At 51.1% G+C, this 60,276-nt stretch overlaps 5 protein-coding genes and 1 long non-coding RNA gene across 14 annotated transcripts; 4 read left to right on the top strand and 2 right to left on the bottom strand.

Annotated features, from left to right (window-relative positions):
- The first annotated feature begins 985 nt into the window (after nucleotides 1-985).
- Sp6 (Sp6 transcription factor) lies at nucleotides 986-5,175 on the top strand. Its single transcript, NM_001108833.1, has 2 exons — nucleotides 986-1,010; nucleotides 3,206-5,175. Exon 2 carries the CDS (start codon nucleotides 3,263-3,265, stop codon nucleotides 4,391-4,393), a length of 1,131 nt encoding a protein of 376 aa, NP_001102303.1. The 5' UTR covers nucleotides 986-1,010; nucleotides 3,206-3,262; the 3' UTR covers nucleotides 4,394-5,175.
- A 2,026-nt stretch (nucleotides 5,176-7,201) lies between these two features.
- LOC148003089 (uncharacterized) lies at nucleotides 7,202-9,369 on the bottom strand. The gene is made up of 2 exons (XR_015632045.1): nucleotides 9,019-9,369; nucleotides 7,202-8,444 (listed from the first exon to the last, which is right to left on the bottom strand). It is a non-coding gene; the product is annotated as an uncharacterized LOC148003089 (long non-coding RNA).
- Nucleotides 9,370-12,112: 2,743 nt separating this feature from the next.
- On the top strand, nucleotides 12,113-16,132 carry Scrn2 (secernin 2). 2 transcript variants are annotated; one of them, XM_087573164.1, is made up of 8 exons: nucleotides 12,113-12,224; nucleotides 12,604-12,777; nucleotides 13,225-13,406; nucleotides 14,270-14,469; nucleotides 14,936-15,151; nucleotides 15,247-15,412; nucleotides 15,495-15,672; nucleotides 15,856-16,132. In XM_087573164.1, exons 2-8 carry the CDS (start codon nucleotides 12,604-12,606, stop codon nucleotides 16,009-16,011), a joined length of 1,272 nt encoding a protein of 423 aa, XP_087429290.1. In that variant the 5' UTR covers nucleotides 12,113-12,224; the 3' UTR covers nucleotides 16,012-16,132.
- Nucleotides 16,133-16,784: 652 nt separating this feature from the next.
- Lrrc46 (leucine rich repeat containing 46) lies at nucleotides 16,785-28,940 on the bottom strand. Of its 2 annotated transcripts, XM_087570759.1 has the most exons (9): nucleotides 28,727-28,940; nucleotides 21,034-21,098; nucleotides 20,840-20,945; nucleotides 19,153-19,261; nucleotides 18,648-18,694; nucleotides 18,292-18,401; nucleotides 18,063-18,132; nucleotides 17,633-17,778; nucleotides 16,785-17,213 (listed from the first exon to the last, which is right to left on the bottom strand). In XM_087570759.1, exons 2-9 carry the CDS (start codon nucleotides 21,053-21,055, stop codon nucleotides 16,852-16,854), a joined length of 972 nt encoding a protein of 323 aa, XP_087426885.1. In that variant the 5' UTR covers nucleotides 21,056-21,098; nucleotides 28,727-28,940; the 3' UTR covers nucleotides 16,785-16,851.
- Nucleotides 21,483-29,740, top strand: Mrpl10 (mitochondrial ribosomal protein L10). Its single transcript, NM_001109620.1, is given in 5 exon segments — nucleotides 21,483-21,579; nucleotides 24,914-25,083; nucleotides 27,366-27,530; nucleotides 27,744-27,888; nucleotides 28,620-29,740. Coding segments are annotated over 5 exon segments (789 nt in total). The 5' UTR covers nucleotides 21,483-21,527; the 3' UTR covers nucleotides 28,877-29,740.
- Nucleotides 29,741-31,307: 1,567 nt separating this feature from the next.
- On the top strand, nucleotides 31,308-49,003 carry Osbpl7 (oxysterol binding protein-like 7). Of its 7 annotated transcripts, none has more exon segments than NM_001440152.1 (23): nucleotides 31,308-31,461; nucleotides 32,701-32,852; nucleotides 32,959-33,084; nucleotides 33,240-33,293; nucleotides 34,218-34,331; nucleotides 34,658-34,753; nucleotides 34,870-34,987; nucleotides 35,628-35,731; nucleotides 35,962-36,054; nucleotides 36,138-36,270; nucleotides 36,362-36,456; nucleotides 36,636-36,731; nucleotides 37,805-37,942; nucleotides 38,377-38,470; nucleotides 39,285-39,532; nucleotides 39,709-39,846; nucleotides 45,593-45,656; nucleotides 45,781-45,859; nucleotides 47,037-47,181; nucleotides 47,310-47,454; nucleotides 47,539-47,665; nucleotides 47,781-47,903; nucleotides 48,055-49,003. In NM_001440152.1, coding segments are annotated over 22 exon segments (2,514 nt in total). In that variant the 5' UTR covers nucleotides 31,308-31,461; nucleotides 32,701-32,777; the 3' UTR covers nucleotides 48,164-49,003.
- Nucleotides 49,004-60,276: the final 11,273 nt, after the last annotated feature.

Genomic DNA, 60,276 nt, shown 5'->3' on the forward strand with positions numbered 1-60,276 from the left:
GCAGGCTGAGCAACCTGGACCGGGAGGAAGACGGCGGGTTTAGGAGGTGGAATTCTGTGGTGCCCGGCTTGCCACCTAAAGGAAGGTGGTGAGAGTACATTGAGAGAATCTGGGGACGACTGAGGCGGGAAACTGAGGAAGACCTTGAGAACATGGTGATCACCCAGAAAGGCCAGTGACCGCAGAGAGGGGAAGGATCTCAGGAAACCATGAGCAGGAAAGTTTGGCGCAGGGTGGTGGTGGAGAGGGGGCAACCGTGTAGCTAAGATACAATTCTCATGGCCTAGGCCTGGGGGTGAGCAGGATTGAAACTTAGTCTTCAAACCTTTTTTCCACTCAGTTCTAACACTGCGGGACTAGGATAGGTGGGTCAAAGACACTGGTAGCCAGGCTTGTCCTAAGAAGGCTAGGTAGCTTCCCCAGGACCTTCTGTCCTTCGTCCCATCCAGGACCTGAACCCTGTCCCCCGCCTAGACCGAGTCAGCTCCGGGTTAGATTTCCAAGGGATGGGACGGGTCTCTGAACTTGGGGGAAAAAAAAACCTCCCAGTTCAAGTCCCTAACTCCGGAGTGGTGGGGACCGGGGAGGAGTGAGGTAGAGGGAGGGAGGTGGCCTGGTTAGCCATCTCTCTTGTCTGCCCCCTCCTCGCGTGGGGCTGGGCTTCGCCTTCAGCCGAGCCAGCAAGGGTTAAAGGCGGCCGCAGGTGAGGTGGGCGGGGCTGCGGGTTCCGGGGAAAAAGGAGCGCAGGGGAGAGGATGAAGGCAGAGAGCGCGGTGAGTCACGGGCGGAGCTGGCCTCGCTCGCTCGCTCGCTTACTCGCTCACCGGCGCCCGCCCGCCCTCCGCCCGCCCGCCGGCTCTCACTGCCTCCACCGTCGCGGATCTCCCAGGCTGCTCGCAGCCCTCGGCTCTCGTCCCACTCCTCTGAGAGCGGACCAGCGCGCAGGGCCCATGAGCGCCGGTCTGTAGCGCGCCAGCCTCCGGTGCCTCAAGCCCGAGCGCAGCCGCCAGGTAGGAGCCCGGGTCCGCGCGGCCACGGGCGCGCACTATGGAGATCTGTGGTCGGGGAGGGGGAAAAGCGCTTGGAACACACTGCAGCCTGCGCTGGCTTCTTACGGAGAGGGCCGTCCTAAAGGATCCGAGGGGCTGGGAGCCCCGACGGAGGAAAAACCGGGAGGACGGGAGGGACTGGAGGGACCAAAGGAGTTTGGGAACTGGGGAAACTGGAGCAACAGGGACAACCGGAGGATTGAAACATTGAAAACCTTGTTTGAACGGAAGTCACCACCGCCTGGGCACGGGGAAACGGGAGAGGCAGCGGATCCAATGGGACTTAAGGGCGTCTCTACCGTCTTTCTCCAATTGGAGAGTCGATATGCTCGCTCCTCTTTCTTTTCGTGCAAGCCCGATGGCAGGCCATTACACGCTAGGCCTGGGCTCAGGCTTTCTGTCCAGAGAGGCCCTTCTGCAGCTTGGGTCACTTTAGCCTTCCCATCCCCCAGGCCCTGAGGCAGTTCCCAGGCGCCAAAAGCTATTAGGGTCCCTGGCTTCACTGCTCCCGCCCCTATCCCTTCTGGGCTGCCCCGCCCCGGCCTGAGGCTCCGTTCCCGCTGCTTCACCCTGTCCCTTTCTTGTGGTAAGGCAGCCAGATCCTGAGTAGGCACCCGGGTCCTCTTCTTCCTTGACTCTCCCAGACTATCAATTCTATCTCCCTGGTCCTAGAGTCGGAAGGTGGTAGGGTCAGCCGAGCCCGGCTTGGGGAAGGCCCTAAATCATTGGCCTTCTCCACTCCAGCCCACACACAGGCAAGGATCCAAGGCTCTAGGGAGAGATGGAGAGAAGACTGGGACCTTCGGGTCACAGATTTGTAGGAGAGAAAAGGGTGGAGGTTGTAAGGTTTTCTTCTTTCCTTTTCTTTTTTCTTTTTCTTTTTTCCTTTCGAAACAGGGTCTCATTGCGTAGCCCACGCTGCGAAGTCTCCTGTCTCAGGCTCCTGAATTGAGGACTGGAATTATTTATTACATGGTTTCCACCACGATTAACAGCGTCTCTTCTGTCTTTTTCTTTTCTTTCCCTCTTCCTCCTTCCTTCTTTCCCTTCCTTCTTTTGCTATGTAGCCTAGGCTGGCCTGGGACTCTGCATTCTTCTGCCTCAACTTCCTGAGTGCCTAGATTAAAGGCTTGCACCACCACACCCAATCCAGATCTATAGGTTTCTGCTGGGCCTTAGGTTTCTAATGTTTTAAGAAAGAGAACTGATTCACAGAGGGACAGCACAGAGTTTGTGTTTGTTGATTGAATGATTGAGTGATTATATGAACACTGATCCAAATTCGGCTTTCCTTAAATGAGAGCAGGCCCAGGACAGTAACTCTCAACACTTGCCTGGACATCAGAGGATTCTATACATTTTTTTTTCTTTTTCTTTTTTTCGGAGCTGGGGACCGAACCCAGGGCCTCGAGCTCGCTAGGCAAGCGCTCTACCGCTGAGCTAAATCCCCAACCCTTTTTTTTTTTTTAAATTCAGTGCTTGCCCTTGAGTTCTAGGATAAGGGATACCCGGCTCCTTCAAACTTTGGTGCCATCTCCCTTAGGGAGCTGCGGTTAGATTTTCTTGAGTGTCTAACAAGCATCTCTGGGTGAGCTCTTTCTGTGGTAATCCCACACCTCCCAGCTTCACATGGAGGTTAGGTGAGGGAGTAAGTCAAGCCAGCTAGTCGGGGAGCAGGGGAGTGTGGAGCGAGTTAAACGCTGCTTTTCCACATTATTACTGCGGGTCTGGGATTGGCTTCAGCAAGAAAGCTCAGGGCTTGTTCCTGGGCTTTGTGAAAATCAAATCACCTCAAACAGCCAGAAGCAGACATATTCTACCCTACACCATCTGTGTGCTGAGTTAGACTGAGACTAAGACAAATCTAGATCGTCCATGTAGGTGGGCAGCAAGTCTGTGGGGGGAAAAGCACAGACGTCTGTGTGGAGATGGCTCCGGTGGCATTGGGACCAGCCCACCCAGGATAAGCTGATTCTTAAGGGCGGGGTCACTTAGAGGAAAGGCCATCCTGTGCCCTGAACTGGACTTTCACATTTTAATGATTTGAAGTCTTCGCCCAGAGGCACGCCCCTTTTCCTCTTCGCTGGGAAGGGATCTGTGTTAGAAAGAAAAGGAAGCAGGTAACCTTCCTCACATCTCATCTTCGCCTCTTCTAGGTCCCACCTGAGGTACCCTTGACCGTCCCTGCCCTCATTCCACCCCGGAACCCGGCAATGCTAACCGCTGTCTGTGGCTCTCTGGGCAGCCAGCACACCGACGCGCCTCACTCATCACCGCCGCGCCTCGACCTGCAGCCTCTTCAGACATATCAGGGTCACACGAGCCCGGAGGCCGGGGACTACCCCTCCCCGCTGCAGCCTGGAGAGCTGCAGAGCCTCCCGCTGGGCCCGGAGGTAGACTTCTCACAGGGCTATGAGTTGCCAGGGGCCTCCTCGCGGGTAACCTGCGAGGACCTGGAAAGTGACAGTCCCTTGGCTCCGGGACCCTTTTCCAAGCTCCTGCAGCCGGACATGTCACACCACTACGAATCGTGGTTCCGGCCGACGCACCCAGGCACGGAGGATGGCTCTTGGTGGGACCTTCATCCCGGCACCAGCTGGATGGACCTCCCCCATACTCAGGGAGCGCTGACCTCACCTGGCCACCCGGGGGCGCTTCAGCCTGCTTTGGGAGGATACGTCGGAGACCACCAGCTCTGTGCTCCGCCACCCCACCCGCACCCGCACCACCTCCTCCCAGCCGCTGGTGGGCAGCACCTCTTGGGGCCACCCGACGGGGCTAAGGTCTTGGAAGCAGCAGCACCAGAGTCCCAAGGGCTGGATTCCAGTCTGGATGCCGCTGCCCGACCCAAAGGCTCCCGGCGATCTGTGCCCCGCAGCTCAGGGCAGACCGTGTGTCGCTGTCCCAACTGCCTGGAGGCGGAGCGACTCGGGGCTCCGTGCGGGCCCGATGGGGGCAAGAAGAAGCATTTGCATAACTGCCACATCCCAGGCTGCGGCAAGGCATACGCTAAGACGTCGCATCTGAAGGCGCACCTGCGGTGGCACAGCGGCGACCGACCCTTCGTGTGCAATTGGCTTTTCTGCGGCAAGCGCTTCACGCGCTCCGACGAGCTGCAGCGCCATCTTCAGACCCACACCGGGACCAAGAAGTTCCCCTGTGCGGTCTGCAGCCGTGTCTTCATGCGCAGCGACCACCTGGCCAAGCACATGAAAACCCACGAAGGCGCCAAAGAAGAGGCTGCGGCTGCGGCCCAGGGCGAGGGCAAGGCCGGTGGCGTGGTGGAGTCACCCGGGGGCAAAGGCAAACGCGAAGCCGAAGGCAGCTCGGCGTCCTCCAACTGAGCCCCATGGATGTCACATTCCTGCCTTTCTTTATAGGGGGGCGGCCTGAGTAAGAGGGGAAGACGGTTATTTATTGGTGGTGAGGGGACAGGGAAAGGGGCACTAGGGGTTTTTTAGTCTCTGGGGCTGCACGGGAGGCTGCTTGAATATTATTTAGGCTGCCAGGAGCTGAACACGCCCCTCGCTTCTTCCCTTTCTATTTCACCCTCCCCTGAGTTTCTGAAGAGGTTCGGACTGTAGAGATGGCATGACCTAGGAGTTGAGGGAAATGGAGATTGGGTCGGGGCGTTGGGGTAGCTGTCTGGACATGTTTTTAACTCCTGGGAATCCGGACATAAAAGCACCTCGGAACCGCCCATCGGCCTAGGTCTCTTTCATCCCCTCTTCTAGTGCTGCTCCCTCTAAAATTTCCGGAGAGAAAGCAGAGATGAGGTGGTGGTGGTGGTGGAGGAGCTTGGGGTAGTTCCCCATAGGGACCGTCTATCTAGCTTGGAGGGTTATTACTTTATGAAGAATCCCCTTCAGTGAATTTCTTCTAAACCCTTCCAGATTCCGTTTGATAAAGCCAGGAAGAGCAGCTCAGCTCTGCAGCCAGAGCTGTGAGCTAGAGGTCCGAGCTGGATGGAGTCGAGGGATCCGGCAGGGAAATCCTCTTGCGAAGTGGAAGGACTAACCCCTTCTTCTGTCAAGATTCTTTCTTTCGAATTCAATCCTTAACTCTTAGACCCTTAAAAAAAAAATCGAACTCAGTAGTCCACGTTCCCCATCCATCTAGGTAGTTTTCTGAAGTCAGCCACCAGCACCAGCTCTAAAGCTGACATAGACACCCCCACCCTACCCCCAGGCCCCCCCTCCCTCGCTTTCCCTTTGGGGATGGAAGAGAAAGGGGTTGTAGCAGACATTACAGTGGAAGACCCTGCCTGGGCTCCCAGTCCCTCTCTTTCTTAGCTTGACCCTTCTGTGCTTCCCTCCCTTGCTATGGAGCCCTCCCCAGTAGAAAATCTCCTTCCACCTGAAGAAGAGTTGTTCCCCATGGAAGGGATTCTGGGAAACTGTCTCTTTGTCCCCTTAGATTCTAGACATACATTTGGGTTTTGATCATAGGGTGAGAGGGTAGACTTTTTGCCTGGCAGACCACAGGACCCTGGGGCTGGGGGCACTCTCAGGTTTGAGGTAGAGGCCTTGAGTCCCTCAGACCTCTCTCTCTCTTGCTCTCTTCTCTCCACCCAGAACCCTCTGCAGGGAATAGCTGTGTGTTGATTTTTAAGTTATAAGCAAAGGGTATTTTATTTAATAATTAGGGTTTGAGTGTGTGTATGTGTGTGTTGTCTGTACCTGTATGTGTGCATGTATGTGTTTCTCTACTGAGCCTGGGGTCTCCTGAGACCCCATCTTGTTCACCCCGTCCAAGGCCTGGGGCCTAGACCCACAGTATCTCTTCCTCCATGGGGGAATGCTGGAGCCCAGTCCAAGGACTGGGAACTGTGTGGGAAGTAGGGGCTGGGATCTGGGTAGGAATATGTGTTTGTGTAGAAAGGCCTCCTCCTTAAAAGGGACAGGGTGACTCCCTGTGGAACTTAGGGGCCTGAGGTAGTTTAAGAATAAGGTTTTTTTTCTGTATTTTCCCTCGTTCCCCCACATCCTGTTAACTTAGCCAGAGGTCCCCTTTCTTACAAAGAGGGCCGAAGGCAAGAGCGAAGTTGGTCATGCCTGCAGGTTGCCTGGCTAGGTGTAGAGGGGGAGAAAGGAGGGCACCGTGGGTGTGGAATGCTTTCTCCTCCACCCATCGAAACCAGCCTCTCTCTCCCTGTGCTACCAAGACAACCTTTTCCAATGACCATTCTTAGGGGAACTCCTACATGGGGTATTGGGGGGCACGTAGATGCTCCTCCGTATAGAGGTCTGCAGGTGGGGCTTGGGTAGGTTTTTGTCGGCCCTGCTTTTTATCAATCTAGGTTTCTCAGCTGCCTGTCCTTCCAGGCAGCCCCTCTAGAGGAAAATGTAGGATTTTTTTTTCCTTTAACTGCTGTGAACCCACTTGGGGGCAAGGAGGAGGCAGAACCGGCCTGTGTTTTTTATGCAACAATAAAGTCATCAACCAACCACACTCTTGCTTTATTTGTCTTCCAGCTCAGCCACGGAGTTTTGACTCTGTCCCTTGGAGTGAGGACTAGGTAGGGGGGAATCTTTAGGCGAGCATCACCTCTATTCAGTTGGCTGGGTCAGAGCTCGGATCTGACCCTATCCGATAGTCGATGGTGTTCATCCGTGGAAATAAGGAGTTTCACAATGTTTCCTTACTCTACTCTAAGTCCTAGCTCCCTTAAGATCCCCTCCCTTCCAAGTCATAGCTGGCCTCTCAGCTCCCTATCCCCACCCCCCCATGGGAGCATGCATGTCAGCCGGTCCCTCTGGCTGTGAGCGAGGTGGGGGTGACTGGAGAGATTTCTTCACCCAGGATGATCCCTATCAGAGACAAGGCGATGAAAGGCAGCCAGGATATCTGATGGGCGGCTGCCCAGCTGGAAAGCGTGAGGGAAAGGTTGCTACTAATACTCAAAGCTAGAAACCTGCCAGGGTTACCCAACCGCAGTGTGCACAGGCGCACCCTCACGGGATTCACTATCTTCAGAGAGACTGGCAATACCCATCTACTTTTGGCAACTAATTCATGTCAGCGAGAGAAAGTCTCATGACTCCAGACGACCGGTGCATGGAAGGTAACAGGGGATTTGTTTTGTTTTCCCGTCTCTGTAGGACAAGGTTGGTCACTGCGTTCTTCTGCCTGCCCGACGTACTTTTAACTTGTTTTTCTTCGAATATATTGTTTTCTCCTTTTGGGATTCTTATCCCTACGGCCCCTAACCCAATTTCTCTAGCCAAATCTGGCTCTCAGATTGGCCCATCCCATCATCCGGCTGAGAAATTTTGGGGCCTTAGAGTTTTAAGGGAAACTTGAAAGGGGGCATCAGGATGATTTAGGGACTGTGGAGAAAACCTAGACTGGTGGGGGGAAGAGGGGACAGCACGCGGCGCCTGTTTCCATCTGTTGCTGGATTTAATAGTTCAGTCTTGTTTACCTGTGACCTCCTGCCTGAGGCTCTCCTGCAGGGCGCCTCTTTTGTCTTCCAGGTTCTGGGGGAATTAGACCCCAGAAACCTGGTGAGTTCCCTCCTTTTCCCCATATCTGCCCCCAGGGACAGGAGGGCAGTTGTGCGGCCGGCTGGGCTTGTCTGGGCAGGGCCAGGGCCCTCCCTCCTCCCATTGCAACTCCTCCAGCTGACCTGCATTCTTAGCAGGGGCCTTTGGTGGGGCTCTGATGCATGCCTGATCCTCTGCAATGCTGCCTGGCTTGCCTGGGCCCCTGAAAGAACCCAGGGTCACCTCTGACCCCTCGGAAGTGGAACCCCAGCAGGATCGCATTGTACCGGAGAGGCTGGGAGGGAGGGAACGCATCATGTTTGCATTGACCCTCTGGACGACTTCTCTTCAGTTTTCTCCTAACCAGAGAAGTAAAGTAGAATACCTCTAGGGCGGGTGAACGAAGTCAAAAGTGGAAACTTGACGAATGGCAGCCTGGGGTTGCAGCCACCGCCTCCTTCTGCTCCGCCTGCTCTTCCGGCTTCCTCCTCCCTTGGCCTCCTCCTCCCTCAGCCTGTCCTGCCCCCCAGCGGACATCTGGGGAAGTGCAGAAGAGGAACCTACTTTCCCTGCAGGGTGCCTCGAATGTCTGTGGGTAGGTACACCTTCAGTTGAGGTTTGAGGTGGAATGACATTCAATGGCACCTCGCACCCCTCCTCCAAAACGCACCGAAGCAGCTCTTACATGTCCATTCATCCTATTCTGCCTTATAGATTAGCATACTAGCAACGTAGGTTTTAAAAGAATCTTAAAAACAAAATCCACCAAAGAACTGTTAGAACTAATCAAATAATAAGTCACAGAACACAGTCAACAAGAATATTTCTTTAAAATATTTTTTTTCTTTCTTTTTTTCGGAGCTGGGGACCGAACCCAGGGCCTTGCTCTTGCTAGGCAAGCGCTCTACCACTGAGCTAAATCCCCAACCCCTTCTTTAAAATATTTAATCTGTACTATGTTTCTCCTATATGTATGTATGTACACCGTGTGTGTGCAGTGCCCTTAGAGACTAGAAGAGGGCATCAACACCCTGGAACTGGAGCTACGGCGACTATGGCCTTCGAAGATTAGGAAAAATGTCAGCTTCATCCTGATTTGAATTCCAAAGATGCAATCCCAGTGAGGTAGAATGGGCAGCCACAAGCCAGGAGCCATGCAGATAATTTAAATTACTTGTTTATTTTATTTTTCTAAAGATATCTTTTTATTTAGTAATATGTGTACAAGGAATATGTGTACTCAAGTTCCCACTGAGGTCAGAAGAGGGTGTTGGATCCCCTGCAGCTGGAGTTGAAGGATGATCGGAAGTACCTGGTCTAGGAGCTGGGAACCCAATGCGCGCTCTCTCTCTCTCTCTCTCTCTCTCTCTCTCTCTCTCTCTCGATTTATTTATTATATATGTACATTGTAGTTGTTTTCAGACATACCAGAAGAGGGCATTGAACTCAGGACCTCTGGAAGGGCAGTCGGTGCTCTTAACCACTGAGCCATCTCTGCAGCCCGAGAGCAAGCTCTCTTAACTAATGAGCTGCCTCTCCAGCTCTTGAAAAATATTTCCAGCCAGGCAGTGGGGCAAATGCCTTTAGTTCTAGCACTTGAGAGACAGGCAGAGACACGCAGATTCTGAGTTCGAAGCCAGTCTGGTCTACAGAGCAAGTTCAGGTCATCCAAGGCTTCACAGAGAAACCCTGTCTTGAAGAACAGAGAGAGAGGAAGTGGGGGGGAAGGGAGAGGGAGAGATATTTCTATAAACTACCATCAAGATATTCAAAAAGGGAAATAAGGAAGCAACATCTTTTACAATACCCACACCAAAAAAAAAAAAGTTCTATGGAATCAAAAAGAGGGAAAATCTGTACATGAAAAGTCAAATTTGGGGGCTGGAGAGATGGCTCAGTGGTTAAGAGCAGGACTGCTCTTCCAGAGGTCCTGAGTTCAATCCCCAGCAACCACATGGTGGCTCACAACCATCTGTAATGGAATCTGATGCCCTCTTCTGGTGTGTCTGAATTTACAGTGTACTAATATATATAAAATAAATAAATATATCTTTAAAAAAAGATGTACAACACAATGACCTTTATTTTTTAAAAAAGTCAAATTTATTTTGACTCAGAGATGCTTACCCAGATTGGCATTGAACTCCCTAAGTAACCAAGGATGCTCAAGAACTTCTGATCTTTCTGCCTCCTGGAATTACCCAGTTTATGCGATGCCTAGGCTTGAATCCAGCAATCCAGCGCTCATGCGTGTTAGGCAAGCACCCTACCAACTGAGCTACATCCTCAGCCAAGATACTAAAAGCCAAGAAATGGAAGAATGTGCACTCATGTGCACAAGTGCACATGCACACACACTTATACATACTCATGCACACACAGATACATGCACATACACACATATGAGCACACATGGACATAGATGAGCACACACGTACACATACTCATGCTCACACATGGACACACATGGACACACACATGCACACACATGGACACACATTCACATGCACACATAGACACATACATGCACACACAGACACACACATGCACACACATGGACACACACGCTTCTGTGTTTACATATTGCAACAATTAATTGGTAGATGTATCACAGACTCCACAAAATCCCTAGGAGTAAATCCTTGAGGACATGGGAGCGTAAGTGTGTGAGATGTATATTCTTCAGTGTTGACTACAGAGATGATTCATAGAGGAAAAATGAACTGGAAGCCAAAACCATGAAGTCCGGATCCAGTTCCACACCACTGTATGCCCCTCTGAGCTCAAATTTCTCCTTTCCCATCTCCTTCTCACTGTACGCAGAATGACATTTTTGCAATTAGAAATGTCTAGATCTCCTCTCAACGTTCTCTTTCTATTAAGCTCCTAGTGGGCAGAACTTGGGTTTTTGGAGACAGTCAGGTTTTGTGTGCATCGCCTTGTGACATGGGGGTACACGGGGGGCCAGGGAGATGGCTCAGCCAGTAGGGCATGAAGGCCTGAGCTCTGCATCTAGCACATGCATTTGTAGTCCCAGCCCTGTGGAGGTGGAGACAGGAGGATCTCTGAGCTTGCCAGCCAGCCGGTGAAGCAGAATCAAGAGTCAGCCTTAGTCAGAGGCCCTGTTCTCACAGAACAAGATGGAGAGTAACTGAGGAAAACGTCCAGTGACCTCTAGTCTGCACAAACATGCACCTACATGGTCCTGTGCACCTGCACACAGGTATACATACACACAGATAATCTCCCAAAGCCAAAGCTGGAAAATGGTACACAGCAGCAACCATGAGGTGGAAGCTCATAAGATACGGCATCTAGGGTTGAAAATAAAAAAGGGGGCGGGTTGGGGATTTAGCTCAGTGGTAGAGCGCTTGCCGAGCAAGCGCAAGGCCCTGGGTTCGGTCCTCAGCTCCGAAAAAAAAAGAAAATAAAAAAGTGACGAGAAGGAAGGTTCAGCACTTGAGAGTGAATATTGATCTCACAGAAGACCTGAGTTTGGTTCCCACCATCCCTGTCAGGTGGCTCACAACCACCCGTGGCTCCAGCTTTGGGGGGTAGAGCACCCTTTCCTGGTTCCCATGGGAACATGCGCCTCCCTACACATAACCCACACAAACATAGTTACAAAATTTAAAAATGTATTTTATGTGTATTGATGTTTTGCCTGTATGTGTGCCTGAGGACCACATATGTGCCTGGTGTCCATGGAGACCAGAGAGAGCATCGGATTCCCTGAAACTGGGATTACAGACGGCTGTGAGTCACTGTGCAAGTGCTGGGAATGGAACCCATGTTCTCAAGAGATGCTAGGTGCTTTTAAGCATCCAACTTTCTCTTTAGCCTCTAAAAATAATTTTTAAAAAAATTAGTAAAATAAAACCGGGTGGTGGCAGCACCTGCCTTTAATCCCAGCAGTTGGAAGACAAAGTCAGACGGATTTCTGTGAGGTTGAGGCTAGCCTAGTCTACAGAGCAAGTTTTAGGACAGCCAGAGCTACACAGAGAAACCCTGTCTCGAAAACAAAAGGGGGGCTGGAGAGATGGCTCAGTGTTTAAGGGTACTGCCTGCTCTTCCAGAGGTCCTGAGTTCAATTCCCAACAAACACACGGTGGCTCACAACCATCTGTGATGGGATCCGATGCTCTCTTCTGGTGTGTCTGAAGACAGCTGCAGTGTACTCATATACATGAAATAAATAAATTAATTTTAAAAAAGAGAACAAAACAAACAAACAAAAACAGTAAAACTTAACCAGAACTTCTTGTGTCTGCCAAGTTTTCCTGGCATTGTCTTTGAAATTCAAGTCAGGAAGGAAGTGGGTAGCGAAAGTTTTTCCTTAATCTCCAGAACCCCCAGCAATGTTGGCTATTCTATGAATTCTTCCTTTTCACTCGGGCTTCTTTTCTTCTTCAGCTCCACCTCCTATTAATGACTATCTGATAAGCCTGAAGGGAAAGCCCAGAACTTAAAGCGGATTTGAAAGGCCACTCCGCTCTGTGAAGTGGTGCTAGCTAGCGCGCACCCTCGTGGAAGATGTTGGCATCGCAGGTGTTCTGTGCTGGCCCCGCCCCCGGGGACAAAGGCCTTCCAGGTCGCCTACCAGAGAACCCGGGTCCAGAGGAACAGATTTGACCTGAAGAGGGGGAAGTGGCGTTCGGAACCGAGTCTGAGGGTCTTGGAGGCAGAGAGGGTGAGAGACGGAGGCACTGAGAACTTAGAAAGGGTTGGACGGAAGAGAATCGCGAATGTGGGCATGCGCAGGAGCGTGGGATTTTTGGAGCCAGCATTAGTGCCTAGGAACTATTCTTACAGCCAGCCTGGGAGGGTTAGGACTCCAAAGCTGACGCTCTTAACTTGCAGAGTTTGCTCTGTCTCCCGACTCCAAGCCTGTTAGTGCACACACTGCACAGTGCTGTTGTCCCAAAGCGTCAGGCTTTTGACCCTATCTTCTCAGGGTGTATTGGCGGGGAGGGAGGGAGAGTGTCCTAGGCCCCACCTGTGGCCAAGATTGTGGAGAGATTGTGGAGAGGTGGCACTGGAGGGAAGTGAGCATCCCCACTTTTTCGCAGATGGCATCATCGAGCCCCGACGCCCCTTGTTCCTGCGACTGCTTTGTCTCTGTGCCCCCGGCTTCAGCCTTCCCAGCTGTAATCTTTGCAAAGAACTCAGACCGGCCCCGAGATGAAGTCCAGGAGGTGGTGTTTATACCAGCAGGCACTCACACCCCTGGGAGCCGACTTCAGGTGGGTTAGGGTTAGGACTTAGAAGGAGTTGGAGGGTTTTGACATTAGTCGTTTTGTAGTGGAAAGAGTATGGACTTTTTTTTTTTTTTTTTTTTTTTAAGATTTATTTATTATGTATACAGCGTTGCACCTGAAGAGGGCACCAGATCTCATTACAGATGGTTGTGAGCCACCATGTGGTTGCTGGGAATTGAACTCATGACCTCTGGGTGTCATTAAGACAGTGCTCTGAACCTCTGAGCCATCTCTCCAGCCCCGAGTATGGACTTCGAGTCCACCAACTTGGACCCTTGAGTCGAAGTTAGTCTCTGCTAATTCAGTTTACTCATGTGTGACCTGAAAATAGGACCTTTCTCAGGGCCATTAAAGTGTCCTGGCAACGTAAGTTCTGGGTCTTTTTTTTTTTTTTTTTTCAGCGAATTCTTCCTCTCCCTTCTTTACCTCCAGTGCACCTACATCGAGGTGGAACAGGTGTGGAAGACGCATGCTGTCATTCTGAGCCGCCCTTCTTGGCTGTGGGGGGCTGAGATGGGTGCCAATGAGCTTGGTGTCTGCATAGGCAACGAAGCGGTGTGGACCAAAGAACCCGTAGGGGAGGGGGAAGCCCTGCTGGGTATGGATCTACTCAGGTAAGGACCTGCTTGCTCTTCAGTGCTCCACTCCCTCCCACCTAACCCCTGAGTCTATTGGGCTTGTCTCCCTTGGCCTTGCCTTCCTGGTCTTCCTAAGGAGACTACAATCATATCTTCACAGAACCTCCCTTGGCCTACAGTGCTTTCTTTCTTTCTTTTTTTTAAGTACTTTTTTGTTTGTTTTGTTTTGAGACAAGGTTTCTCTGGGTAGCCTTGGCTGTCCAGGAACTTGCTCTGTAGATTAGGCTGGCCTTGAACTCACAGAGATCCTCCTGCCTGTGTGCCAACACTTGGGACTCAGTACTATTTTTGTTGACTGAAATATTCTATAGTTCTGGTTTATAAGAACTGATAAACACCGGGCAGCTCTGCCTGAGGAGAGGTTCAGGCACTTCTTCCTTGGAGAGTGTTCCAGATCTTTCCATAGAACTCTCAGTTCAAAGCTGGGCAAACATATGGCTTTATTATTGTTTTCGTGTTTGTTTTTGTTTTATGTTTTGAGACAGGGTCTCACAGCATAACTCTGACTGACTTAGAATTTACTATCTAGACCAGGCTGGCCTCAAACTCACAGAGATCTGCCTGCCTCCTGAGTGCTGGGGTTAAAAGTGTGTACCACTACTCTGATTTTTCACTTTGCTTTGGTATTTTTGTCTGCTTGTTTTAATATAAGAAATCACGTAGTATGTAGCTGAGTCTAGAGACGAACTTCTGCTCTTCTTGCCTCCACCCCTTTGGTGGAGTCACAGGCCTGGCCTGTGTGACTGTTTAATGGCATCATTGCAGCTGGGTTGGCTGTGTCACACGGGCTTCTCATCACACCTGTGTGGCTCACTTCTGTGCTCTGACTTTTCTGTCAGGCTGGCTTTGGAACGGAGCAGTACTGCCCAGGAGGCTGTGCACGTGATTGCGGGCTTGCTGGACCGCTATGGGCAGGGAGGCAGCTGCCGGGAGGATCCGGAGCCTTTCTGCTATCACAACACCTTTTTACTGGCTGATCGGACAGAGGCGTGGGTGCTGGAGACAGCTGGGAGGCTGTGGGCTGCTCAGCGGATCCAGGGTAGGAGTCTAGCATAGAGCCTGCCTCCAAGAGGGAACCTAGACCTCCCCAGGTACTGCCCTCCACTTCTGGACGCTACCATTTTGTTCTGAGAGCCTTGGGCAGTGGGAGAGCTGGTGGGCCAGGGGGCGGCCAGGGAGGGATACCCTGGGGACTAGAAATGAACGCACTTAGGAACTCCTTTCTCCTTCACATGGACAAATACTCCCATGCTTTAGCCTGCCCCTTCCTCTGGGTAGCCTTCCTGGATCTCCCTGTGTAGTTAGGGCATTTGCACGCAGCTACCACTTTGCTGTGTCACATCTGTCCCTATGATTTCGTTCTGATTGATTTGTCAGTCTCCTCATCACCATAGGCCCCTTGAAGGCAGGTTGTACTTGTTCAAACTGTCATCTAAGTAGCTCACCCAGGGCCTAGCACATCATGGATGCCCCATAGTGACAAACAAGTTCCTCTTCTTACACAGGAGGTGCCCGAAATATTTCCAACCAACTGAGCATTGGAACAGACATCTCAGCAGAACACCCAGAGCTCCGCAGCCATGCCAAGGCTCAGGGTTGGTGGTCTGGGCAGGGCGTCTTTGACTTTGCGGAGGTCTTCTCCCTGACCCAGCAGCCTGTGCGCATGGAGGCTGCCAAGGCCCGCTTCCGGGCAGGGTGTGAGATGCTGCAGCGACAACAAGGTCTGTGAGTGGTGGGCACGAGGCCACGGTACCCCAGCTGGAGTCTCTCACAGCCCTGGTTGCTAAACCCTCTCTGCCCTCTCCACCCTTGGTAGGGAGCATCACAGCAGAGGTGATGATGGACATCCTCAGGAACAAGGAGAGCGGCATCTGCATGGACTCTGGAGGCTTCCGTACCACAGCCAGTATGGTGTCAGTCCTGCCCCAGGATCCCACAAAGCCTTGTGTTCACTTCCTCACTGCCACACCAGACCCATCCAGGTGAGGGGTGAAGAGGACATACTGTCAGGGACATGACAGGACATTTTCTGATACTTCAGTCCTTCAACCTGTGTCTTATTAGGTCGGTATTCAAACCTTTCATCTTTGAAGTGGGGGTGTCCCAGCCCCCCCAGGTGTTGTCCCCCACTTTTGGAGCCCAGGACCCTGTTCGGATCCTCCCCAGATTCCAGACTCAGGTGGACCGTCGACATTCACTGTATCGTGGACACCAGGCAGCCCTGGGGCTGATGGACGAGCAGGTAACCCCGGGGACTGTGCTGAGGGCAGAGAGGAAATAAATACCTTTCGGATATTCTGGAACCAGAAAGGCCTGGGCCTAGAGGCGGTGGTAGATCTGGGGGAGGTGGGACCTTCAGCTAGTCTTGGGTTTCTCCTGCCTGGGGGAGAGGGTCCACATTTCTCACCTCTGACTTTCCCAACAGGAGCAGGCACAACTGCGGCAAGAGCAGCAGAGTCTGGAGCAGGAGGGCCTGGAGGCTCTCAGAGGACTGCTTACTGGTGAACAGACCCCACCCCCCCAGGAGCTGGGCAGCCTCTTCCAGGCCTTTGTGGAGAGGGAGCACCAGGTCTATGCTTAAGCATTCTGCAGCTCTGGGGCCAGCTGCCCTCTGTGGTGGGCGCGCTGGGGGTGAATCAGCCATCCCTTCCCCCTGCTCATCTAGGTTCTGAGTGGATTAATAAATGTGTTTTATTTCCTTACTCAGTGAACTGGATCTCAAGTCTATTGAGAAGAGCGGAGCGGGGTGTGGCGGGGTGTCCCAGCAGGCTGGTTGCTAAACCTGTGGTGCCAAGCCATGAACCCCAATGATGGGTGTGGTGGGACCCAACTGTGTGTGGTGGTGGTGGTGTTTTCATGAAGACCCTCATTATGTAGCTATTGGCTGCTATCTGGGTACAATCAGGATTCCAAGATTTAGCCCCTAGCGTGGACTGCATGGTGGCATCTTTAAAACAATTGCTCAGGAAGCAGAGGCAGGCAGATCTCTGGGTTCCAGGCCAGCCTGGTCTACAGAGCGAGTTCCAGGACAGCCAAGGCTACACAGTGAGGCACAATCTTTTTTTTTTTTTTTTCTTTTTTCGGAGCTGGGGGCCGAACCCAGGGCCTTGCACTTGCTAGGCAAGCACTCTACCACTGAGCCAAATCCCCAACCCAGTGAGGCACTATCTTAAAAACAAAAACAAAAACAAAACCACAAAGCTATCTCACTATGAGATAGCAACCTCCTGAGGACCAGCAAGACATCAGAGAAATGCCAGCCCTTTCGGTCATCCCTAAGAGGTTAAGCTGCTTTGAGGGACTGTGTTTTCTGGTTTTGATTCCTTGATTTGACCCCATGTAACATGAAACGCATTCCAAGCCCAGAGACGCTTTATTGGGGCAGGACCTGGGAAGGAGGCCTGTGAGTAGAGGCTGTGCGTTACTTTGTGCCTCTTTTGTTTGTACTTTTTGTCATGCTGGGAGCTGCAGCCAGAGAGGTCTTGGATGCTGTGGCTGCTAGAGCCCCCTTCCTTGCCTGGACAGAGCCTTTCTGGTTCCTGGGAACCTGTTTCTTGGTAGAAGAGGCCATCTGGGTTGAAGAGGTAGCTTTAGGGGCTGCCTCCTTCCCGGGCTCTTCAGTGACAGCAGGGCTGCAGTCCCCAGCCATGGGCACAGCAGGCAGCAGGGGCAGGTCTGTGAGGACAGGCTGTGTCTCCATCCTTGACAAGTGCTCCGTCAGGGCAGCCTGCTGCCTGCGTTCCTGATGCTGATGCAGTTCCTGCTCCAAGTCCTTGAAGAATCCTGGGGGGAGAGGTGTAGTCCTGGGTTCAGCCTGAGGGCCTTGGGCTCAGGGATGTCCCTGGTAAACCACTTGCCATCCCCAGTAAAAGGAGTATCCATCCCCTAGTTAGATCCTGTCCTGATCCAGCCAGAGGTGGATCATTGGCACTCCCTCACTGTTGTGGAGAGCAGGTGGCCCTGAGACTGATGGAAAGTGAGCATGTAACCCCCAGGGACTGTGCCATGCTGGGAGGGTGACACATCCCACCATCCTGAGTGGCACTCTGGAAACAAGAAGGGCCTGGGGTGGAGGAGACCGCAGAGCTGCAGAGAGATCCCTCCACAGAACTAGCTGCCTAGGACAGTGTGGTGTGCTCCCCAGTCTCCTGGGGCGGTGCGAGCCTGGGGAGATGGCAAGGTGTGGAGACAGTCACAGTCACCTCGCTCTGCGCAGAAGGGGCCATTGAGCTCTGGAAACTCCTCCTCCTCGTCCGAGGATTTGTCCTCCTCATCCGAGGTCCACCGCTCCAGTATAGGCTGCTTGTCCAGGTCCAGGAGCAGCGGCAGGGCTCCTATCACCATCTTCCTGTAAGGCAGGGGGAGCAGAGGCTACCCACGAGGGCATCCCTGCTGTGGGACCTGGGAGGGGACCGTGACATGCTGTAGTGCCCATACCTGGACGGGAATAACTTTAGGAGATGGGCCTGGGATCAGCCTCAAAGAGCAACGGGCTGACTCCCATGAGGTGCTGGATATGGGACTGGAAGGTGACAGACTCAAGTCTAGGGGCAGAGGGTATGAGGACTTGCAGGCTGACAGTGGCTGCCTAGAGCACAGGCGACACTCAGCTCACCTTCTGTCCCTCCTCACCTGTAGCCATCCTGGTTGGTGCAGGGATTTCCACACAGGTTGAGAATGAGAAGGCTCTGGGGGAGCTCATCTGTATGGCAGAAAGAATGGGGTCTCATGCCTGCTCTGTACCACCCGCCAAGAGAGACAGGCATGGGGACTACAGCAAAAATCACAAGGAGCTTGGAGCCGAGAGGGAGGAGGACCCCACGTAGGACACATTGCGTGTACCCGGGCAAGGTGTTCCTACCTAGCTTCAGTGTTTCTATCAGGTTCTCAGAAAGGTCCAGAAACTGGAGGTACTGCAGGTCAAGGAGGTTTTCCACGTGCCTGATTTGGTTTCCTGCCAGAGACAGGAAGCTGCAAGGGAGAAGGGAGGGACAGAGACAGGGCTGAGCTACAGGACTGCTGGAGGAGGAGGACGGAAGTGGGAGGAGGCACCAGGTACCTAGGCTCCCTGCCGGCTGACAAGTGGGGACTCAAAGTCTCGTGGGGTGAGGGAAGCAGGGCCAGACTCAGAGAGCCCAAGCCAGTTCTAGGGGTGTAGCCAGTTTCTTGCCATCTGCCACCCACCCCTTACTCCTTCCCTGCGTTGGTCCCACATACCGCAGGGAGGTGATGCACGCCAAGTTCTCAATGCGCTGGATCTTATTCTGCAGGAAGAAACCAGGGTGGGGAAACCAAAGTAAGGCAGCTGGGTGGAAAGTCTTTTGAAGGGGATGAAGGTCTAAGAGCATGTCTACTCTCAGGAGCTCAGGAAAGATGGGGTAGGAATCAGTCTTTTTGCTTTGTGTTTTTGAAATGAGGTTTCTTTGTGTAGCCCTGACCGTCCTGGAACTCACTGTGTAAACCATACTGGCCTCAAACTCAGAGATCTGCCTGACTCTGCGCCCCACCCCCCCAGTGCTGGAATTAACAGTGTGTGCCACCACCACCCAGCCAGAAATCAGTGCTTCAATTCAGGAGAATTCCTGATTCATTTGGGAATGTTCTCCTGACCAAAACACCAGAAATGCAAACAAAGCTGTTCAGCTGTTTTCAGATTAGACAGACTAAGTGCACAGCAGGGAGGGGACGGAAGTGTGGGGTAGGGGGTTGGGGAGGGCTTTACCGATTGCAGGTAAAGGCTGTGAATATTCCGGAGACGCTCTAAATTCCCGATACAGGTAATCCCTTCCCCATCCAGGCGGACAGTCTCCAGATCGTCGAGAGTGTGAAACCTGGAGGACAGTAAGCAGGGTGCTATGCTAGGGTTCATACCTGTGGCCTTCAGTAGATAGGAGGGAGAGAAGAGGACATGTTTCAAGGAAAGGAGGAAGGCTGAGTGGCTTTGAGATGTCAAGGACAGCTTTGAGACACTAGTCTAAGTCATGAGACTGGCTGGTTTCAGACACATGGCTCTCCAGTGGTGGCACTGAAAAAGCCAAGCACAAGCCCTCTGGATAACTGGTTGGTGGCTCTTCATGCTTCCTAGAGATTCAGAACAAGAGAAGCTTTCCTTGGTGGAAGCAAGGCTGATAAGGATAGATGCAGAAATACTCTCATGTCTCCTGGCCAGACCTTTCTCCCTTTTGAATGATCATGGAAGGAAAATCACTTCTATTCTTACTCTCATTATTTCCAAATTTACTGAGCAGCCTCCAGACAAATGACATAGGTCCTTGCCCATCATTATTAGGGAAACCAGGGAGATGTCTATGACAAGTGGATGCCAGAGGTGGGTACAAGAAACTAAGAGTTGAGCTGTATACCAACTCCAGACTGGGGGGGATCAGGAGCTTCCTAGAGAAGGTGACCAATGCAGAGGCAATGAGAGGGGCAAGGGAAAGGGGACAAGGAAGCATTTCAAGCAGAGCAAACAGTGCATGCATGCGCTAATCCAGCCTGTCTTGGTCTTGTGCCTGTGAATCCTTTGGGTACCGGAAGATTTGGATTCTAATTCAGTAGGTTTGAGACGGGTATCTTCTTTTCTCTCTCTTAAAGGCAGAGAGCTTCGTGTAGCCCTGGGTGGCCTCAGGCTTTCTATGTAGCTGAGGAGGATGGTCTTGAACTTCAGATCTTCCTGCCACGACCTCTCGAGTGTCAGGATTACACCACAGCCAGTTGTGGTTCTTAGCAATGTGTCAAGTGAGCTATATACCCTGTGGAAATTCTTCATTTCTAGCAAGCCAAGCTCTCAGGTGATGTCAAACTGCTCTGACTAACAAGGGGCAAGAACATAGTGTGAGGGCTGGAGAGGTGGCTCAGAGGTTAAGAGCATTGGCTGTTCTTCCAGAGGTCCTGAGTTCAATTCCCAGCAACCATATGGTGGCTCATAACCATGTGTAATGGGATCTGGTGCCCTCTTCTGGCTGCAGGCAGATATGCATTGCATACATACTAAAAATATTTTAAAAAAAAGAACACAGTATGAGAAATTGCACACTTGTGGAGCGTGGCTGTAAGGTTGGTTTATGTTTTTGGATTTTATTCTAGCTGTAATAGGTTGCTGAGGAAGTTTCTACCAGGGAGTAACTAGATTTATCATTTATAACAATCACTGGGGCAACAACAGTGTGGGGAGGCCAGACTGGGAACTGGGCGGAGAATTTTGGGGTTTGCTAAGTAGTAGTGGCCTCCAAGGCAGCTGAGGATGTACGAAAAATCGTCTTTAAGGAGTAAAAACCAATTGGAAAGTAATACTGATCGGTGCATGGAATAACTTAAGAGACAATCATGAGTTGCGAAGTCTGTATAGCTCAGCAACCTGAACATCAGTGTTTCCGTTTTCTATTACCCTTTCCTTCCCGTCCACTCACATCTTTTCTGACAGGTCTTCATCTTCAGGGAAGGTCAAGTTCCGCTTGGTGATAAGGGCTTCAGTAATGTGGACACCTTCCTCGGTTTTCTGGGTAGCATTCTTAGCTGGGGAAAGACGAGCCTTTTGTCACCTGTGTTCATTTTTTGGAGACCCGACCTTCCTGTTGACCAACTGTTCTGTCCGTCAACTCACCTTCCTGCTTGTCTCCTGGCATGATCTAAAACAGCGGCTGCTTGAGGCAGATCGACGAAGAAAAGCTGTGAAGGTTAGACGGTTGGGAGGGTTGAACCCAGGTTAGAGGGAAGACTAAGGAGATAAGGACAGGGGGTTCTGAGGGTTGTTGGGGGTGCGGTGGAAGATAGGAGTAAATAGGAGCGAAGGATCTGGAGTTACAGGTGTGTGGCGTGGCTTTACTGGCCTTAAACTGAAAGGACCAGAACGATGAAAAAGAACCGTTCCTTGAAGGCTCGCGTCGTTGCTAGGAGACAGGACGCCAGGTCTGACGGACCCAGGGCGGGGGGGTGGGGAGGAGCGAGGGCGGGCACCACAGACCCAGCTCTACGCATGCGGATAGCTGCTTCATCCGGCGGCACGCCCGCTGTTTCCGGCCCTGGGTTTTCACTGATGCCCCACAATCCTTAGCTACTTCCGCCTCCGGACAACACTCATGGGAACTTCCTGTAAGGATGGCTGCGGCGGTGGCTTGCATACTCCGAGGAGGTCTCCCGCCCCGGGCGGGTAAGGAGTGGCCCAGGGCCCCACTGCACACAGGCTGGCGCTCTCTAGCCCTCGCCTCCCTCCTTTCCTTCTGACCTTTCCCGTAATCCCTGGCCGTCGACAGCTCTCGGAGACCCTGCCACTTTGACTGGGTCCAGTTACCAGCCTGTGACATCCCTTCCACAACTCCGCCCCCCAAACTGGGAATCATAGCAACGCTGTCACCAAAACTGTTTATTCTTACACCCCAGGACTCCGCTTTGGATTTTTCTAACCCTTCGCTCAGTTCTTACTCCTGACCCCGGAGAGTCCTTGCCAGAAATTGTATGTAGTTTTTCTTAAGGTCTTAGCCCAAACACAGACTCGGGTCTTCTCCCAACTACCCTCTCCATAAAGCAGGTTCCTCGGTAAAATCTTTTGCTTGTATCTTGATTATTGACATTCCCGCTCAGTCAATTCAGTCTAGTTTTGCCGATGCACTTGTCTCGTCTGCGATGTTAAACTTCACGGAGAGCTAGCAAGTGGCATGCATTAGGCACTTAGGGAGCAAACTTGACACCAAACTGTAGGATTGTAATGAATGTTTTACGCTCATTGCTTCAAAGCAAAGGCCCCTTGAGAGGAAGGCATTTTTACTCTCTTAAGAATTATTTATGTATAGGAGTGCATGGTAGCAGTCTTCAGACACACCAGAAGAGGCATCAGATCCCATTACAGATGGTTGGGAGCCACCGTGTGGTTGCTAGGAATTGAACTCGTGGCCTCTGGTAGAGCAGTCAGTGCTCTTAACCACCGAGGGAGGCATTATTAACCCCTCTTTACAGAAAAGCACACGGAAGTTTGGACCAGCTAATAACACTAAGTTAGAGTGGAGCCTAAAATCCAGTTCCGTCTCATTCCAAAGGCACTCTTAATAGACCTTGTGCTCCTTAACAATAAAAACCTCTCACCTTGGCAATCTTCCATATTCCCTTGAGTCTTCTAGCTGCTCCTTTCCCTGAGAACCTACACTGTTGGTCTTTATGTCAGGGAGAGTCACTTTGGCTCAGAGCTTTGGCGTATTTCCTTAGTTGCTGAGGGGCCTTTTCCTTCCTTCCTTCCTTCCTTTCTTTCTTTCTTTTTTTAAAGATTTATTTATTTATTATGTATATAGTGTTCTGCCTGCATGTATGGTTGTGAGCCACCATGTGGTTGCTGGGAATTGAACTCAGGACCTGTGGAAGAGCAGCCGGTGCTCAGAGGTTTCTCTCCAGCCCCTGAGGGGCCTTTCAAGTTTTTCCTGTCAGCAAGATTGTGCCATTGGGCACAAAAAAGTCAGAGGGCAGCTTACATGCCTCTTGCCTACCATAGGGGTTTCCAAGGGTCGAGTTCAGACTGTCCGGCTTGGTGGTGAGTGCATTAATTGTACTGGATGAGTCATCTCTCAGGCCCTTAATTTTGCATTTTGAGTCAAGGTCTCACATTACTGAGTTTAATGGGGAACTCGGATCATAGGCGTTCACCACCACATCCGACCTGAAGACTTTTTTGGGAGAGTTGTGAGGATGTTGTAATATGTTTTTATTACCCCCTTCTTGCTTCAAGTTAAGAGCCTCAGAGCCATGGGATAGAGACATCATTATGGGGAGGGTTTATTAAAATACAACTTGCTGGATCCCACTACCAAGGTTTGGATTTCACAGGCCTAGAACAGGCAGGAAAGTATGTAGGTTCCCAGGCAAAGCTGACGTTGGTGGCTTGATGGAGAGGTTTGTGCTTCAAGAACTGCCGCTTAAAGCGAGGATTAGCTTTCCTTCACTTGCTCCATTTTTCTTGCTACTAGCGATGGAACCTTGGGCTGGGCAGGTAGACTAGTTCTGTCCCTCTTAGTTGCAGTCCCAGCCCAGATGACTGTTTTATGATTAAAGTTTTACTGGAGCACAGACTCGTTGTTACAAGTTGTTTGTGGGCACTGGTTTTCAGTTAGTTGGTTGGTTTTTGTACATCTTACTTATGTGTCTTGACAGCCGGTCTCCCTGTGCGTTCCCAGCCAGCCTGGCACTCAGATACAGCTGCCTCTAACTCCAGAGCCCTAAGAGTGAAGACGTGCACACCATGCCCAGCTTGCCTCGTCATCTTCACTGGCCCACAGTGCAGCACTGGCTGGCATAGAGCTCAAAGGCATACATTTGTCGACTAATCTGGCCTTAACCTTGGGGCAGTCCTGCCTCTGTTTTCTGAGTGCTAAGTTATATGCGTGTTCCACCATTATTAATGATAACCTAGGTTATCATTATTAATAATTTATTTTGTGTTTTGATTACATATACACACAGGCACACCCCACATTTCTGCCTGGTGCTTGCAGGTGTCAGAAGAGGGCTTTAGCTCCTCTGGAACTGGAATGACAGGGGCTTGGGAGTCATCATATAGGTGCTGAGAAGTGAGCTCAGGTTCTCTTATAGGAGCAAAAAAGTGCTCTTAACCAGAGCCATCTCTCCAGCCCCAACCATGCCTAGGCTTTTATGGCTTCTCTTAGCAGAGTTGAGTGACAGACTATTTAAACCCCCAAACTTAAAATATTTATTCTTTGGCCATTTAAGGAAAGGTTTTTCTTAATCCTCTCCCCATATGCTTTATTTGTTAATTTAAACATTTTTTTTCTTTCTGAGGTGGTCTTGTAATGCGTCTTACTAATGGCAATTCTGCCTTTGCCTCCTAAGTGTTTGAATTACAGTGTGCACGCGCTTCCTGGCTCTCCATTTCCTTTGTACTTTTTTTTTTTTTTTTTTTTTTGGTTCTTTTTTTCGGAGCTGGGAACCAAACCCAGGGCCTTGCGCTTCCTAGGCAAGCGCTCTACCACTGAGCTAAATCCCCAACCCCTCCTTTGTACTTTTAAAAGACTTTATCTTGTGAAAAAGAAAATCTTTTAAAATTCTAGGGCTATATGTAAAGAGGGCTTGTAGAGGGCTGGGTCTGGAGTCTACTTGGTAGAGTGCTGGCCAGCGTGCGTGGAGCCCTGTATTTAATCCCCAACACGCTTAAAGCGGGCATAGTGACATACACCCACAGTCCTAAAGACAGCACACGGGGAGTGGGCGGTGAGTTCAAGACAGCCTGGGCAATATGAGATCCTGTCTAAAAACAAACAAACAAACAAGAAGTAACAGCATCAGAAACCTGGAGAAAGGAGTGTCTTAAGGCATTGAGCCTGCTAGGGTCACCCACTAAAAGGAGAAGAGCTTTTTTGTGTGTGTGCCATGTCTAGCTCTGTGAACCATGCCTTTCTCTGTGGAAGTGGAGGTGTTCTTTTTGTTGGTTGAAGACAAGCTAGGTCCTCCAAGAAGCTGTATCTTATGTTGCCATCTCCCCTCAGGTTGGCTGCCTACCCTCCAGCCTGTGCGCCATGGCTCCAAGGCCGTGACCCGCCACCGTCGAGTCATGCACTTTCAGCGTCAGAAGCTAATGGCTATAACTGAGTATATTCCTCCCAGACCTGCCGTCAGCCCGAGATGCCTGCCTCCTCCTCCCAAGCCCCCCAAGGAGGTAAGGCAGCTCAGTGCATGTTACTTGGTAGTGGGCTGGTGACGCTGGACTCGAAGCCCTGTGGTTACTCACGTCAACAATTCACCTTCCCACCTCGAGCCCAAGGTTCAAATAGTGTGTGTGTGTGCGTGTGTGTGCGTGTGTGTGCGTGTGTGTGTGTGTGTGTGTGTGTACACTTGCCTCTGCTCATGGGTGGAGGACAGAGGGCAACTTTCAGTTCTCTCTTAACAGCTTGTAGTCTCTTGTTTCTGCCATGTTTCATGATCCTAACTGGCCCACAAGTTTCTGGTCAGTTCTCCTGTCTCACCGCAAGAGCGCTGTGATTGCAGATGTGTGGGGCCACCTCAGGCTTTTTTACGTGAGTTCTGGGGGTTGAAATCAGATTGTCAGGCTCTCACGGCAGGCACTTTTACTCTCTGAGTCTCTCACCCATTCCAGATCCTTTATAGTAAAATATAACTTGGTTCTGCATTGGTGCCATACTCTGCATTGCCTGGGCCGTCTGCATTTTCTGTAGTTTTTACTTGTCTCCCAAAAAAGCATCTGGAAGCTTTACAAGTCTGTGGGCGCAATTTCACTCGCTTTTTTTTTTTTTTTTTTTTTTTTTTTTTTTGAGGCATGGAGTCATAGGACCCTGCTCCTCAGTTGCTGAATTCATGTGTTCTCACCTTAGCCTCGGGGATGTGGAGATTACAGGTGTGAGCTACCACACCCCACTCTTTCTTGCTTTAAAGGAGCCAAAGCTTCCATGTTTTCCCTGAGCGGTGATAGAAGCTGCTAGGGGTGGTGTCACAAGCCTCCAATGTTAGCAGTTAGGAGGTGGAAGCTGGAGGATCAGTTGTCCAGGGTCCCCCTTGGCCATATAGGGAGTTCAAGGCCGGTTGGCACTAGATGACAAGCTGTTTTGAGCAAGCAAACAAACTGGGTGGGGCAGCACATACCTTTAATTCTAGCACTCAGAAGGCCGAAGCAAGAAGATTGCTTATGAGTTCTAGGCTAGCCTTGTCTACTTAATTAGCTTCAGACCATCTCAGACTATAAGGAGGCCCTGTCTTCAATTAAAAAAAAAAAAAAAGGCGGGGTTGGGGATTTAACTCAGTGGTAGAGTGCTTGCCTAGCAAGCTCAAGGCCCCAAGGCCCTGGGTTCGGTCCTCAGCTAGGGAGGGGGGGGAGCGCGGCATGAAGAAACAGCTCAGCAGTTACTGGTTCTTCCAGAGGACCTAGGGTGGATCCTAAACACACACAAGCCAGCTCATAACTGTCCGTAATGTCCTTCTAGGGTACTGCATACATAGGGTGCACACATGCATATAGATTTATTTTATTTATTTTATGTATGTGAGTACACTGTATCTGTCTTCAGATACAGCAGAAGAGGGCATTGGATCCCATTACAGATGGTTGTGAGCCACCATGTGGTTGCTGGGATTTGGACTCAGGACCTCTGGAAGAGCAGTTAATGCTCTTAACCGCTGAGCCATCTCTCCAGCCCCACATAATTTTTTTTTTTTTTTTTTTTTTTGGTTCTTTTTTTCGGAGCTGGGGACCGAACCCAGGGCCTTGCGCTTCCTAGGTAAGCGCTCTACCACTGAGCTAAATCCCCAGCCCCATAATTTTTTTTAAAAAAGAAAATGGAGTCCTCGGCTAGAGAGGTAAAGGCACTTTCTGCTAAGCCTGGGTTCTAGGGACCAGACTCATTTCCTCCAGACTTGATGACAACTTGATGACAAGTGTCTTTGCCCACTGAGCCATCTTTCAGTACCCCTGTCATACTAGGCATTGAACCACATACTGGACAAGGGGCCTGCAGACAAATTTTCCTGAGCCTTTATTTTAACTTTTCTCTTGAGAGAGCCTTTAATTCAATTTCAAATTTCGGCCTTTTCTTTTATTCTGTAGCTCAAGCAGGCCTTGAACTTCTGATTTTCTTGCCTCAGCCTCCTGAGTAGCTAGAATTAGCTTTACAGGCTTGTATTACTACAGTCTATAATGAAGCAACTTTTGTTAAATATGATAGCACAGGTTTCCTGACAAGGTATCTGGAGAACAGTCAGTGCTCTGAAGTTTGCAGACACTGCTCTGAGACCTGCAGTCCTCTAGGGGAAGTAGAAGGGTTATGGTGGGGGTGCTCCATGCTGTAGGCATCAGGTCCAGCTCCCCTACCCGTTCTCCAGTTTGTTACACATTCTGGCATCACTGAGCACTCGGTTGCCTGTGTGGGGAAAGGGAGGGTGCCAGACCACCTTCGTGTCTCCTCAGCCATTCATTCCTTCCTGCTACAGGAGTCAGGCCTCATCCGGCTCCTGCGTCGAGATATAGCAGCAGTTTTTCGGGACAACCGAATGATAGCTGTCTGTCAGAACGTGGCCTTGAGTGCAGAGGACAAGCTTCTCCTGAGGCACCAGCTTCGGAAACACAAGATCTTCATCAAAGTCTTCCCCAGCCAGGTAGGGTGGCCTGGCTCAGGCCTGTCTTCTCTCATGCCTGCTGGCTGCCCACACAGGGCACTTCCAACTTCTGTCTAGGCAGCCTGGGCCAGCTGCCCTAGAGCCTAAACTGTGGGTGGGGGCTGAGGAGACCCTTGGGTTGCAGTCAGCTTGGCACAGCCTGTGACTAAGAATCCTGTTGTCCTCCATTAATCATTCTTTCTGTGAACCCAGGTCCTAAAGCCTTTTCTAGAAGATTCCAAATACCAAAACCTGCTACCCCTTTTTGTTGGACACAATCTGCTGCTGGTCAGTGAAGAGCCCAAGGTGAAGGAAATGGTGCGGATCTTAAAGAGCGTTCCTTTCCTGCCACTGCTGGGTGAGTGGGCTGCCCTGCCTGGTAGAGCTGGGCCACAGTAGGTTGGGTGGGGATTGAGGGTGGCACTCAGCACCTGCGCTGTGGTGCTGGAAGAGATGTGCCCCCCCCTTATCTGAGATAAGAAAAAAGTATCTCAGCTGAGGTACAGAGCTGTGACCAATGTGTGTTGGGGTTCATTGTGCCTGTGACCCCAGAAAATTCAGATTTCCTGGGAACCTGTATTTAATACCCCAGCACACACTCCATGATTTTCTTTTTTCTTTTTTTTTTTCTTTTCTTTTTTTCGGAGCTGGGGACCAAACCCAGGGCCTTGCGCTTCCTAGGCAAGCGCTCTACCACTGAGCTAAATCCTCAACCCCCATGATTTTCTTTCGCACTGTTTCATTGCTAACCACACAGAGTATGCAGTGCCCCATCCTCCTGGTTTGTAAGTGTCAGACCATTGGCGGTGCTGTGCGGGCCGCTCCTCCAACCGTCGTCAGCACTGTGCGTCTTCAGAGACGTTTACGAGCCACTGAAGTTAGGGGGTTTGAGACTTGGTGGAGGCTTATGCATGTTTTCAAGGAGAGAGGAGAAGGGTGGATTCCCAACTGTGGGCTGAGGCGCAAGTGTGGCTCTGATTTTAAGACCAAGTGGGAGGGGGGAAGGCATGGGGAGCAGACTCTTGGGTTCGGATGATGTTTCTCAAGAAGGACGTTTGCAGGGAGCCTGCTGACCCTCTGCTCTTGCAGGTGGCTGCATTGATGACACCATTCTCAGCAGGCAGGGGTTCGTAGAGTATGCCAAGCTGCCCAGCCTGGACCGGCTACAGGGGGAGCTGGTGGGGGGGCTTACTCACCTCACGGCCCAGACCCGCTACCTGCTTCAGCACCAACCTGTCCAGCTGACCTCCCTGTTGGATCAGTACGTCAGACAGCAGCACGAGGGAGATTGTGCTACGTCAACCGAGGGGAAGCCACATCCTCCGGACCCTGCTCCAGATTCCTAGCTGACCTGCTTTACCCTGCTCTGCCCATAAACACACTTTGTCCCTGTTGTCTGTCTTGTTGTCTGGCAGAGATCTAAAAGAATTTGGAGTGTGGGAGTGGCCTTGTGTGACTTGGCTCTCATTCACAATGACCTCCTTGGGGACAGGCCTCTTGATGATACAGAGAAATTCCATTCCATAGTGAGGCTGCCCAATGTCCTCGGTTTCACTGATCACTGTCTTTAGTTGTTCCAACTAGGGACCCGATAGGAGCAGTCTCCTTCAGTTCTCCTGGCACAAGGCAGAGAGGATGGAGACCGTCTTGCCCAGCTCCTCGCCCACTATCCCTTGCTCTGTTTTCCCAGCCCACCTTCTTGGTTGCTCATGCCATGGTGCACCAGTTAGGAAGACTTGTGAATGGCACCTGCTGAATCTTGTGCCAAGCACAGATGCCAGCTCCTTTAGTCCCTACATTCAGGAAACCACAGAGGAGTTTGAGTTCTGGAAAAGGTCTTGAATTCGGTTCTCTGAGGCCTCAAATTCTCAAAGTAGAACTTCTTCATAAAGTTACTCACGAGTGGGTCCTGGTTGGCTCAGACTTTGGTGTTCCACCCTTCGGGTGTGCTGGGCTTCATAATAAAAATAAAATACCTTTTATTGACTTCTTTTTAAAGATTTATGTGTAAAACTGTGCCTAAGGGGGTGGATAGATGGCTCAGTAGTTAAGAGCACTGACTGCTCTTCTAAAAGACCTAGGTTCAATTCCCAGCAGCCACATGGTGGCTCACAACCATCAGTAGTGAGGTCTGATGCCTCTTCTGGTGTGTCTGAAGACAGATACTGTGTACTCACAGACATAAATAAATAAGTCTAAAAAAACCAAACTGCCTACGTTTATATCTGTGTACCATGTGTGTGCCTGGCGCCCACAGAGGTCAGAAGGCATTGATCTGGACCTAGAGTTCCTGGTGGTGGTGAGCCACCATGTGGGTGGGAGGTTGAACCTGAGTCCTCTGGAAGAACAAGTGTTACAGCCGAGTCTCCAGGTCTGAACTCTTGATCTTACAAAGTTATTGTCTGGGTTATTTAAAGTCCTCTCTAAATCCTCACTTTCCTTTCTTAAAACCATTTTCCCTAGTTACCTGTCCTTACAGATACAACACCTAACATGCTTTTCCTTATGAAGACTGGGGGAACTAGAATTTTTATTTAACATGGGCTCTGGGGGCTGTGGCAAGAGGCCCTCCTGAGTCTTCTAACCTGTGGCCTGCCATTGTCCTTGATCCTGAATGGATCAGGGTTGAATGTGGAGCACTTCTTAGTATTCCTTCCCAGACTTGGAGCAGTGCCCCAGCGTCTTTAATCCTGGACAGTTGAAGATCTGCAGCAGCCATCCTCTGGCCTGAGCCAGGACCAACTTCCCACAATCCCCACCTCTGCAGATGCCCAGGGATACTCAATCATTTAAAAGGCCCTTAAGGCTCTGGATGTCAGAGTAGCTCCTCCTGGTGCCACTTCATGGCTCTGCCTCCAGAGGCCTGCCTGGTGCTGCCCAGGGCACCCCTCCCTCCTGGGAGGCAGATCCAAGCTGAGGTTTTGAAGGGAGCCCAGACAGCAGCTATCTGTGTGGTAAGACTGGAAAGGGGGAGCAGACCATTGGCCCACACCATCTCTAAGGCCACATACCAGCTTCCTGTCATACCCAGATCTTACCAGTGCTACCATTTCTAGGGCACCAAACCTGTTACTATGCTCATCCATTTGGATGAATTGTAGGTCTGTGTCAAGAGACAATTCTTAATTACTTCAGCAACTGAACATAGTGGGATAAAAGTGTTTGAGAGTCAGGGGAGGAACACCCAAATTGGCTTTCTTTTATAACTGCCAACCTGTGACTGCTAGCTGTTCCCACCTCAGAGATTTGCTGCACCCACACTTCCTAATTGCCATGGGCTGACCCGGTAGGGCATTGCTCTCAATGAAGAGCCTCTGTGGGGCTTCTGCTGTCCCTCTTGTCTGCTGACTGTGCTCCTGGCACAGATTGTCATGTCCCAGAGTGTGTGGGGGTGGGGTGGGAGGGTGTCTCTGTCCCCAGTCAACCTGATATCCTTGCTGGTCCGAAATGTGCCATCTATTTCAGGTGTAAATCGAGAGGCAGGGTGAATAAGGAAATGGCCTTGAGTGTTCACTGGGGTCAAGGCCACGTTAGCTTGAATAAATCCTTTACCTCCAGTGGCTTGAAGCCAGCATTTATCCAGTACTCTCAAGCATGTGGAACTATGCCTGCCCAGTGGGGACTATGCCCCTCATTTCCAAGTCACTTGGTACCACTCCGTCCTTAGTCCTCCCGAGAGCAGGGGGGCAGAGCTGAGCGGCAGCCCGGAGCTTGGCGGGAGGAGGCAACGGGGGAGGGGCAGGTGGGGAGATCCGGCTGGAGGGGAGGCTCCAACGTCTCCTTCCTTCCTGGTTCTGCAGCGGCTGCTGCTGCTGCTGCTGCTGCTGCTGCTGCTGCTCAGCTCTGTGAAGAGGTAGCTGGTGACTCGGAGACTGTCTCAGAGGCACATCAGCATACGGACCAAGAAGCACTGGCGTTCATGGAGCCTGGGGTAAGGGGGCCTTGCTGACACTACCTGACATTTCTGGGAAGGTTTCCTCTCTTCTGGAGCTGGTTGGTCCACTCCTCTGGTGAAGGCGCTAAGAATGGAGGTGGTTTGGGGATGGCACTCACCCGACTCACTCGACCTCTCCTTCCTACTGGTAGACACCTCCCACCTCTGCTGGGGGCCAGCCGCAAATGGCCAGGGTTCTAGCGGCTAGGAAAAGGGCATAGAAATACCCCAGCACCGGAAGAGTTTTGAAACTTTAAATGGCTGAATGCAGGAGTTTCCCCTTGGGCCAGCCTCTCGTAGCCTGGGCCCTTATGCTGTGACCTCCTGGCCACACTTACACTGTCACTTCCCTGCCCCTTCTGGGCCTCAACTCCTCAGGTGCTTGCTAGCTGCACTGAGCTGCTTCCCCAGACAGGGCAACATCACCCCTCCTGTCCCTTCCCCCTTCACACACACACACACACACACACACACACACACACACACACACACACACACACACACCCTCATGCATTATTGATCTCCTGGCGGAGCCAGGATGGCCAGAGCTGGTGCCAAGGGCGCCTGTGGGCACTGCCGCGGGACCTGGGTGGACCTCGACATGTTCTTGGCCACCTCTTCTCCCACCCACAGTGTCTCAGCCGGCCAGTGTCCTGCTCCTTCTGAGTGGGAGGTGCTTCTCAGGAGCACAGAGGACTAACATGGTAGCAAGGGGCTGGTGAGGCTTTGCAGGGAAGAGAGTCCAAGGTGGGTATCCTTGGACACGTATGGTGAGAGGGGGCGTGGGAAATTAGGACTGTCTCGGGCCTCGGTTTCCCCATGCAGAAAATGGAAGCCTGAGAACTGGCAGCTGTAGGGGCCAATTAGTAGAAGTTTGAGGCTGGTTTGCAGAGCAGTTGTGGCAGAGGGATGGCAAAGAGATTCTGGAGGAGGAAGCAACTGAGCTTGCCCACCTAGTCTCTTTTCTTGGACCCCTTTCTTACTTTGCTCCCCAGCCTCACACACACAGAGTGTTTCCTGGATTCCTGGGTGTTATCCAAGGCAGAGCCAACCACTGGGTGCAGCGGCCACAGTGGGGGTCGGGTTGGGTGTTGCTGCTCAGGCCCAGGGGCGGTCAGGGCATCCTGGGGGTGTGAGGACTGCATGTGAGTGGAGGATGTGTATCTCGGTGCGGGAGGGACCAGAGGTGGGACACATGACAGTATGGTGGTACTCATGGGTCTCTCTTGCTTCAAGGGTCCCCCCAGGACAAGGTGACATTCTCCCCATCCCACCCTGCTCTGCTGTCCTCACCAGGGAATAACTTCTTCCTCATGGACTTCCAGGAAAGAGACACTCCCTCCCTGGCTGAGAGTACTCAGTCTTCAAAGCCCAGCAGTACCCAGCAGGTCTGAGTAGAAGAGTGGCAGAGGGTGGACGGAGCTCGGGTCCCTGGGTCGTGGACTGCGGTAGTGAGCTCACCAACTGCTGCTCTCCCTCTACCCTGGACCTCAGGCCTCCGAGCTGTGGGAGGTGGTGGAGGAGCCTCGGGGCAGGCTGGGAGCAGAAGACATCATGCCTGAGAGACAGGAAGGACACCTGCTCAAGAAGAGGAAGTGGCCTCTTAAGGGCTGGCACAAGGTAGGGTGGCAGGGCAAGGGAGGAGCTACAAGAGGGAGGCTGCTGGACAGCCCTGGTGTTCCTGTGTGGAAAGGAGAAGAAAAACGGTGTGTGTTTGCTTTCTCTCCACCCGCTGTGTTCCTGGCTGCCTGCCTGGTCCTGCCCCTCTGGGACAGAGGTACTTTGTGCTCGAGGATGGGGTCCTTCACTACGCCACGACTCGACAAGATGTGAGTCAGGTTCCGGGCTTGGGATGTGGGGGGAGCCTGACCCAGGATGCTCTGAGCAGGTTGGGGGGTGTCTTGAGTTAGCCAGAGCAGGGTATGGATCTCACTCAGTTCCACCTCTCAGCAACCTCTGTCCAGATACAGTTGGCTTTCTGCATCCTTAGGCTCCACATCTGCAGATTCAACAATTTACACACACACACACACACACACACACACACACACACACACACACACCACCCATGCAAACTTTCAAAATCCGTCTGTACTAAACACATAGGTTTTCTCCTTGTTATGATTCCCTTAAACACTAGAACCGTGAGCCCATAGCATGCCCATTGCTTGCCATTAGGGATTAGAAGTCGTCTAGAAGTGCTTAAAGGACACACGGAGACCATATATATAAGTTATGTGTAGAAGCTGTACCTTTTGCTATTAGAAATGAGCAGGTTTGCATTTTGGTTTCCTCTGTGGCCCCCTAGAACCCAAAACACCATGAGACAACTGCTTCCCTGGGACTCAGCCTCCTTCCTGCTGACACGGGGTGTGGGGCACACTCGGCCACCTGTAGAGCTATCAAATGATGCAAATTGAGTGCCCAAGAAATGGGGGCTTTGTCACCTTAGACCTTGTCCTCCTCTTGTGCTGGGAACAAGAAGCAAGGCTGGACTCTCAGGCTCCTTCCAGGGCGTGGTCCTTCCTCCTCCACATAGACTCCCAGGGGTGTTAGTATTTTTATGACCTCTCAGACCTGGGTGAAGCTGGACATAGCATAATGTTCTGTACCCATGAGGTGACGAAAAAGCCCCTCTGTATACGGCTCGAGGTGCTTGACCCTTGAATCTGGAGTGGCCTCCAGGAGATGATGACACTGTGCTCCAGAGATCCTCAAGCCATTCCCCTGTCCCCACCAATCCTCCACTCCAGATCACCAAGGGGAAGGTTCATGGCTCCATCGATGTCCGGCTATCCGTCATGTCCATCAACAAAAAGGCCCAGCGCATTGACCTCGACACAGAAGACAACATTTACCACCTAAAGGTGACATTCCTGAGGACAGAGTGTTGTGGGTACCAGCCTGGCAGAGGTGGTCAAGGCAGAAGCATAGTTGCCGAGGGCTCTTCTTAGAGTTTGAGGAGAAGAAAGTTTCTATTGTGCGAAACAGCCAGGAGCCAGCCCACTCTGGTGGCTGGCTGTTCACAGATTTAGGACTAAGAACTCTGATGCTTGGAATGTCATCCTCCGACTGTGATAGGGTTTTGTGCAGACTGGGTGCTCTAGGGAAATTCCCTGCATGCCTGGAGACCTGATATTTTGCTCCTGGGGAGCAACCCCTCCCTTCTCACCTCTCTCCAACACTTCTTCAGATCAAATCTCAGGACCTGTTCCAAAGCTGGGTGTCTCAGCTTCGAGCCCACCGTTTGGCCCAGCGCTCGGACCTGCCCAATGCCACTCACCGGAAGGTAAGATGGGGCCTGGAGTGAGAGCAGGTTATAGGACGATCTGGTGGAGGTTGTTGGGAACTGAGATCTAGAGGGTTGGACACCATCTTTCCTGACCCTTGACTTACTCCCCATAGGCTCCTGGCACCCAGACGCTAACAGCAGGCAGTGCCTCAGCCTTACCTGGGGTTGGACCTCGAGAGAAAGTGTCATCCTGGCTGAGGGACAGTGATGGGCTAGACCGATGTTCTCATGGTGAGGGTGCCTGGCCCAGGGCCTCTGTGGGTAGGGCCCATGTTCTCAGATCTGGGAAGTATCAACAAGAAGGGAGAATGTGCACCACTTCCTCAGAGGGAACCCCCCTCTGCCTCCAAAATGATCAAGTCCTCTCTGTCAAATCTTCTTGGCCCTGAGGAGCTCCAACTTAGGAAAGATAGTGGGCTCGTGCCCTGGGCACACAGCAGGCACTGGGACTTCTGCTTGATGCAACGCAGTAAAATTTCTGAATAGCAACAGGGGAAGGCTGTGCCCTAGAAATGTATTCCTGCATTAAGAAACCAAGAGAGTGACCCAGAGAGGGTAGTGTGTATAAATAAGGAGGTATAGTAAGGGAACGGAGCCCGTGCACAGGCAAAAGAGGTGAGAGGTGGTCTGCAGACAGGGTGAGGATAGACCATTGGCCTCCCAGAAAATCAGAAGCAGCTACACCAGAGAACTGGAAGTGCTTGCACTCCTGAAACAGACACACAGAAAAGTGTCAAACTCTCCCTGGCGCCAGTGACCTTTTTGGGTGGAAAGAACCTGAGGGAGGTCGTTGGTCAGGGGTGGGGTGGGGACACACAGGGAACCCTAGTACCTCTACGAGAGCAGTGCCCTCTTCTTCCTTCTCCCCCAGCGCTGTCAGAATGCCAGGGTAAGCTGCAGGAACTACACAGACTCCTTCAGAGCCTGGAGTCCCTACACAGAATCCCCTCCGCCCCTGTGATCCCCACACACCAGGTAAGGGCCAGAGGAATGGGCAGGGAATGCTCAGGGCCCCTTAATCCCATCACTTCATGGGGTCAGGCCTGCCTACTTCATACCTGCCCAGCAGTCTCCGGACGGTTTCTCTGCTCCATTTGCCTGGATTACTGCCAGCATGCTGCACCCTTATGCCCGCCCGGGCAATCTGTGCGCTCCTCCATGGTCTCTCCCAACTCTGTGACTGAAATTACTCTTCAACGTGCCAGGCCTCAGTGACGACCGAGAGACCCAAGAAGGGGAAACGGACCAGCCGCATGTGGTGCACACAGGGCTTTGCCAAGGATGACACCATTGGACGGGTGAGATGGGGTGCTGAGCCCCAAGTTGCAGGGACACAATGCTCTGAAGGAGGCGCCCCTTCACCCTTCGTGTTCACTGTCAGGTTGGCCGTCTGCATGGCTCTGTTCCCAACCTGTCTCGTTACCTGGAATCTCGGGACACTTCTGGCCCACGTGGCCTGCCACCTCCGGACTATGCCCATTTACAGCGCAGTTTCTGGGCTCTGGCCCAGAAGGGTGAGTACGGGCTAGGTAGGGGCTAGGAGCGGGGTCGAGAGGTCCGTCGGGAGAGGAAACGGAGTCTGACTGTGTGGTCTGTCCCCGACAGTGCACAACTCCCTCAGCAGTGTCCTGGTTGCCCTCACCACAGAACGGGACCGACTGAGAGACCTGCACCAGGGCTCAGAGTTGTCAAGGATGGCGGTGAGCCTCGGGGACATGATAGCTGATCAGAGGGAGGGCCCAAGACTGAGGACTGCAGGTCCCATTGGCAAAATCTGTGCCAGGGCTGGGGGTTGACAGGGGCTGCCCCTGAGTTGGTGCGGGTGGTAGATGGGGAGGATTTCCCCTTCCCACACCCAGTCCCTCACCCTCTGCCTCAGGTTTCTGAGGCTCCAGATGGTCAGAGACGTCTCCACTCACTCTCCATATCCTCAGACACCACAGCAGACTCCTTCAGTTCCCTGAACCCGGAGGAGGTGAGGCTCGAGGGTAGACAATGGAGTCCTCCCTGTGCTTTTCCTAACAGGGGCCAGGGTTGATTTTATTTTATTTATTTTTATTATTATTACTTTTTTTTTTTTTAGTCTAGAAATACGGGGAGGGGTTGGAGGGAATCCAGGTTCCCTTTCTCTCACATAACACCACAGTTCTCTTGACTGATCTTGGAGATGGCTTGTGCATCATATTTTGGTTTGGTTTGGTTTGGTTTGGTTGTAGTACTGAGGCGTGAGCCCAGGGCCTTGCCCATGCTAGGCAAGAGGTCTATGTCTGAGCCGCACGTCTGGCTTCTGAGACTTCTGTTTTTACTTCAGAGCTGGTTCTTACCCTTTAGCAGGCCTGCCCAGCCTTTTCACATCCCAATTCACACCCAAGAGCAGCATAATCCACCCCTGTAGTCACAGCACTTGGGAGGCAGAGGCAGGTGGAGCACTATGAATTCAAGGCCAGCCTGGTCTACAGAGTGAGTTCTAGGACAGTCAGGGCTACACAGAGAGACCCTCCCTGTCTTGAATAAGCAAGCAAACAAAAGTGTATAAACAAGTTAATAACAACAAAAAGTTACAAACAATTTTTACAGTGCTTTAAATACGTTTATGATTTTGCATTAGTCTGCCTTCAATTGTGTATGGCTCTTGGGCCACAGGTTGGACATATCTGCATGACAAAACTAAAACCTAAAGAATCTAATCAGTGGACTCATGGTCCCTCAGTAGTAGTCAGGCTGGATTAGAGTCCGAATGTGGTCATTGCATGCCAGCTTTGTATTCTGAGCCTCAGTCTTCTAATCTGCAAGATGGAGACACAGCTGCACCCGTCCATGGGGTATGGGTCCAGACTGAGTGGGCCAGCAAGGGAGAAGGGTGGAGCCAGGCTCTGTTGTGTCCAGCACTTCTTCCAAGTCCAAGTTTATCCCTCTCCCTTAAGCTCTCTCCTCCCTCTGCTATTTCCGCTTAGCAGGGGTTGAGTCTGGTGGGGGGTGGACAGTTCCCTCTCTAGGAACTGTCACTCCAGTGGCCTCTGAGGTCTCGCCTCCATCTGGTTCCCACAGCAAGAAGCTCTGTACAGGAAAGGCCGGGAGCTGACCCCCCAGCTGTCCCAGAGCAGCGTGCTGTCCCTCGCTGACTCCCACACCGAGTTCTTTGATGCCTGTGAGGTGCTCCTCTCTGCCAGTTCTTCCGAGAATGAGGTGAGGGAGGAGGGAGCTGGCAGCAGGAGAGAAGGGACTTGGGCAGGATGGGTGTGGGGCCCGGAGATCCCTGTGCTCTTTTTCACCACCTCAGCAGCCATTTCTGAGAGCACACCCAGCTCTTAAGATTTGTGCGGATCCAGAAACCTCTTCTCCTTGTTGGCCATGCCTTACCTGTCGGCTCTCAGAAGTTATCCTTCCCATGAGCCCATTACAGCTTTCATTCTCCTTTGACCCAGACTCAGCATCTCAGTACCATCAACTCCTCTTTCCTCTCTAGCTTACCAAGTTCTCAGCTCTTTTCTACAAGTTGGTACCAGCCGTGACAGGACAATATCTTAGGGTTTCCAGCAAAGGGCTAACTCATCACATTCTTACCAAGTCCTGGGCATTGCCCGTCTCTTTACCCCTACCTACCAATTTTTCCCACCCAGGGTTCTGAGGAGGAAGAGTCATGTGCTAGTGAGATCACCACCAGCCTGTCTGAAGAGGTCCTGGACATCAGGGGAGCTGACCGCTATCCAAAAGGTACCAACTAGATGAGGGCCGCGAGACGAGGGGGAACCTGGGTTTATGTGTAGAGCAGCTGTTTGCTGGTGGCCTAGGTCATGAGGGGGCAGTCCTTTGTGTCTGGTGGGAGATTGGCTTTGGGTACTGATTCTAGAATTAACCTTGGAACCACGAGTTGAGATATATATGGGGGCATCACTTCCTGGGGTTGGGTGCACCAGACTTGGGAACGGTGCTGGCCCTCATCCCATTGGCTGTAATAGGGTATGGCAGGGGGACACGTGGTTCCACTTGAGCACATTAGCAGAGTAGCTTTGGGCTTGGCATTTTACTCAAAATGGCCAGAGACAGGGAGTATAGCATGGTTTGTAGACTGTTGCCTCCTACGTACAAAGCCCTGGGTTCAGACGCCAGTGCAGCATGAACTGAGAATGGCGGCAGACGCCTATAATTCCAGCAAGCACTCAGGAGGTGCCGGCAGAAGAGTGAGATCAAGGTTATTCTCAGCTCCACAGGCAGTTGGAACTCAAGGGGACCCTGTCCCTCCAGAATAGCGGGAGGACAGAGGAGAATCTGGACCCTGGCGTCTGTTTTGTTCATCGGTCCAGCTTCTGTGCACTGTGTACAGCAGTGGACCCATCCTGTCTGGGTGGTTTTTAGCCCTGCTGCCCACGCACATCCCCAGGCTATCACAAACAGTCAGATGCCGGTCGCCTACCATAGCGGGCACCGCTGGAATGCCTCAGGTGGTTAGGAGGCAATTGTGCCGTGGTCTTGGCATGTCTGGAATGCCAGTGTCCAGAGGGAGACTAAAGCGTTTGCATTGGCCCAGGGGCCTGTGTTCCAGGGATTGCCGTAGGGCCCCCTCGACGCCGCTGCTTGCCAGCTGCCAGTGGGCCCGGGACAGACGTGAGCCTGTGGAATATCCTCCGCAACAATATCGGCAAAGACCTGTCCAAGGTGTCGATGCCCGTGCAGCTCAACGAGCCGCTCAACACGCTGCAGAGGCTCTGCGAGGAGCTGGAGTACAGCAGCCTCCTGGACCAGGCCAGCCGCATGGCTGACCCCTGCGAGCGCATGGTACCCACTCAGGGCCACCTGTTTCTCCTCGGGTTCTGTCTGTCATCCCAGGCCCCTGCCGGGTGGGTCCCAGATGTTGGAGCACTACATCCAAGTCCCGGACTTTGCTTGCGGCGGGCTACTGTCCCCATTCCGGGGCTTCTTTACCTACGGCACTCCGCTTGGCCTGCCCACAGGTATACATCGCAGCCTTTGCTGTCTCTGCCTACTCCTCCACGTACCACCGGGCGGGATGCAAGCCCTTCAACCCGGTCCTGGGAGAGACCTACGAGTGTGAGCGGCCTGACCGGGGTTTCCGTTTTATCAGCGAGCAGGTGTGGGCCCCGAGGTGGGAGGACTATTTCCAGGGTTGGGCCAGGGAGGGCCTGGGCTGTGGGGACCAGAAAGTGGGCCAGCGGAGCTAGTGCACAGAGAAGAGCAGGAAGCAGTGGCCCCGGGCCAGGGACGTGCTAATGGGGAAGGGCTCTGCTCTTCTTATGGGAGGCAGAGGGAAGCAGAACTTATGGGGTATCCAAAGGCACATCCCACGGTGTGCTGTGGGGAGTGGCACTGCTAGCTAGGTCTCGAAGGGTGGATTGGAGAAAGCCTGGGTAAGGAGCTGGAAGAATGGTTTGTTTCACATGTGTGTAGAACAGGGTGGATCAACTTCAGCAAAGCTAGAGACAGGGCTGAGGGCAGGCTAAACCCTGTGCTTTGTAGGTGAAGGTGAGGTGGATTCTGGGATTTTATTTGCTTCTAAATCTGAAGGCTGTGGGAGGCGTGGGGGACTCGGGCACGTTTGCAGTGGCAATCTCTAAAGAACACTCGGGCAGTGGTGTGCAACAGTTGGCAGAGGCCATTATCGGGCCATTAAAGTCATCTGCCTGAGAGCCAAGGACATCCTGCACTTAGCCCGTGGCACGCTGGATTCAGGAGCTCTTATTTGCATCACCACTGACAGAACTCAGCAGCCAGGTAGATGGAGAGAGACCTGGGAAGTGGCCGACCCTGTACCAGGGTACCCACCCATGGCGCAGTGAAGGGCCCAGCTCCAAGGAGCTGCCAACCTTGTGTGGGCAGCAGATTGGAACAAGTGTGGAGGGGCCTCTTACAGTACCGGGAAGTGAGGTTGGTGAGCTGAGGGAGAAAGCTGGACGGTCCTGTCTTTCTAGTTGAAGAGACTTTGTGCATGGGTGCAGGTGCCACCTAGCAAGAGAGTGGTGAAAGGTAAGAAAGGAGCCGAACCATGTTGCCCACTGGGTGGCACTTCCTCAGAGGAATGTCCTGTTGACTTTGAGGCCTGCAGACCTGGGGCTGGCATGAGGTGACAAATCAGGTGTCACCTGGAGGGTCAGTGGTCCGTGGGACCAGGGGCAGAAAGGACAGGGCAGAAATGGAGTTATAGAGTGTAGCAGGTGTACTCAGCTTGCAGCCCACACTGGCCGAGTGCATCCATGGACAAGTGTGACGTCAGCCCAACACTTTTGTAGATAACATCATATTGCTGTGTCAAATGTCGGACAAGGCTAGGTGTGGTGGCATGTGCCTTTAATGCCATTCCTAGGGAGGTAAAGGTCTCTGTGAGTTTGAGGCCAGTGGTCCACACAGCGAGTTCTAGGAGAGTCAGGACTATATAAAGTGAGAGAGACCCTGCCTCAACCCTCCCCCTCAAAAAAGGTTGGACAACCCTGACAAGAGGGAAAGATTTTATCTTTTTTAGATTTATTTATTTTATGTATAGGAGCACAACAGTAGCTGTCCTCAGATACACCAGAAAAGGGCATCAGATCCCATTACAGATGGTTGTGAGCCACCATGTGGTTGCTGGGAATTGAACTCAGGACCTCTGGAGGAACAGTTAGTGCTCTTAACCACTGAGCCATCTCTCCAGTGCCCTGTTTTGTTTTAAACTTTATTCTTCTCTCATACATTACATCCCAACTGCAGTTTCCCTTCCTCCTCTCCTAGTCCCTCCCCCACTTCCCCTTTCCCCAAGAAGAGTGAAAGTTACAAAATAAGAATAAAATCTAGAAAAAGAACCAGTGTGATAGCTCAGCACGTAAGGGTGCTTGCCGCTAAGTCTGACGACCTGAGTCCAATCTCCATGACCTACATGGTAGAAAGAACAAACGAGCTCCGACAAATTGTCCTCTGACCTCCACACATGCTCCTGTGTACAGACACAGGTAAGACGAACAGGCATTTATAGGTACGTATGTAGATATATTAAACTTTATGTGTGTGTTTTGCCTACCTGTACAGTAGGTCCTCCCCTACTGTACAGTACTTGCCTACCTGGTTCTGCAGAGGACAAAAGAGTGCATCAGATCCCCTGGAACTGGAGTAATAGATATTTGTAAGCTGCCATGTGGGTGCTGGAAATTGAACTTGGATTCATTTGTTTACACTGAGAAGCTGCGTGTATGTGTGTGTGTGTGTGTGTGTGTGTGTGTGTGTGTGTGTGTGTGTGGTGTGAGAGAGAGACAGACACAAAGAGAGACAGAAACAGAATCAGAGAGAGACAGAGGGAGAGAGACAGAGACAAAGAGAGAGACGGAGACAGAGGGAGAGTGAGAGAGAGAGACAGAGACAGAGAGACACAGAGAGAGGCATCATATGAATGCAGTCCGGATTTCCAGTGCCTGCCCAGTAGCTGCCCTTACCTGATAAAACTCATGCTTTCTGAACGATTATGACTTATCAGGTCAGTGACCAACACACTATAAAATAGATTCTAACCGCTCCCAAAGGGTTGGTATGGACTCTTTTTCTTTTTTCTTGGAGCTGGGGACCGAACCCAGGGCCTTGCGCTTGCTAGGCAAGCGCTCTACCACTGAGCTAAATCCCCAACCCCTGGTATGGACTCTTGAATAAATAATATATGAGAGAGAGGGACAGAGAGAGAGAGAGACAGAGACAGGCATCATATGAATGCAGTCCCCAAGGAGGGCAGAAGAGGGCGTTAGATTTCTTTGGAGCAGTAGCTGTAGGATGTTTTGAGGAGGTTCCCAGTATATTCTCTTAACTGCTGATCCACCTTTCCATTCCCTAAACATAAGTGTATTTATGTGTATGGGTGCATATTTACACACACACACACACACACACACACACACACACACACACACACACACACACACACTAGGGTTTAGAGAGATGGCTCAGGGATGGAGAATACCTAGAGGACCCAGGTTCAGTGCCCAGCACCACAATGTGGCTCACAACTGACCGTAATTCCAGTTCCAGGAGGTCCGATGCCCTCTTCTGGTCTTTGCAGACATATAACACATATGCATCCGCGTGGGCACTCACTCATTCACATAACTTTTTTAAGAAAAAAAATGTAATTCAAAACTAGGAAAAAATGCAACTGTTTTCAAGAAAGGTTACCACAAGGCAGAGAGACGAATTGGTCCAGTTTTTGTCGGTGGCGTTTTGCTTTGTTTTTTGAGGCAAAGTCTTACGGCGACGTAACCCTGGCTGGCCTTGAACCTGCCTCCACTTCCTGAGAACAGAGATGAAAGGTGTGTGCCAGGGAAGAGAAAGAAAATTTTACAAAGCAGAATAGAGCGTACATCGGGAGGCAGCCTCCCATTCTGACCCCCGGGGAGGACCTTTGCTACTAAGTGTGCTAGCAGGAATGGTGACCACAGATGCCAGCAGGACGTCCATCTCTAGAGAGGGAAGGCTGAGGATGCAGTCATAGCCCCTGCACTCTTGCTGATGGTTCCCATCACGCAGTATAAAGCCTTGTTCATAAGGCCGAGTGTGCCCGTAGTTTTGTTCCTTCATTACTGAATACGCCTTTGTGCGGACACACCGCAATTTGCTTGTTTTCTTTTTGATTGACATTTGAATTGTTTCCTGTTTGGGGAGATTATGAATAAAAGGGCTATGCGTGCTTGTGTGGGAAAAGAAAGGGGAGGCTTGCGGCTTAGGATGGGAGAAACAGGAAATCCTTTCGTTCAGAGAGAAGAGGCCACGCAGAGAGAAGGACTGAAGGGAGAAGGTGTGGGAGAGCTGAGGAGAGCTGCGGCATGGGGGTGGGGAGCTGAGGAGGGGAGCAGGAGCAGGGGTGAAGAGCAGTGGAGGAAGAGCTGTGGTGCAGGGGAGGGGAGCTGAGGAGGGGAGCAGGAGCAGGAGTGAGGCCAGAGTGGAAGGAGTTAACTGTTCCTGTTCTCTGTTCTCCCTCTCACTGCAGGAGCAGAGGGCCTTAGGGGTGGCTCAGGCTTAGGGCCTTAGAAGATGGCTGAGCGCCCAGGGCCTAGATGTAGAGCTATATGAAGCTGGATCTTTCCCCTGTAGATTGTGTGTGTCCAGATAAGGTCTCGGCCAGGGATGGATACAAAGAGTGGCTGTCCAGCCAAGCTTGTTTCTGTATTTTAATTATGTCTGTATCAGTGTTTTGCCTACATGTACGCCCATGTGCCACGTTCATGGAGGCCAGAGGGAGCTCCTGGAACTTGGAGTCCCAGGCTGTCGTGGGCCTCCATGTGGGTGCTGGGAACCAAAACGAAGTTCTCCAAAAGGGCAGCCAGTGTTCTTAACTCTTGAGACGACTCTCTGGTCTCCAAGATGCATTATTTTTATTTATGATGTATGTGGCTATGCCACGTGTGTGCAGGTAGCCACAAAGGCCAGAAGAGGTCGCCGAATCCCTTGGAACTAGAGTTACAGGCAGTCGGGATTTGTCCAAGTGGGAATTGAACTAAGGTCCTCAGTTGCTTACTGCATTTATTTATGTATGTATGTGTCTATGAGCATATGTTCCACATGCAGCACACGTGTGGAAGTCAGAGAGCAGCTTGCGGAGTCTGTCCTCTCTTTCCACCATGTAGGTTCTAGAGATCAAACTCAAGTTATCGGGGTTGGTGACAAGCATGGTTTTGGTTGTTGCTGTTTTGTTTTTGTTTTTAAGATTTATTTTGGGCTGGAGAGATGGCTCAGCAGTTAAGAGCACCCGACTGCTCTTCCAGAGGTCATGAGTTCAATTCCCAGCAACCACATGGTGGCTCACAACCATCTGTAAAGAGTTCCGATGCCCTCTTCTGGTGTATCTGAAGACAGCTACAGTGTACTTAAATATAATAAATAAATAAATCTTTTTAAAAAAAAGATTTATTTTTTGTTCGGTCCCCAGCTCCAAAAAAAAAAAAAAAAAAAAAAAGATTTTTTTTTTCCGGAGCTGGGGATCGAACCCAGGGCCTTGCGCTTGCTAGGCAAGCGCCTACCACTGAGCTAAATCCCCAACCCCCCAAAAAAAGATTTATTTTTTATCTGAGGACACTATCGCTGTCTTCACACACACCAGAAGAGGGCACTGGATCCCATTACAGATGGTTGTGAGCCACCATGTGGTTGCTGGGATTTGAACTCAGGACCTCTGGAAGAGCAGTCAGTGCTCTTTAACCGCTGAGTCCCCAGTGACATGCATGTTTACTCACCAAGCCATGCCCTGGCATTTCTGGAGAGTGGGGGGAGCAAGGGTAGGAATGCTGGGTAGAAGGAAGGGAAGCCAAGGTGCCGCCTACAGGCCACGAGAAAGCAGGGTGGTAAGGAGAAAGTCTTGGCTGCAGCCAGAGTCTGGGAAAGGCCAGGAAACAGGGAGGTGAGACTGTAGAAATGTCCACTTTGAAGGTTGCAGATGTGAAGCCATTTCCAAGTGAGGATAAGGCCAAAAGTTTCCAGACTGTAGAGTAGAGCCAACCGTGATCAGATGGGGAGGAGGCAAATGGAGACGGAAGCAGGTCCTCAGGGAGGGCCAGGTTTCAGGGCACAGACTGGAGGCCCTGTTTGGTACACTACAGGGAATGTCTGCCCAAAGCAGGCTGGTTAAGGGCTCTATCTAAGGACTGGCCAAGGTTAGCCAGCAAGGCAGATGAGCAGGGAGAACACAGGGCCCCCACCGGAAGGAGAGAATAAGGACTTGGATGGCCACTGGAGGTAATGGGGAAAAAAGACTTACAATTAACTGATTCTTGTGTAACTAAGTCACGTCAGAGAACCTGGGGTAAGAGGGAGGCATATTAGAAGATCCCAAGCTCCTCAAGGACAGTGTTAAGGACGTCTTTGCTCATTAAGGTCTCCCATCATCCCCCGATCTCCGCGTGTCATGCAGAATCTGAGAACTTCATCTTCTGGCAAGGTGAGGGATGTGGGGCTGGATGACCATGAAGGTCAGGGATAGCGGGGTGGGGGTGGCTGGAACATTCTGGATCACTCTGGCCTCATCTCTGCTGCTCCCTGTCCCTCCCCCAACTGAATTCCAGACATGAAATGGAAGAACAAGTTCTGGGGCAAATCCCTGGAGATCGTGCCCGTGGGGACAGTCAATGTCAGCCTGCCCAGGTGAGTACTGTAGTGGCCGGGCCTGCCCGTGCGCCTGCTGGCTGCCCATGGGGCCAGTGCTGTGGCAGATTAGAGGGGTCTGGTCTAGCCCTAAGCTTCAGGAGCTTATAGCAGGCAGCCTCTGTACATGTTACACTTGCATTTGCAACAGTTACTGTAAAAAAAAAAAAAGGTGCGATGTCTAAGAACAGGGTGGGGGCGGGGCCTAATGAGGTCATCTGACTAAGTGTCTTTCACAACTTTTTGATCGTGATTCACATTAAGAAATGCACTTGAGGGGTTGGGGATTTAGCTCAGTGGTAGAGCGCTTGCCTAGGAAGCGAAAGGCCCTGGGTTCGGTCCCCAGCTCCGAAAAAAAGAACAAAAAAAAAAAAAAAAAAAAAAAAAAAAAAAAGAAATGCACTTGAGACTTCAAACCAGCATGCATGCGAGGCACACCACACACACACACACACACACACACACACACACAGAAAGAGAGAGAGAGACAGAGACAGAGAGACAGAGAGAAATCTAAATAAATCTTGGGATACACTACACATACACAGACATCTAAATGAATCTTGGGACAAATGAATCACAAACCAAGTCCAAAAATCCTCATTTCAGCCGGCTGTGGTGGCACACACCTTTAGTCCAAGCACTTGGGAGACAGAGGCAAGCACATCTTGGAGTTCAAGGCCAGCCTGGTTACAGAGTGCATTCCAGGACAGCCAAGGCTACACAGAGAAACCCTGTCTTGAAATAGAAAGTCCTACTCTAAGTCGGTCATACAGATGGGCCTGGTGTGGTGGAGCACATTGTCTTTAATCCCAGCATTTGGACAGCTGAAGCAAGTGGCTATCTGTGGGTTCAAGGCAGCCTGGGCTATACAGCAAATCCCAAGGCCAGCCAGGGCTACCCAGGGAACTCTGACTCAAGAAAACCCAGAACCAGAGAGTGGTTGGGATTCTCGTATTCTGGGGCACTCAGGGACTTTCTAATGGATACAGGCACATTCACTCACGACTCTGCTGTATGAACAGGGTCATACCTCACAGGGCCGGCACTAGGACCCTGGGACTCCTTCTTTCGGGCCCATGTGACTTGATACCGCAAGCTGGGAACAGTTCCTTCAAAGCCCACCTTTTCCTCCCAGGGCTGACTGACTGTTTACCTATGTGTCTGTCTCTCTCAGGTTTGGGGATCACTTTGAGTGGAACAAGGTAACGTCCTGTATTCACAACATCCTGAGTGGCCAGCGCTGGATCGAGCATTACGGAGAAGTGCTTATCCGAAATACACAAGATAGCTCTTGCCACTGCAAAATCACCTTTTGCAAGGTAGGCTTGCTGCCCTGACCCCGCCCCTCCACCCTGACCCCGCCCCTCCACCGTGAGAGAGGCCTCTAATCCGGACATCTTTGGGACGTAGAGAGAGCTCCTCACTCGGGCCGCCTTCTCCACCCTAGGCCAAGTACTGGAGTTCTAACATCCATGAGGTACAAGGTGCGGTGCTTAGCAGGAGTGGCCGCGTCCTCCACCGCCTCTTCGGGAAGTGGCATGAGGGACTGTACCGAGGCCCCCCACCGGGTGGGCAGTGCATTTGGAAACCCAGTAAGTGGGGTGTCCTGGGCGGGCTGGGAAGGATGAGGATGGCTCTAACATAGTTCACCTGTCCCAGCTCCTTGCCTCCCCCAGACTCGATGCCCCCAGACCATGAGCGAAACTTCGGGTTCACGCAGTTTGCCCTGGAGTTGAATGAGCTGACGGCAGAGCTGAAGAGGACGCTGCCTTCCACTGACACACGGCTACGGCCTGACCAGAGGTCAGTGCCTGGCTGGGTCCCTCAAGGAACTCCTTAAAATGGGGAAGGGGAAGAGACTTCGGGTTTGGGGACCCCCGAGACTAGCCTGTGCACTGACCGAGGTCTGGATCGTCAGATACCTGGAGGAGGGGAACATACAGGCCGCTGAGGCCCAGAAGAGAAGGATAGAGCAGCTACAGCGCGATCGGAGAAGAGTAATGGAGGAAAACAACATAGTCCACCAGGCGCGCTTCTTCAGGTGCTTCAGCCCTACCTGCCCTGCATCCCTCCGCAGCCCGGCTCCTCATTGCCCCTTATTCTTTGAGTAGGGTGACGGTGGGAGGCAGTACCAGGGACCTAACCTGCACTGGACTGTCCCCTACCCACACCTAATGATGCTTTTTCCCCAGGCGACAGACAGACAGCAGCGGCAAGGAGTGGTGGGTGACCAACCATACATACTGGAGGCTACGCGCTGAGCCAGGCTATGGGAACCTGGATGGGGCTGTGCTCTGGTAACCCTGGCCTCGGGGCAGGAGACTCTAGCTCATCACTCCTGCCCCAGCTCCTGCTATGGACATGTGGGTGAGGTCGGGCTCCCTCTCGCTGCCCTTGAGTGCCAAGGGGCAGCCTAGGCTCCAGCCCTTTCCCCCTCTGCTGGCCAGAGGGGTTGTATCTCAGCACAGTCCCGTTCCACCGCTGGGATGGAAGTGGAGTCTGTGTTCCCCCCACCCCCCGTCTTGTTACCCCAAGTCTGGCGTGTCAGACCCTTCTCGCTCAGCCACCCTCCTCCTCTGGGAGCGTTTGGGAGGGATGCCAGTTTCCCCAGATCCGTCCCCCATTTCAGTGCCTTCCTTGGACACAGAGGGCCCCTTGATGCTACCCAGACTTCCCGTGCCCAGGGTGTTGCCTGTGTTGGCTGTGTTGGAGTGAGTGAAGGACAGGAGATGCCTCCTTTCCCATCTGTCCTCCCTTCAGCATCTTCCCTGTGCCCTGACCCATCCCTTGTCCTGCATCCCCTTCTCCCAAACTGCAAAGCACCTTTGGCTTCCGGCTCCTCCATCCCTGCTCCACCAGTGGTCCCCTCAGGCTCAGCTTAGCAAAAGTCCCAAGAGGTGGAGAGCAGTCTGGGGTGCCTGGTCTCAGATCCACCCAGGAGGGAGTGAGCCAGTGTGAGCGTACGTTTGTGTAGGAGTGTGTGTGTGTCCTGCTCGCCGGCGAGCAGGCTTCCTCATGTAGCCAGGACACCTCCGCTGTTGCTGGTGTCTGTTACAGTTGCTGCTCAATTTCCCAGTTTGCCTGAGTCAGGTGAATTGCTATGACATTCCAAGCTCCAATAAAGACTGTCCTAGACTTTGGCCTGTGACCGCTCATTGAAAAATACAGGTTCTCAAGCTCTGGGGAAAGTTCACAGCCACTGCAGTATATGGACTCATGCCGCTCCAAAAGGTCCATCTCCAAAGGAGTAGAGTGACTGTCTAGCACGCAGGAAGTCAATCCTGGGTTCAGTACTCAGCACTGACCAAGGACTGGGGGAAGCGCTTGACAAAAGGTAACTCGTTTGGGCCAGCAAGACGGCTCAGGGTAGCTACATGTGGTGGCCCACACCTTTGATCCTAGCATTTGAGAAGCAGAGATAGGCAGGTCTGTGAGTTCGAGGCCAGCCTGGTCTATAGAGTGAGTTCCAAGACAGCCAGGGCCGTTACACAGAGAAACCCTGTCTCAAAAACAAAACAAGACAAAGGATGTCTCAGGGGGGTAAATAGAGTTTTTCATGCAAGTATACTGGTCTGAGTCTGATCCCTGGAACCCATGTAAACCATGGAACACACACACACACACACACACACACACACACACACACACACACACACACACGATGTTTTTACTTCCTGGAACTGTGGCCTTATTTGGAAGCAGGGAAGCAGGGAATGGGCAGATAAACTGGTTTCTTGTGTGAACAAGAAAGTTGGCCACAGGGAAGAGCACTGTGGGAAATGGGCCAAGGCACGATGGGTGGTGGGCAAGCTGACGGGAGGGAGAGCTCCACAGCCAGGAATGTCCAGCATGCAGTGAACCAGCAGCAGTAGACAGCATCTCTGAGTCCTGAGAAGGAGCTGGCCCTGCGCACATGCCAGCTTTCAGACCTCTGGCCTCGCTGTAGGATTTCCTTTGCGTGGTTTGTGACTGTTCATGTATATGGGTGTGTGTATAGGCGTGGGCGTGCCCATGTGAATGTGTTCATGTGGCACCAGGTCTTTCCTCTAGAACCTTCTATCTTGTTTGTTTGAGATAAGGTCTCATTGGCCTGGAACATCTGTAGGCCCGCTGGCCTGTATCTATCTCTGTGGTGCTTTACATATGCTTGGCTCAGGGTGTGGCACTATTAGAAGGTGTGGCCTTGTTGAAGTAAGTGTGTCACTGGGCTTGGGCTTCAAGACCCTTGTCTTAGCTGCCTGGAAGCCAGTCTTCTCCCATTTGCCTTCAGAACAAGATGTAGAAGTCTCAACTCCTCCAGTGCCATGTCTGCCTGGACACTGCCATCCTTTCTGCTATGATGATGATGGACTGAACCTCGGAAACTGTAAGACAGCCCCAATTAAATGTTGTTTCTGGAAGAGTTGCCTTATGGTGTCTGCTCACAGCAATGAAGCCCTAACTAAGGCATCTCCCATCTCATCCCCAGTGGGATGACAGCATGAAATTGTTCTGGGAATGCAAACACGAGTCCTTGGTACTTTGAAGGCAAGCACTTTACTTACTGAGCGCTCTCTCTCTCTCTCTCTCTCTCTCTCTCTCTCTCTCTCTCTCTCTCTTTCTGTGTGTGTGTGTGTGTGTGTGTCTCCAGTTGTCTTTTTTATTTAAGATTTATTTATTATATATGTATGTAAGTACACTGTTGCTGTCTTCAGACACACCAGAAGAGGGCATCAGATCCCATTACAGATGGTTGTGAGCCACCATGTGGTTGCTGGAAATTGGACTCAGAACCTCTGGAAGAGCAGCCAGTGCTCCTAATGGCTGAGCCATCTCTCCAGCCCTCCAGTTGTCTTTTTTGAAACAGTGTCTATGCTGTACCCAGACTCCCTGAAGCCCTGTGTAGTCCAGGCTGGCCCTGACTGTTCAATGTTCAGCAATCCTTTTGTCTCAGCCTCCTGAACATGGACATTGCCTAAGCCACCAATCCCAGCTCCTGGGTGATATTTAAATTAGCACCTTTCTTGCTTAAAATGCCCCCATCACCTCCACCTCCCAGTGCCCAGAAACATGAGCTGGGCTGAAGCAAAAGACTAACAACTTCCAGTCACGGGCTTTTTCTCCTCTCTCCCCATCTCAAGGAAGAGCGGACTCTGCCTTTGCAGGGGCTTTTGTTGGTGACAGAGGATTTTGTTTTGTTCTATTTTAAGATAGTTCTACTGTTACCAAGGCTGACCTGGAACTCACTATATAGCCCAGGCTAGTCTCGAACTCACAGTACCCCTCTTACCTCAGCCACAAGCCTGAGCCATTATGTCGGGCAGCATTATAGCGGGCAGCACCAGCAGTTATTAGCTTGGTTCCATCTCGTTGTAAAATTAAACAGTCCTTCTTGTTTGTTTGGTTGGTTGGTTTTAGAATTATTTATTTGACGTATATAAGTACACTGCAGCGGTCTTCAGATACATCAGAAGAGGGCGTTGGATCTCTTTACAGATGGCTGTGAGCCACCATGTGGTTGCTGGGAATTGAATTCAGGACCTCTGGAAGAGCAGTCAGTGCTCTTAACCGCTGAGCCATCTCTCCAGCCCAGACAGTCTTGCTATGTGGCCTGGCCTTGAACTTGTGATCTTCCTGCTTCACATCTCCAGTTTATTTATGGAGACTGTTAACATGAACACACTTGACCTAACACCATATGCCAGAAATAACTGCAACCCATCCCCCAAGCCAGCTGAAGCCTACATATATCAGGCCCTTTTTATAACACTGAGCACACACTGCCTCCATCCCCCACCTTTCCCTCAGAGCTGCAGAACACCAATGAGACCAGCCTGTGTTCACCCTCCTCACTGGAGTTTGAAACAGACCCAATTCCAACATTTAAGTCCCTGAGAGGCAGGGACCGGGCCTTCTGTAGCTTGTGCCATCTCAACTGTGTGTCCTCTCTCAGCTGAATGCAGGAGCCAGCTGGACAGGCGCAAAGATGAGATTGTGGTCATCCTTACTGGTTCCGTAAGTCTGTCCCCTTCAGAAAGGCCCTTTTCTCTTTCTCAATCGCCTTTGGAGACAGAGTGCTGCTGTGTACCTCAGCTGAACTTCAGCTTGAAATCCTCTGGCTTGCCAAATAGGGACATGCACAGACACCACATGGTTTAGCTATACTGGGGCTTCCCCACTTCTTTCAGACAGGGTTTTGTTAGCCCAGGTTGACCTTGTACTCAAGGCAATCTCACTGTCTCAGCACCTCAAATTCCAGGGTAATAGGTGTATGAAATTCCACTGCCCCATCCCTGACAGGGTCTGGTGGGCTGTGGCTGAGGAGAGTTGGTGGTCTGGCTCTGGACTGGATCTGTGGAGCCTGTTCAGGGCCTAGGGCAGCCATTCAAATGGACGGACAGTGATCATCTTTACTGCTCAATAGAAAGGAATGGTGGTCTCCATTCTCAGGCCTGTCAGTCCTGACAATGAACTGCTGGGCCTTGGGGCAAGCCTGAACATCTGGCTTTTTGGCTGGAAAGCAGGGACAGCTGGGGCAAAGGGGAGGGCATGGACTTAATGTTCTAAAATCTGGAGTGGACTCGAAGCACAGCTGTGTGTTACTCCAGGCCCCTTCCATGATGAATGGGGAAAGAAAAATAGGGCCTGACCAAGAGGGGAGTGTATGGGGCAAAGCAGGGGGTAGCAGGAGGAAGAGAGGCCAGGTGGTGAGGTCACAGCCCTCATATCCTAAGTAGAAGAGTTGTTTCACACAGGCAATTCCAAACAGGAGGCACCAAGCACATACTAGATCCTTAAAATGAAAGGTACCTCAAAATGAAGTATCCGGGAAGGAAGTGGATGGGCTGAGCTACGGGAAGGGTATGGGTGGGAGAATGGACTGCAAGGGTCGGAACACAGCTGGAAGGAGAGAACACACACACACACACACACACACACACACACACACACACACACACACACCCCAGAAGTGCAATTCTCCAAGAATCCTCAAGAGGGCGCCAGGCACTCTAGAAATAAACAATTTTGCCACACTCAGAGACTTTTAAGTTATCTCAAGCCTGTGACCCTGGGCACTGTTAAATGAGAGTAGATGAAATTACATACAGTGCACGACCTATGAATGCCCATTCAGACCACTTCTGCGCCATCATAACTCAGAGCACTCACAAGTTAGGAAACCTCTTCTTCATATGGACCCCAACCACTCAGAAGCATCTGGAGAATAGCTGAGTCTCTCACTACCAGGTAACAGGACTCTAGGACAGTCAGGCAAGCCCCCACACCCCCACCTCTGGAGCTGCCAGAAGAGGACATTTCCCTATGAACAACTGGTCTGAGCCCCATAACCCACATATCCTGGAATCGAGACCCTAAATATAACCTTAATTTTGGACTTCCTTTTGGTAAGGCAGATAAAGCAGGATGTACAAAGGGTGCTCCAGGTTAACCAGACCTTTAGGTCACAAGCTGTTGCCTCAGCAACCGGAACAGACTGTGCTTGGCCACTCCTCCCAATACATCAATCAAAGGGATGACCGATGGGGCGGGGCAATCAGCACAAGCCGAGAAAGGGAACAAAGTAGCCCAACTATCCCCAAGTTTCTCTTCATGCACTGACGTGAAGCTTTGAATTAAAGCAAAAAAAAAAAAAAAAAAATCGGGAGGCTGAAGAGAGGAGGCTGCTCTTCCCGAGGTCCTGAGTTCAATTCCCAGCAAGCACATGGTGGCTCACAGCCATCTGTCATGAGATCTGGTACCCTCTTCTGGGTGTGTCTGAAGACAGATCACTTATATACACAAGAATAAATAGTTCTAAAAAGAAAGGCTGAGGGTTGGGGAGTGAGCAGGAGGTGAGTTCAGCTAAGCCTTCCTGGTCAGTCAGGGCTTTTCAGGTTCTGAGCTGTACTGCTGGCCGATGGTCGCTGGAGACCTTCAGGCACCTTCCTGGGTCTGGAGCAAGACATCATAAGATGCCTCAGCTGTTCTTATCTTTGTGCCTTCAGCCTTCAGGAAGAACGAGGTTAAGTGTTATCAGTTTCTAGGTGACATCCCTAAGAGATAAAGGAGCCTATGGCAGAGGTCATCAGGTGACCCAAATTAAAGGTCACAAGGAGAATCCAGGCTTTTCCTCCTGCTCCCATTTACCTGGGGGACGAGAACGAAGAGAGAGAACTTTTTTTTTTCTAAAAGTGATTCTTGAACACCTAAGTACTTCGTGTACAAGAAGACAGAAAGCTTCGGAAAGGCAGGAAGATCTCAGCTGACAAAAAAGGTAGGTGAGGCCCAGCATAAGTTGACCCCTGAACCACCATCCTACCATCTTCAAACGTCAATGTAGCTGGACACTGTGGACCCCCAAGCCAGGCTCTGCAGGTGACTGGATAGCGATCTCTCTCCGCTACTCACTTAGCTGAACTATGGCGTCAGCGGCCAGATGGCCTTTCTCAGTTCCCACTCCAGAGCTGGTGATAACAGACTTCTCATCCACCACGATGTAAAATCACACATGTGGCCCTTCCTTTCTTCCTTCCCTCCTTCCTTTCTTCTTCCATTCTTTCGTTTTTTTTTTTCCTTTTTGTTGGAGACAGGATCTCACTATGTAGCCTTGGCTGACTGTGAACTCACCAGAGCCCACCTGTCTCTCTCTGCCTCCCAAGTGTTGGGACTTAGGGTGGGGACCACCGTGCCCAGCCTCCTCCTTCTTTTGAAACAAGGCTGGCTCCACCACTTGCTGTGTGAAGGTGGGCTTGAACTCCTGCTCCTCTTGTCTTGATCACCTCCCAAGGCTAGGATGAGAGCCATGTTCCCCTTTGCTCCCTTTCCCCATCTCTGCCTTTTCCAGAATTCTCATTGTTCTCTCTTAGTGCCGGAACCCAAACCCAGGGCCTAGTGTGTGTTGGGAAAGCAGACTGCCACTGAGTTACACCCCCAGCCCTTTCTTTTTCTTTGTACTGCTTGGCACTGACTAGAGCTTCCAACTTATGATCTCGACTGTAAAACACAATACACTTTTTATGATTTTTTTTGAGACAGGGTCTTGCTGCGTAGCTCCCACTAACCTTGAGCTCATTCTCTTCCTCTGCCTCCCATGCTGAGGTTACAGGCCAGTTTTTACAGTATTTGAAATAGAAACTACCTCTTAGATCTGTCACTGGCTGGCAGTAGCGTGAGTCAAGAACATAAAAGCATTTTAGCCAAAACAAGCAAGAGATGCTTGCTAACGCCTTCATTTCCCGGGGGCATCTTGATGTACTGTTTGTTCTGAAATAGGCAAATAGGGAATTGCATTCTATAGATTGACAGGCTTCTGCTTTTTGCAAAGACATCGAGTTAGGGGCTGGAGCTTAGTGAGTATCGAGTTTACCTAGTACACGAAAAGCCCTGGGTTCGATTCCCAGCACTGAATAAACCAGGAATGGTCTAGGCTTATAATATCAGCATTAGGGCACCAGAAGAAAAGGGTTTCAAGGTCATCTTCAGCTACATCCTGAGAGCATCCTGGGCTACATGAGACCCTGTCTTGAGCAAATAAAATACTGGTAGCAACAGAAGCTGCCAAACGAACTGAATACACTGGCTCGCAGCTTCCGCCAACCCACCAATTCCTTGGGCTGTGACGATGTCAGCATTTCCCCCGTGTAAAATGACGCCTATTGCAGATGCCATTCCTCTAGACATATTCTCCCAGGGTAAGAACATCCTTGGGGTGGGAGGCTGCTTAGAAGCCGAGAGCAGTGGGCTGGAGAGATGGCTCAGTGGTTAAGAGCACCCGACTGCTCTTCCAGAGGTCATGAGTTCAATTCCCAGCAACCACATGGTGGCTCACAACCATCTGTAAAGAGATCTGATGCCCTCTTCTGGTGTATCTGAAGACAGCTACAGTGTACTTATATATAATAAATAAATAAATCTTTAAAAAAAAAAAAAAAAAAAAAAAAAAGAAGCCGAGAGCAGTTAGAATTCCGTCCCCAGCAGCCGCATCAGGCAGTTCCCGACCGCTTGCACCCCCACTTCAGGGGATCCAACACCCTCTTCTAGCTTCCACGGGCACACACGTGCACGTGCATAAATGCACACACACATGCCCATAAATAAAATAACCCGCTAAGGCATTTCCTTCACAGCTGTCTTTCCCCCTCATTTAATAGTGCCAGAGCTCAACCTTGGCCTTATGCGTGTTAGGCGAGCTGCTGAGCCAAGATGGTGTTTCTTTCTTTTTCTTTCCTTTCTGTCTTTTTTTTTCTGGTTCTTTTTTTTTTTTTTTTTTTTTTTTTTTTTTCCGGAGCTGGGGACCGAACCCAGGGCCTTGCGCTTCCTAGGTAAGCGCTCTACCACTGAGCTAAATCCCCAGCCCCTTTTTTTTTTCTAAGACAGGGTTTCTCTGTGCAGTCCTGACTGTCCTGGAACTCACTCTGTAGACCAGGCTGTCCTCAAACTCAGGGATCCACCTGCCTCTGCCTCCTGAGTGCTGGGATTAAAGGCCACCACCGCCCTGCTAAGGTGTTTCTTTTTTTTTTTTTTGGTTCTTTTTTTTTTGGAGCTGGGGACTGAACCCAGGGCCTTGCGCTTCCTAGGCAAGCGCTCTACCACTGAGCTAAATCCCCAACCCCATGCTAAGGTGTTTCTTAAAATACAAATGAACACTGAGTTGAAAAATACCCTTTGAAGTGGAAATGCCTGGTTTCTTTGAAAAGTCAGTTATGTCAAAACAAGGCTGTCCTGAGCAGACACAGGTGAAAGGATTCTTGCTAAAGTGAACTCGTGAAGCGACTCGTGATGAAGAAGGACCCAACAGACGGTGGACGATTCTGGATGTTCTTGGTATGCCTTGCCAGTCCTTAATGGTCATCGTTTGCTTGTCGGGACTTCATAGAGACAAATGCACCAAAGAACTTCTGGTGCTGTTCTGGCGGCTTCTCACTGATTGGCAGGCTGATGTCAGTTGATACAGACCTATTGGAGTTTTTCTAAGACAGACTGATGCAGTAAAGGAAAAACACGTGGTGAGAAGAGACCCATGTGACTTAGTCAGGGTTTCTATTCCTGCACAAACATCATGACCAAGAAGTGAGTTGGGGAGGAAAGAGTTTATTCAGCTTACACCTCCACATTGCTGTTCATAACCAAAGGAAGTCAGGACTGGAACTGAAGCAGGTCAGGAAGCAGGAGCTGATGCAGAGGCCATGAAGGGATGTTTCTTAACGGCTTGCTTCCCCTGGCGTGCTCAGCTTGCTCTCTTATAGAACCCAAGACCACCAGCCCAGGGACGGCACCACCCACAATGGGCTGGGCCCTCCCCCCTTGATCACTAATTGAGAAAATGCCTTACAGCTGGATCTCCTGGAGGCATTTCCTCAAGGGAGGCTCCTTTCTCTGTGATAACTCCAGCTTGTGTCAAGTTGACACACAAAACCAGCCAGTACACCATGGAAAGACACGTGACATTTGGAGGGAGTATAAATAGGACTCTAGGGACAGTGACATGGGGGTGGGGTTTGCATAGATAGCTTTAAGACACTTTGTGGGCCTGGATCTTCACTTTATCGAGGGATACACAGCAGAGGACTTCTCCTGGTGTCCCTGCTGGACCTGGTCACTCCTGCTGACTTGTGCCGACTTGGCAGAGGCCTGGCTGTTTCTGCTGGGTCCTGCCACTGTGCTGATTCCTGTTTGCTGTCCCGACACTAGACTGCTGGTATATATCCTGACAATGCAGATTGAATTTGGTCCAAAGACTATTTCTAAACCGGCCCAATTCCCCCGTATCCTAAGTATCTTAATAACCTTTCTTTCCCACTACCTCTGTTGGATAGTGGGCTAGAAGGGAGATTGAAGTATTTAAAAACTCTTATTAAAAGTAGGATTTAGGGGCTGGAGAGATGGCTCAGTGGTTAAGAGCACCAACTGCTCTTCCAGAGGTTCTGAGTTCAATTCCCAGCAACCATATAGTGGCTCACAACCATGTGTAATGGGATCTGATGCCTTCCCTCTTCTGGTTTGTCTGAAGACAGTGACAGTGTACGCATATACATAAAATAAATAATTTTTTTAAAAAGTAGGATTTGAAAAAAACCAAAGCCAACAATTCTTCTACCTCTCTGGAGTCAATCATGGCTTTGCTCTGTTGGTCTCTTATAAGGAAGAAGGATTCTTTTCCATTTTATCATTTGGTTCAATCATAAGTATTTCAAAATTTCCACTCAGCTTTCTTCTCTGACCTATGAATTATTCAGAGGTGTTCTCATTTTCAAATATATGGTGACTGGTGTTTGTCTTCATTATTAAAATTTTAACATAATTGGATTGTGGTCGAGAGTGAGATGAATCGGATTTCTGTCCTTTGAAGTCTCTGGTGCTTTCTTCTTTGGTCTACTGTGTAATGGACTCACCTACCATCCAGCTCAGCCCAGTGTATGACTCTCAGGATGCTATCTTAGTGGAAGATACATCTGGAGGGCTAAGAGAAGTCAAGATGAGAGGCCTCCTCTGGGTTCTTGGGCTTTTGGGCTTTGGTCATAACTAGAGCCCTAACGCTTGGTGAGCCAGTACCATGGACAGCAGACGCGCCGCTGGGGTCCCGGGTCAGCTCGGCATTTCCTGTGTGTTTACAGTGTTCCTGCTAGTCTTTGCTAGTGACTTGGGACTTCCCAGGGATGGTCGGAGTAAAGTCATTGATTATGACCTGACCATCACTTTTCTTGGTGGTCTTTTCCTAGTGTCCTTCATCTTTCTTCTTTCCCTAAAAGGTTCTTGGACCCAGAACCCTGCAGAGCACATGGGAAGTGGACAGTGTTAGTGTTAAAGGGGGGGGGGGGGTTGATGCTCTAGCTCTCTGGCCTTCTGGAAACAGCAGAAATAGCAGAAGTCTCTCTCTGCTGGGCACTGCTGTTCCTGGACAGTCAGATCACATGGTCTGTCCACCGCGCTCAACTTTCCCAAGGGCGAGTGGAGTGTGTGCTATGAGGAGCTTTGAAAAGATATGCTGGATTAGGTTTGGTGTGCTGTGGTAGGACAGGGGCTTGAATCTAGAGCCTTGCACGGGGATTAAAGCTGCACCACCATGCCCAGCCCTTATTTCTTTAATTTTTGAGGCTGGATCTTAACACGCCTGAATCCTCCTGCCTCCACGCCTGAATCCTCCTGCTCCACGTCTAGATGCTAGAATTAGAATAGTGGATATATATATATATACATATATATATATACCTTTATATCTATATATATGATCTGTTTGTTTTAATGTTAAACAAGGTGGCTGAAACTCTCGACATAGTCCCAGCTGGCCTTGGATTTGTGGCAATCCTCCTGCCTCAGTCTCAAGCTTTGGGTTTATAGGTGAGCACCAATCCTGAATGGAAATTTATCTATTGTTTTCATTTGTGTGGAATCAGAAGCTCAAGGCCATCCCCAGCTACTTAGTAAGTTTGAGGCCAGCCTGGGCTACATGGCACCCTCTCTCAAAACAAATGAACAAGCAAACAAACAAACAAATGAAATAGCTCAGTGGTTAAGAGCACTTGCTGCTTTTCCAGAGGCCCTGAATTCTGTCCCCAGCACCCATTTCAGGTGGCTCAAAACCGTCTGTAACTCCAGCCCCAGGAGACTGATTCCCTCTGGCCTCTGATGGCTCCTGCACTCAGTTGCACATAGCCCCCCGCGCCCGACACACACACACATAAATGAAACAAACATTTGAGCAAAAAATATTCTAAGCACACAATCTGCTAACTTATTAATATTTATTTATTGGCACTAATTTCTCTTCTGTAACAAGATCATACAGGTCAGATCATACTGGTCAGGAAGAAAGGACTGGGGGCTGGAGAGATGGCTCAGCGGTTAAGAGCACCGACTGCTCTTCCAGAGGTCATGAGTTCAATTCCCAGCAACCACATGGTGGCTCACAACCATCTGTAATGGGATCCGATGCCCTCTTCTGGTGTATCTGAAGACAGCTACAGTGTACTTGTATATGATAAATAAATAAATCTTTAAAAAAAAAAAAGAAAAAGAAAGGACTGAGGAGCATATAGGTCATAGCTTCTGAGACTAGGCTCGATCCCTTGAGCTCCAATTACACACTAACTCCAGGGACCGAAGGTGAGATAACTGACTGCTGATTCAAGAACTGGACTTACACACATGTGTGAGACCACTTGTCTTGACGAAGGGAGTCCCCAGTGCTGGGGTTCATTGAGGAGCTCGGCCCTGCCCTCAGCTCCTGGAGCAGGTTTCTTCTAACCTTCCACCACTTGGAACACGCTTGTAGCGGTGAATTACTTAAACCACTTTGGCTCCCAGTGGGTCGCACACCCACACCCGGCCAAGGGCTCTCTGGATTCTCAAATGAAAAATACACATATGCCAACTAATTTTGATATGTCTTGACTAGTTCAATGGTTGGGCATTTCTAACCCTCCCCTCCATGGTTA

This window comes from Rattus norvegicus, chromosome 10 (genome assembly GCF_021556685.1).
Source record: "Rattus norvegicus strain SHRSP/BbbUtx chromosome 10, alternate assembly SHRSP_T2T, whole genome shotgun sequence".
Lineage (NCBI taxonomy): Eukaryota > Metazoa > Chordata > Mammalia > Rodentia > Muridae > Rattus > Rattus norvegicus.

Bases quoted from the DNA above. Each gene is read 5' to 3' on its own strand.
- Scrn2 (XM_087573164.1), top strand. From the start codon at position 12,604: ATGGCATCATCGAGCCCCGACGCCCCTTGTTCCTGCGACTGCTTTGTC. The intron at 15,152-15,246 runs GTCTGTGAGTGG...CACCCTTGGTAG, and splicing joins GATGCTGCAGCGACAACAAG to GGAGCATCACAGCAGAGGTG. The intron at 15,413-15,494 runs GTGAGGGGTGAA...GTGTCTTATTAG, and splicing joins GCCACACCAGACCCATCCAG to GTCGGTATTCAAACCTTTCA.
- Lrrc46 (XM_087570759.1), bottom strand. From the start codon at position 21,055: ATGCCAGGAGACAAGCAGGAAG. The intron at 18,695-19,152 runs GTAAAGCCCTCC...TTCTTCCTGCAG, and splicing joins ACAGCCTTTACCTGCAATCG to AATAAGATCCAGCGCATTGA. The intron at 18,402-18,647 runs GTATGTGGGACC...TCTCCCTTGCAG, and splicing joins GCGTGCATCACCTCCCTGCG to CTTCCTGTCTCTGGCAGGAA.
- Sp6 (NM_001108833.1), top strand. From the start codon at position 3,263: ATGCTAACCGCTGTCTGTGGCTCTCTGGGCAGCCAGCACACCGACGCG.